Source organism: Martes martes, assembly GCF_963455335.1.
Source record: "Martes martes genome assembly, chromosome: 13".
NCBI lineage: Eukaryota > Metazoa > Chordata > Mammalia > Carnivora > Mustelidae > Martes > Martes martes.
The window spans coordinates 61994335-62064534 of NC_137901.1; the positions used below are offsets into that span (position 1 = coordinate 61994335).

General features: G+C 53.2%; 2 protein-coding genes across 2 annotated transcripts; one reads left to right on the forward strand and one right to left on the reverse strand.

The window, feature by feature from the left end:
• The first annotated feature begins 23873 nt into the window (after nt 1–23873).
• Nucleotides 23874–29094, forward strand: DGCR6L (DiGeorge syndrome critical region gene 6 like). Its single transcript, XM_080821838.1, has 5 exons — nt 23874–24053; nt 24133–24293; nt 27010–27110; nt 27896–28036; nt 28519–29094. The coding sequence occupies exons 1-5, from the start codon at nt 23944–23946 to the stop codon at nt 28600–28602; spliced, it is 597 nt and encodes a 198-aa protein (XP_080677964.1). The 5' UTR covers nt 23874–23943; the 3' UTR covers nt 28603–29094.
• A 594-nt stretch (nt 29095–29688) lies between these two features.
• PRODH (proline dehydrogenase 1) lies at nt 29689–51598 on the reverse strand. Its single transcript, XM_080821936.1, has 14 exons — nt 51295–51598; nt 46743–46951; nt 41356–41390; nt 40706–40855; nt 39133–39197; nt 38852–38968; nt 38298–38377; nt 37076–37157; nt 36308–36400; nt 36067–36213; nt 35043–35218; nt 33785–33883; nt 30362–30450; nt 29689–30287 (listed from the first exon to the last, which is right to left on the reverse strand). Exons 1-14 carry the CDS (start codon nt 51565–51567, stop codon nt 30100–30102), a joined length of 1803 nt encoding a protein of 600 aa, XP_080678062.1. The 5' UTR covers nt 51568–51598; the 3' UTR covers nt 29689–30099.
• Nucleotides 51599–70200: the final 18602 nt, after the last annotated feature.

Genomic DNA, 70200 nt, shown 5'->3' on the forward strand with positions numbered 1-70200 from the left:
ATCTATCAAACCATTCTGAACAGCCATGAATTCAGCCTGAGATCAAGAAAATATATCTGGAACTCTACAAGTAGAAAACTGACTGCTTTTTGCAAGGTAGGAGGTGCGGAGACGTGAATCTGAGGGGAGATATCAGAAGACAAACAAAAAGGTTAGGGAGCTTCTTCCATAAACCAGCTACCAGAAAATGATATTGCCCTGGAGGGGCCAGAGATTGAGCACAGTCATTTTTATTCTGATCCTCTAAAGACTCATGGAAAGCCTCTAGGGTACAAAGGTCACACAGAGCACCAGAGTGCAACTCCCTCCATGCAAAGACAACTGAGAAGCAGCACAGCAGGCCCTCCCGCAGAAGACAAACTGGAAGAATAGGTGCACAACTAGTTTACAGATCCCACAAGACTGTAAAATTCCAGCTCCAAGGGAAAATATTATATTGAGCTAAAGGTGTTTTCTCATGATTTGTTGTTTATCTTTCAGTCTAAAATTTTCCACTTCATTTTTTTCTTTTTTCCTGTTTCAACCAGTCTCTTACTCTACCAAAGGTTTTTAAGTAGTTTTTAACTTTTTTTACATCTGAAATTTATAGACATTTGCTTCATTTTGGGCCTCTTTCACTTTATTCAATTAAATATATATATATATATATATATATATATATATATATATATAATCTCCTTCTTTGCAACTTTGGAATTTAGGGTCTTCTCATACACAGACCAAAACACTCAGGAACAAGGGGATCACCCTGTTTTATCCACCCTGTGAGATTAGTATCTCTGCCCCCCCTTCTTTTTTCTTCTCTCTCTCTCTCTTTCTCTTTCTTTCTTGTTCTGTTTTGCTTTGGTTTTGTTTGCTTTTATGTTTTGGTTTTTTATTGCTTTGGCTTTGTCAAGGGTGAATTTTGGTTGGGTTTTGGTAGATATTTTGGACTCTACTCACTCACTCATCCATTCCTTCCTAGGAAAAATGACTAGAAGGAGGAATTCACAAAAAAATATGTCTGGTTCTTTGCCAGAGATATAGTCTACATGGATATAAATAAGATGTCAGAGATGGAATTCAGGATAACAATTATAAACTTAATAGCTTGGCTTCAAAGAAGCATAAAAGACAGTACAGAATCTCTAAGGGCAAAATGAGGTCTAGTCAGGCCAAACTTTAAAATGCTATAACTGAGACGCAGTCTAAATTGGATGTTCTAACAGCTAGGGTGACTGAGGCAGAAGAGAGAGTAAGTGATCTAGAAGACAGGCTGATGGAAAAGAAGAAAATTGAAGAAAAGAGAGAAAAACAACTAACAATCCACAAAGAAAGGCTTCAAGAAATTAATGATGCCCTGAACAAACCAATGTCAGAATTACTGGTGTGCCTGAGGGGAAAGAGAGAGAGAGCCCAAAGGTATATTTGAGAAAATCATAGCTGAGAACTTCCCTAATCTGGGGAAGGAAACAAGCATTCATGTCCAAAATGCAGAGAGGACGCCTCCCAAAATCAATAAAAATAGATCAACACCCCAACATATAATAGTGAAGCTTGCAAATCTTAGAACCAAAGAAGCTATCCTGAGAGCAGGTTAGACAGGAAGTTCCTTACCTACAGAGAGGAACATCAGACTAACATCAGAACTATCCACAACAACCTGGCAGGACAGAAAGGGCTAGCATGTTATATTCAGGGTGCTAAATGAAAAGAACATGCAGCCAAGAATACTTTACCCAGCAAGGCTGTCATTCAGAATGAAAGGAGAGATAAAGAGCTTCCAGGAAAGACAGAAACTGAAAGAATATTCCATTGTCTATATATACTATATCTTCTGTATCCATTCATCTATAGATGGACACTTGGTTGATTCCATATGTTAGCTATTGTAAATAATGCTGTTATAAACATAGGAGTGTGTGTATCCCTTGGAATTAGTGTGTTTCCACATTCTTTGAGTAAATACCCAGTACTGCGATTACTGAATTGTAGGGTAGTTCTGTTTTCTTTTTTTTTTTAATAATCATATACTTTATTTTTTTATTGCGTTATGCTAGTCACCATAGAGTACTTCGTTAGTTTTTGATTTAGTGTTGCATGTTTCATTGTTTGTGTATAAAAACTGAGGGTTTCAGAGGGTAGTTCTATTTTCAACCTTTTGAGGAACCCCCTCAAATCCATACTGTTTTCCACAGTGGCTGCACTAGTTTGCATTCCCACTGAGAATGCATGAGTGTTCCTTTATCTCCACATCCTCACCAATACTTGTTGTTCAAGAAATGTTTAATCTGAAGATGATGGTTTAATTTGACTACAGGCCTTTGGTGACAGATCATCTGAAAGAAGTTCAGGCTCTTGTGTACATGGAATTGGTGAGTTTATAATTCACACGTAATAGTCAAGGGAAACTTGCCTTTTGAATCTGCAGCTGGCTTTTCTACAGGTAGGCCAGTGAGAGATACAGGAAATAAAGAACAAAAAATTATAAAGATACAATGAGAAATTAAGTGAATGTCCTGCGGGTTCTAGACTTTGCCAGTTCCTAGCGGCACATGGGAGAGGAATGAGCCATAAACAAGTCAGTTGCAAGAGAAAGAGAGCAAGAGAAAGAAAGCTGTTCAACAACAGTAGAAAAGACTGTTGCCCCAAACAACTCTTCAGTCCCATTTTTATTAGATATAGACAGTAATCAACAAAGGAGCCAAAGAAGGCTACACATTTCCTTGCAGATAAACAAGAAGGAAGGCAAAATATATCTGGTCAAGCAGTATAAAGTTTATAGTTGAGCAAGCACATTTAAAGGGCTCATCTAATTAGCCACAGGTGCTCTCAGGAGGAAGGGGAGATAATGGAAAAATGAAGCAGGAGGCATTCCACCCTGAGCGAGCTGGGCATCCCCAGCTGCTTGGCTTCAAGGACGTATATCGTCCTCTCCCCCAGAGGCCTGTTGCCTGTATATGTTTTTCTTAAGGCTATATCTAAACATACTTGGTAACTAGTATGATTCCTCATGGGTTATATTTTAAGTAATACATTGTTCTGAGGGACAGTTACAACACTTAAGGAGTAATTTAAAGAAGGAATGTCTAGGGAAAAATGAAACAAGATGAAACCAGAGAGGGAGACAAACCATAAGAGACTCTTACTCTCAGGAAACAAACTGAGGGTTGCTGGAGTGGAGGGGGTGGGAGGGGCAGGGTGGCTGGGGGATGGACATTGGGGAGGGTATGTGCTATGGTGAGTGCTGTGAGTTGTGTAAGATTGATAAATCACAGACCTGTATGCTTGAAACAAATAATATATTATATGTTAATAAAAAATTTTAAAAAAGAAGGAGTATCTGAGAACTGACACTGTAACTGCAACTGAAACATTGGCGTGCAGGCAGGGGTATGTGTGTGGGTGTCAGGTTGGAAATGAGAGGAGATAAAGGCAATGCTTGATTGTGTTGGTATGGTCCTGAGATCTATCAAAGATTAATCCCTGAATAAAGAGTGGAACCACAATTTAAGATTAGAGACTAGAGGAAAAGTAATTTTTATTTTGGAGAGGAAGTTATTGGCTTTAGTGTGAGATGCATTTCATTTCTTTTTAGATTATTTATTTATTTATTTATTTATTGGACAGAGAGAGAGAGAGAGATCACAAGTAGGCAGAGAGGCAGGCAGAGAGGGGGGTGGTGAAGTAGGCTCCCCGTCGAGCAGAGAGCCCAATGTGGAGCTTGATCCCAGGATCCTGAGATCATGACCTGAGCCAAAGGCAGAGGCTTAACTCACTGAGCCACTCAGGCATCCTGATGCATTTCATTTTAAGTGCCTGTTTCACATGCAAGTATAGATGGTTCCTCAGAAATGAAATCCAGACATGAAATTTTAGACATTGTCATCATAGAGATAACAGTGGAAAACTGGATTGCATGAGTTTTTCAGTCAGGAGTTTGAGATGTCAAATAAGCCTAGGAAACATAAAGTTCCCCAAAGTTCCCCAAAGGAGGTCCCACAAGGGAAACATAAAGTTCCCCAAACCAACTGCTTTGGTTCCAAGTGGAAGACTGAAAAAAATTTATCCGATTTGATTATGGGAAGTAACTGTGTGTCATGAAGTTTTGTAAGTATGCAGATCAAAATCCTCATGGAGCTCACCCTTACTCCCCCAGAGGCTGAGGGGAGGCAGGAATTGTTGCTGGGTGCAGCTCTTTGGGTTCACTAGAAGAGGAGGAAATACACTGGGCATGAACTAGAGATAAACTGGTTCAGAGGAGGATCTGTTTCCAGAAAGAAGAGACTGAAGGAGTTTACAGGGTTGGATTGGGACAAGGTCGGTAAAGGAGATTAGCTTCTAATTAATAACAAAAAGTTCTCCAGAGAACAGGATAGAAGGGGATACATTTGAGAAACTGGACTTATCCAGGGATAGATATGACCTTCAATGGGGAGGGATGCAGGGATATTTGTGGGTTCATGGCCATGAGCTGCAGCTTTGCTTCAGATGGTCTAATTCATCTGTGTAGTTGATGGGAAACCCATTCTGAAAGTGAAGGAATGGGTGAGAATCTCTGAGATTCAAGACAATGTGAATATCTAAAATGCTATAAAGCAGGAAGAATAATTTAATTATCAAGGCCTAGAGGGATCCATGTAGTTATAGAATGCATTGGGGCTGTGACAGATGCAGCCCTAAATCAGGGAGATATCCTGGTCCTCTGGGTTTGGGTCTGGACTAGCATGGGTGCTGAAAGGTCATAAAGGCTGAGGATTGTCCTGGTGGGAAAGACTGATCTATGAACTGAGGAGAGAGATGGGGCTGGCTTAGGAAGTTAGGTCAGCACCTTGGAGAGTACTCTGTGGTGAGAGAAGCTGGGCACCTGGTGTCAGCATGTGAACAGTGAAGGGTGTGATAAGACCTTTCCCACCAACAGTGTAAGAGGTTTCCCCTTTCTCCACATCCTCTCCAACACATGTTGTTTACTGTCTTGCTAATTTTGGCCATTCTAACTGGTGTAAGGTGGTATCTCAATGTGGTTTTAATTTGAATCTCCCTGATGGCTAGTGATGATGAACATTTTTTCATGTGTCTGATAGCCATTTGTATGTCTTCCTTGGAGAAGTGTCTGTTCATATCTTCTGCCCATTTTTTGATATGATTATCTGTTTTGTGTGTGTTGAGTTTGAGGAGTTCTTTATAGATCCTGGATCTCAACCTTTTGTCTGTACTGTCATTTGCAAATATCTTCTCCCATTCCGTGGGTTGCCTCTTCGTTTTGTGGACTGTTTCCTTTGCTGTGCAGAAGCTTTTGATCTTGATGAAGTCCCAAAAGTTCATTTTCACTTTTGTTTCCTTTGTCTTTGGAGACATATCTTGGAAGAAGTTGCTGTGACTGATATTGAAGAGGTTACTGCCTATGTTCTCCTCTAGGATTCTGATGTATTCCTGTCTCACGTTGAGGTCTTTTATCCATTTCGAGTTTATCTTTGTGTAGGGTGTAAGAGAATGGTCGAGTTTCATTCTTCTACATATAGCTGTCCAGTTTTCCCAGCACCATTTACTGAAGAGACTGTCTTTTTTCCACTGGATATTTTTTCCTGCTTTGTCGAGGATTTTTTGACCATAGAGTTGAGGGTCCATATCTGGGGTGGGAATGCAAGTTGGTGCAGCCACTTTGGAGAACAGTGTGGAGATTCCTCAGGAAATTAAAAATAGAGCTTCCCTATGACCCTGCAATTGCACTACTGGGTATTTACCCCAAAGATACAGATGTAGTGAAAAGAATGGCCATCTGTACCCCAATGTTTATAGCAGCAATGGCCACGGTCGCCAAACTGTGGAAAGAACCAAGATGCCCTTCAACGGACAAATGGATAAGGAAGATGTGGTTCATATACATTATGGAGTATTATGCCTCCATCAGAAAGGACGAATACCCAACTTTTGTAGCAACATGGACAGGACTGGAAGAGATTATGCTGAGTGAAATAAGTCAAGCAGAGAGAGTCAATTATCATATAGCTTCACTTGTTTGTGGAGCATAACAAATAACATGGAGGACAAGGGGAGATGGAGAGGAGAAGGGAGTTGAGGGAAATTGGAAGGGGAGGTGAACCATGAGAGACTATGGACTCTGAAAAACAACCTGAGGGTTTTGAAGGGGCGGGGGGGTGGGAGGTTGGGAGAACCAGGTGGTGAGTATTAGGGAGGGCACGGATTGCATGGAGCACTGGGTGTGCTGCAAAAACAATGAATACTGTTACACTGAAAAGAAATAAAAAATTGAAAGAAAAAAAAAAAGACCTTTCCCGTCCCTGAGCTCTGTCCTACAGAGGTGACATATTCAGGGAAAACCTAGGTCTGGGACCCACCCCTTGGGACCAGCATGTTTGGGAATTGGAGATGCAGAGACAGGCAGAGCTGAGCTTACATGCCAGCTCTGTCATTTTCTAGACATGTGATTTCATGATTTCAATAAAGCTTTGAACCTAGCTCTTATCCTTGTTAAAAGGATGACCAATCCATAACTAGCAGGCTTATAATGAGGATTAAATGAGTAAATACATGTAAATCCCAATCAGAGGGTCTCAACACTACCAAAAATGGTTCCTTTTCTTGGTATTTCCCAGGTCAAAGGGTTATCATCTATGCCTGTTCCTGACGCTCTAACAGTATTTGTCCATGCAGTCCATTTAATTATTAACATTGATTTAAGTAGCATTTCACAGTCCACACGTGCTTTCAAATGCTAGGACAGAACTCAGCTACCACTTCATTAAGATATCTGAAGGAGTGAACTCAATTTCCTCCCAAACTAAACTTCATTCTGTATTTGCAGAGCCTGTCCGCCCCACAGGGATTGTGGTACCCAGAAGTAGACCCACGATGTTTGTCCTCCAGCTTCTTATCTATGCAAAGTCCTTTCAAAAAGTGACTGATTTGCATGATGAGAGTCACCAAACCTCCAGCAAGACATGAGTCCTTGGATTGTTCCTCCCACCATTAAATAGATCTAAAATAGCCTGGCCATGTCCAAGGCTACGGAGGGCAGAACTTGGGTTGCTGTCCTGTTGCTGCCTGAAACCCACATGTGGATGAACCAAGATGAACCAAGATTCATCGAAAGGGTGGGGGCAGGGCACAGCAGGGAGGAGGGCGGCTCCAAAGAACTAGGGTGGGTGTTAGAGAAGCAATGCATGTACATTTAACCAGGAATTATTAACTCAGAAATTCCAGAGTGGAGTCCTCACCTTGGAGACAAGAATCCCCATGTGACAAGTATGAGGGTTTCCTAGTGTTAATCTTAGATTAAGATTTGGTGTTAATCTTAGAAATTAAATGTTAATTGAATAATAATTTAGAACAGATCTAATTAAAGAATAAAACCCTATATATTAGTTTCCTGTGGCTGCCTGTAACAAAATGCAGCAGGCTGGATGACTTAACAAATACTTATTTCTCACAGTCTGGGGGCCACAAGTCCCAGATAAAGGTGCCAACAGATTTGGTTTCTCCAGAGACCTCTCTCCTCAGCTTGCAGAGACTGCCTTCTCACTGTGTCCTCTCATGGTCTTTCCTCTGTGTGTCCACACTCCTGGTGCCTCCTCCTCCTCCTATAAGGACACCAGTCCCATTAGATCAGTCCCTGCCTTATGACCTCATTTAATTTCAGTTGACTCCTTAAAGGCCCTGTCTACAGATAAAATCATATGGAGGTCTTGGGCTTCAACATATGGAGTTCAGGAAGACATACTCTAGTTCATACAACCTATGACTTTCACTTTGTTATCTGCACAATGGGGATATGAATGTCTTCCTTATATACAGAGTAGCCAATCCTTTCTTCCTTTTGACCCTGGAGAGAGGAGAGGGCTCACTCGCTGTTTGTCTCAGACCCTTCTGCGCATAACCTGTGGGTTGGGTTAGGAAGGGGTCACTCTAGGTGAATGTTTGTGGATTCAGGACTACCAATACTATCTATGTGGTCTTTTATGCTTTAAAAGACTGGATTCTCATAGCTTCTTCCTCCTTTATCAGCTTTATCTGCTCAGTTTCCAGATGTTCCTGCATGAGAATGCAGAGGAGGACAAGTGGTGGCTGGGTTCCTGCCAATGAAATAATGAATAAGGACTTGCTCTTACTTCTGAGTTGATACACCTTTGGCCAAATGGTCAGGTTTCTTTGTGGGCCTGAATATTCTAAGCTTACCAAGGAAATGTCAATAATACCAGTTATATTCACCACCACATTAGCCATATGACAGGTCAGGGGCTGATGTGGAAATAATCTCTTTCTGAACATTTATGTTCACTTGTTCCATCTTCCATTAAGGTTATGACTTCACAGAACAGATAGGAGAGATTTTCTTCTTTCTTCTTTTTTTTTTTTTTCATCCATCCCTTGGGTTCAGCAGAGAAATAATTCACCATGTCAGTGAATGAAGTGGCCTTAGGCATGTGGGGAACACAGGAGATAGAGATGAGTGAGAGAATTTTCTAGACCAGTGGGAAGGCAGATGCTTCATCAGGTGAATCACAGGTACTAGGGGGAGGTTGTGCAGCCTGGAGGTGGAAGGAAAGGGGAGGGGATGGACCAGAAGGAACCATAAGGGATTGTTTATCTACTTCCTCCGATTTTAAATATATTAAAGTTTTTTATATACTATACTCAAATATTTTGATAACTTTGAAAAAGATAAATAAAATTCCCTTACCAAACTTGTTCACATCTGTTTCCCTCTGTTATTAAACTTTGATCAAATTTGAAAATTGAATACAATGGGTGCAGATTATTGTTTTATTTTTGACTGTGTATTGAGGAGAAAGAGTAGAGTGGACAGAATAAAATGCAGAGTGCTGGTCAAGAAATGACAGACTAGGAAGCTCCAAGCCCTCACGCCCTCCAGAGTAAAATCAGTAAAATAACCAGAACCTGTCTGAACCAGCTGGGGTCCAGGGACCCAAGAAGTTGGGAGCCACTGCTTTTTGAAACATTTTCTACTCCGATGGTTGCTGCCCCCAGCAAGAGTACCAAAGCCCCCTGAGATGTGTGCATGTTTCTGTGTCTGTCTGTTTTTCCAGCTTTCTGCACAGCATCCCCAACCAGCCAAAATCTCCTCTATGTGTCTTGGGGCTGTTTCATAAGAACAATAGTGATAAGCATGCCACTCATCCCTGAGGCCTCAGTTGGTCTCGTGTGCAAGAGCACACGAAGATTGTGTCCAGGTGCAAAAGGATTGTTGTCCCCGTGGCTTGTCCCCACCATGTGAAGGGAATGTCTTCCCATTGGGTAAGCGGCCCAATTCTTGCTAAGAGGACTATGGTGCAGTAGGTCTGGGCTGCCGGCCTCTGCTTTGGACAGCTAGGGCAGTGAGTGAATGACTACGGGTGCCATGTATGTGGGGTGATGCCAAGGACACAGGGAGTCCAGGCCTGTGGATTCAGGATCTGCCCACCCAGTTTGGCCCTGGGTCTGAGTGGAAGGGAGAGGAAGAAGGGCTGGGATGGGGCTGTCTGCCTAAGAGTGTGGTGGGCAGGGGCAGAGAAGCAGGCAGGGTGGCCTACCTTTGTTTCTGAAGACATTCTTGTTCTGGCTCCTAACACCAGGATCTTCTTCTTTTATTCCTGTCTCTCAATGCTCCTTCACAGCACGGTTTGCAGTCATAGGCTCTGGGTTTTTAAGTTTGAAGTTCATGGGAGATCAACACTGGTCCCTATTCTTTTATAACTATGCTTTAAAAAAAAAAAAAAAAAAAAACCTCTGTGTGATCTAGTCTACTTCTAAAGCCTTAATTATTAACTCTGTGTTTATAAAAACCCTTGATTTCTCATTCCAACCAGAATTAGATATACAACCATTTCCTACATTTTCTGACTGGGATGTATTACAGATATGACATATTTAAAAAGTCCAACCAGGGGTGCCTGGGTGGCTCAGTGGGTTAAGCGTCTGTCTTTGACTCAGGTCATGATCCCAGGGTCCTGGGATTGAGCCCCGTGTCTCTGGCTCCCTGCTCAGCAGAGAACCTGTTCCCCGCCCCCCACTCATGTTCTCTCTTGCTATCTCTGTCACTGTCTCTGTCTCTCTCTCTCTCTCTCTCAAATAAATAAATAAAATCTTATAAATGAATGAATGAATGAATGAGGTCCGAGCTGGGAAAATGAATAAAGGAAAACCTCACTAAAAGGAGTTGGACCGCCAGAAGGGGGAGCTCTCACACCCTACCACGTGTGGCAAACTGGAGCTCTCAATAGGAATAGATTCATCTTATATTCCCCAAAGGAAGAAGTCTACTTTTCTAGCCCAGCAGGCAACAGCCCAGCCAATGAAAGACTGTCACAACTCAGCCAATGAGGAGTCACTGTACTGCAGACTCCCAGTTTACTCCAGTGGATTTTTTGTTTGTTTATAACAGACGTTCTCAACTCCTGTTTCCTCTATAAAATAGCACTCCTCCCCTTTATTCTCCAGACTTGCCTGCAGTTTTGCTGTAGCTTGGGTGCCCTGAATTGCAATTCCCTTCTATTCCCAAATAAATCCACTTTGCTGGTAAAGTACCTGACAGTTTTATTTTCAAGGTTAACAAACCCTTCTTCCTTGTCTTGGTGGTCCCCCAGACATCGCATCTAAATAGAATCTAAATCTACCACTGTTCATCTAGCGACCCTGATCCAACCTCCCCAAACATTTATACCTCCTGTATCTCCCCATGTCCTAGACAATCTATTGCCCTCTCCTGTCCTTTCTTCCTCTGATGTGTGTCTACAAACACTTCTCTCCATTTCCACAACTACCCAGTCACCCACCCCTTCACCCAACTGTTTAAGATTTCACTCTTTGAAGTACCTCTGTGTCATTTCCTGTTTGAGGGCTGCGATGAACAGAGTTGCTAAGAACATTCATGTCTGGGGGCCTGGGTGGCTCAGTTGGTTAAGCATCTGCCTTCGGCTCAGGTCATGATCTCGGGGTTTTGGGAATGAGCCCCACATCGGGCTCCCCACTCAGTAGGGAGTCTGCCTGTCCCTCTCCCTCTGCTCCTCTCCCTCTGCACAGCCCCACTGCCTGTGCGCTCTCTCTCTCTCTCTCTCTTTCTAGTAAATAAATAAAAATAAGTAAAAAGAACATTCATGTCCAGAATTTTGTGTGGACATAAGGGTTGTTGGACCTGGGGGTGAGGTCCTCCAGACCACTTTTGGGTTGAATGCGTCACTCCCTAGAAAGACCCACAGTGGGGGGAGAGGGGAGTGGACCCTCCCTCTTTGGGAGCTTTGTACTATCTCTCAACGAACTTTGTTTTTCTGCCCACCACCCTTTATCTGGTCTACCTCTTCATTCCTCGAAGTGGCATGACCAAGAACCACGGACACCGAAGAAAAGAAATTCTGCAACATAGTCATCCTGGGCCCCACACTGAGAAGTGCTACCTCATTTAGCCCCAAACATAATGACATGGAGAACAAAGGCAAAAGAAATGTGTTCATTTCTGGATTTCCGGGGGGGGGGGGCGGGACTCACAGGACTCTCACAGGATTCCATGAAGGTGACTTTCTGGAGGTCAAAATGATTCTGCATGGCCCAAATCCCCATCCCCCCCCCACCACCATAAGTCACTTTATTGGCTTCAACCATCCAAGGCCCCAACATAACAAAGAACTCTTTTCAGGCAAGACATTCCAAGGGCTTAGAGATTTTCTCCCAGAAGCCAGGTAAAGATCAGACCTTTCTTTGGAATGCGCAAGTTCTAAACATACCAGACCCACTGAGTCAATCATTGGCTGCCCGGAATCCATTTTCTTTCCTCTGGAATAGATGCCTGGGATTGAGTTTCTGGGTCGTACTTGCATGTTTTTATCATTGTGGTTTGCTTATTTGTATAGCCGGGGCCCGGGGGAGGGGCGGGGGGGCGGAGTGGGGGAAGGACCTCCTCCAGAGTAGCTACAATGTCTTTATACCCCTACCAGCGGTGCGTGAGTGACCAGTTTCTCCATGTCCTCACCAACATCTGAAACTGTTTTCCCACATTTTGTCCAAGGCATTCTGGTAGATATGTCATGATACCTCACTCTGATTTTAATTTTTTCATGTGCTCCTTTATCATCTGTATCCTCTTCAGTGACATGCCTCTTCATGTCATTTGCCCATTTTGTAATCAGACTGTTTGCTTCTCACCAGTGCAGTTTGCGAGTTTTTGTAGCTTCGGATATCTGCCCTTCGTTCGTATGATTATTTGGATGTGTAAACACTTCCCTTCAGGATGTACTTTGTTGTTTCATCTTCTTAAAAGGATCTTTCACAGAACCTCGGTTTTTACTTTTAATAAGCTCTAATTTGTCCATTTCTTTTAATGGGTCACACATTTGGTGTCAAGTCTAAAATCTCTTTGCCAGCCCTAGATCCCCAATTATTCCCACAGACTTTTTTCCTAATGTTTTACATTTTATAAATAAGAGTTTTATCTATTTGGTGCTAATGTTTGTATGAGGTGTGAGGTCAGGGGTTTTAGTGTAGTTCAGTTTGCCTGTGGGTGTCCCCTTGCCCTATTTCCATTTGACAGAGAGACCATCTTTCAGCCAGGAATTACTCGTGCATGTTTGCCAAAAATCAGTTGCACATACTTGCTTGGGTTTCTACTGTTCCATTGATCTACTCCCAATACCACACAGAATTTATTACCTACATAATAACTGTTAAGATACAGGAGATTTTATTCCTGTTTTTCAAAATCGCTGTAGCTCTTTTAATTCCTTTGCCTTTCCATATAAGTATTTTTTTAAGATTTTTATCTATTTATTTGGGACAGAGAGTGCACACAAGAGTGGGGAGGAGCAGAGAGGGAGAGAAAAGGAGAAAGAATCTGAAGCAGATTTCCTGCTCAGCACAGAACCTCACACAGGGCTCAGTCCCACAGCCTGTGAGATCATGACCTGTGCTAAAGCAAAGAGCCAGCTCTTAACCAACTGAGCCACCCAGGTTCCCCCACCCAAGTATTCTTTTTAAGTGCATTTTTTTTTTTTCAAGAGAAGTTCTATCACTTGCTGTTTTCATTTAGCAGGTCATCATCAACATCTTTCCATGTCAGTACCTCTAGATCTGCCTCTTCTAAACAGTAAAACTAAAAATAAAGTAAAACGCAAATTCATGGTATTGATGTCCTGGAATTTACCTAACCTGGTCCCTCCTAAGGGCTAGTATTTTTCCCCGTTTTGTTATAATAAGTAATGCTGAAATCAATATCGTATTCTACGTGTATTTGCACAAATGATCCCCACCCCGTTGTCATTTGACTTTGCTTGTGCTGTGTGCAAAGACCTGTTTTGCTTAAACTTTGTGAGCAAGTTTATTGATCATTTGCTTTACGGCTTTCCGGCTTTAGAAAGACCTTCCCCACTCCATAATTATAAATGACAATATTCATCCATGTTCTCTAGGAGTACTTTCAACGTTTCAGTTCCCCAGTCCTTGCTCTGCTAAGCCCGGCAGAATGGACCAAGTCTCCCGGGGGCCTGGGCACCGCCTGAGTTGCTCAGGAGAACCTAGGCAGCGTGCCCGGTCTGCGAGCCTCCCCGAGAAATGTTCCAAGTTCCCCTTGTGCTCCCAGGAGGACGCCCCTGGATGCGATGCACGCCCACAGCCCGTCCCTCCCCGCCGCCCCCAGCGGAGAGATGCGTTCCGGGGTGCGCCCTGAGGTGATCGAGCCTTTGGGTGGCGGCGGTGCACCCTTGCGGGCCGAAGATCTAGTGACGTCCTTCTGACAACAACGGTTGTCGGGAGCCACCTGGCGGCCGCTTTTATATAGTTTTCCCCCGGAATACCGGAGAAATCTTCAAGGATCGGGTTTGGCCAACGCGCGATAGGCAGAACTCCAGAAGGCCGGTGGCACTAGCGGAATCTTCCCGGTCCTGCTGGGAATCTGTGCATTGACGCGTCATCTATTCGCCGGAGAATGCACAGGCAGGGTTTTGGGGGAGTGACCATGTCGCTGTCCTCCCGGGTGCGGGTGCCCCTTCGCCCTCGAGAAACAACCGTAGCCGCTGCGGGGTAACGAGAAAGCGTGTGACCCGCCCTTCGGGTCTTCACGCTATCCATTTTTTTTTCCCTCTCCCTTCGGGAGGTGGGACCCGGCCATTCGGGCAGGACCAGATTGTACATCGTAGGCTCAGCCGCAAGCCCGCGTGGATCCCAGCTGTCAGAGGCACCTGCTGACATTATTTTCCAAGCTCCCATTCGTAGTGGCACCCGGTAGGAGCCGTCTGTGAGGGACAGTACAGGGCCCTGGCTGGACTGCAGTCCTTCTCGGGGTCCGGTGGTCGGAGGTGCCTCCAAGTTTTCCCAAGTTCCCCTTCAGAGACACGGACCGGCTCTACCCATACAGTTGGCCTGAAAGGTGTATCGGGGCCTGGAGGCGGGCCTGCGTGGGTCCCCGTCGCCGGACTTTCCCATCAGCTTTTCCGAGTCCCGTTCTGGAGGTGGGGACCAGCTTTAGCCCCACGGGTGAGTCTAGATAGGACGCCCCATCCATTGCGCGTGTCTGTGTGGGACCCATTCTTCGGAACGCCCCCCAAATATTCCAAGTCCCTTCTCCAGAGCTGTGGCCTGGCCAGGATGACCGATACGAGGCCTGCGGAGGGCTTTACTGGGCCTCCACGTCTTGCTTCCCGTCACCCCGTGGTTGGGAACCGCAACGAGGCCAGGCTCACAAGGTTGGCGGCGCTCCCTCGTGGTTCTGGGGACCCAGATCCATCGCGGTGCGGTCCACCTCAGTGGTACCGCGCCACCCCGCGGCCCTTTTATATAGTTTACTGCCGGAGCTGAGGTTGAAAAGGTCGAGGGATCCTGACTGTGCTGCGATGCCCTAAGCAAAGCCCTGAGATACCATCAGCGAGGGCCGGATCGCTCAAAAGTGGCCTTCCGGAGCCGACTGGGAGCGAGCCCAGAGATTGGACCTGCAGTTCTGGGAGGGAGTGCCCGTTCCCGCCACCCTCCCGAGAGGCTCCTGGCTTGGCGCTTTAAGGATCCACCAGCGCAAAGTGCCCTTCACCGCAGGTGGTCCACAGGCCGGGCCCTGTACTTCGGGACCCCAGTCGTTGGAGGCGCTGCTCAGAAAATTTTCCAAGACCCCATTCACAGGGCCGCCTTGAGTACTGGGAAGGGAACCCCCAGCGTGGCCACTGTCCCTTTTGGGGCCCGTTCTTCAGAGGCACCTTCTAGGGAAATTTTCCATGTCTCACACCAGGGACACGGATCAGCTCTGCCCAAGGCAGTGAGTTGGAAGGACACTCCTTGCTGAGAAATACAGAGCTGGGCCCGGAGAAGCACTAGCACCCCTAGCGGACTCCGAGGAAAAATACATTATGAAGATAGGTGATTGAAGGAGTTTACTGGAATAGAGAATGGAAATACCGAGATTTATGGGAATGATGATTGTTACTATTGACGTGACCGTCATTTGTCATTATCGTAATTGTTACTGTTTTTTTCTGGTTAATCGTAGTTATAAAACATTGAAGTTTCTCTATCCAAGAAGACTGATTGACTTAAAATGATGAACCATGGATTCCGGTCCACGAAATTTTTTAAGAATCGAAATATAATTGACATGAACATTGTATATTAATTTCAGGTGTACAATGTACTGATTCGATCTTTGTATATTTTGCAAACAGATCACCACCATCCAGTTAATATCTGTCACCATACATACTTATAGGAATTTTTTTTCTCGTGATGAAAACTTTCAAGGTCCACTCTCCTAGATACTTTCATATAAGCAATATGTTATTATTAACGTTAGTCACCGTGGTGTACAACGCATCCCCATGACACTCATTTGTATAACTGGAAACTTGTACCTTTTGACTCCCTTCACCCATTTGGCCCTCCTGGAGCTCCCCCCACCCTGCCATTCCCTCCTCAGGCAACCACCAATCTGTTCTCTATATCCATGAGTTTGCTTTTGTTTTGTTTTGTTTTTCTAGATTCCACATATTGTGAGATCCTACAGTATTTATCTGTTTCTGCCTGACTTATTTCACTTAGTATAATGCCCTCAAGGTCCATCCATGGACCTTGCAACACCAAAGGCAAACTTTCATTCTTTTTTATGGCTGAGTAATATTCTATTTGGTCCACAGAATTTACTTTTTTGTGTGTGTTAAGATTTTATTTATTTGTTTGACAGAGAAATAGAGAGCACAAGTAGATGGAGTGGCAGGCAGAGGGAGAGAAAGAAGCAGGTTCTCCACTGAGCAGGGAGCCCGATGTGGGGCTCGATCCCAAGTCTCTGGGATCATGACCTCAGCCTAAGGCAGACTCTTGACTGACTGAGCCACCCAGAATATTCTAAATCCACTCAGGCACCCAGGAACCTGCTTGCTCCAACTAGCAAGGCCTTGACCCACAAGCTGCAGCTCCCAGCCTGGAAGGTCAGACCGCAGTCTCTGCAACAATGGGTCCCGAGCAGTCAGGACTTGATAAACCCTTTCCTTCAATATTGCTCTGTCTTCCAACACAGCAAATGGGAGAAAGCCAAATTTGCCCCGCCTCACGAATCATGCCCCTCTTCTAGTGAGCCTGACCCTCCCATCAGGACATGCCTTCCTCTTTTTTTCCACCAGAAAGTTTCCCCACTCCTCTGCCTGCCTTGGAGTATCTGCACACGCTGGTGGCTGACCCCGGGGGCCACATAGGGCAAGCTCTGAACAAAGGGTGCTTGTTCTCATTTGGGAGGTCTTCCTGGATCTCAGTAGCAGGGGGAACAAGACAGAGAGTCATACCCATTCCCCAGGTGAACTATTTTTTAAAATGTATGTACATATTTATTTAACACCCAATTTTTAAAATTGAGATATGATTCCTATACTGTAAGATTCACCCTCTTAAAACTGAGCAATTCAATAACCACTGAATGGTTTGTAGTCGATTCACAAAGCTGTACAACTGTCCCCACTACCAAATTCCAGAACATTTCACCTCTCCAAGGAGAAACTGCCTCCCATGAAATATTTACTTTCCATTCTACCCTCTCGCCAGGCCCTGGTAACCACCAATCTGTTTTCTTTCTGTATCTATGGATTTGCCTGGAGAGTTCATGAAAATGAAACCATACAACATATCTGACCTCTTATACTCAGCATTGTAGTTTTGAGATTCATCTGCACTTTATTGTAAATCAATGATTCATTCCTTTGTTTGAACTAATAATTTTATACTCTAAGCCATTAAGACATTTTCCTCCACATGCTACCACAAAAAAAGGGGGGGGGGTAAATTGCATATCACATTACATTTGGTTTTGTAACAATTTTTCAGCTTACCCTGCAGTGGCATTAAGTACAACCCTCCTCCCCAGACCCAACCTGCCCCACACACCTGGAGCCACCAGCATGTCCAGAGGACAGCAATCCACCCCAGTTACCCTGACTCAGAATGCTCTTCATGCCCCATCCACCTGCTCTAGGACCTCATGGGTGGGCTTTCCCAAGAGTATCCAAAAGGGGTGCTCTTAAAGGGGAGGGACCCAGAGAGGCTCTGGGGAAGAGGGCAGCTCCCCCGACAGGAGGTCGGCCATGCAGGGCCTGGCCAGAATGAGAAGGCTATGCCTTGAGGCTGGCAGTCCCCAGAGTATCATCTAAGGTGTGCTCACCTCCAATCCCTGCCAGTGCCCATGCAGACCCCAGGGCGCTTGAACCAGCAAGGGCAGAGACAGATGCTATTTGCAGCCTTTGGTAGGCACCTATTGGTGAACCGCCGTGCAGGCCTTCAGGATTTCAGAGTAAGGCCTGCCATCATCTGCAGATAATTACACTCCTTTTGAGAAGCCATTTTTGATCTGCTGCTGGGTCTCAGTAAAGACTGAATACTGAACTGTGGCTACCAAGTCACCATGCACCCTGAGCTGCCCATCATGGATGCCATCTGATCCACCAAGCTGTAATAGGCATGACAGCAGCACCTCCTCATCAAGTGGAAGTGTACAGCTGTCATTGGGCCTGATCATGCCCAAAAGGCACAATAAGTTACATGAAGACATGGCCCAAATGCCCACGGTCCCCACTCCTGCTATAGCCTTCTCTCCCAGCCAGCACCCATGACCTGCATGGGGAGTTTCTGATGCTGATGATGTGGGTGTGGTTTCTAGGTGGTTCTGCACGATAGGCAGGCACCACCTGGAAATGGAGAGCAACATACTACAGCCCCTCCCTGGGGCCCTCCCCGAAGGACAGTGGTAAAGGGAAACCCTCCCAGTGTGCAGTTCAGCAGTGCCCTTCATTGAGCATATTGCTAGGAAGGAGAAAGGGCCAGATGTACCAGTACCAGTTCATAGGCTGTGGCCAATGGCTTGGCTGGATAGTCAGGAACTTGGAAGGAACAAGACTGGATAACTAGTGGAAAACTTGGGGAAAGAGGTGTGTGGATACACCTTTCCGAACAGGCAAAAAATAAATAAAAATGAAGATACTTGTGTCCACCAAATGGTGATGACCTCAACAGAGGAGTGTTTCATCATTGAGGGGACAGCATGATCCCTTCTCTGGATACCAGTCAGCCTGTTTGCCCAGCCACCCCTGTCATCGCCCACTGGGCTTGTGAACAAAGTGGCCATGGTGGCAGGGATGATGGTTATATATAGATTCAGCAAAATGGACTTCTACTCACCAAAGCTGACTTGAATATGGTCACCACTGAGTACCCAGTATGTCAGTACCAGAGACCAACACTGAGCCCCAATATTGTGCCACTATCCAGGGGTAATCAGCCAGCTTCCCGGTGACAGGTTGATTCCACTGGACTCCTTCCACCACAGAAGTGATGGCATTCTGTCCTTAATGGAATAGACAGTTACTCTGGATACAGATTGTCTTCCCTACACAATGCTTCTGCCAAAATTACCACCCATGGACTTACAGAATGCCTTATCCACTGTCATGTATACCACCCCACATTGCTTCCAACCAGGAAACTCATTTCACAGCCCCAGAAGGGCAGCCATAAACCCACGCTCACGGAATTCACTGATCTTATCATGTTCCCCACCATCCTGAACCAGTTGGCTTGACAGGATGCTAGAGTGGTCTTTTGAAGACTCAGTTACAGTACTACCAGCTAGGTGGCAATACCTTGTGGGGTTGAGGCATGGTTCTCCAGGTTGTATATTCTCTGAATCAGTGACCCACATATGGTGCTGTTTGTCCAACAGTCATAGGTCCAGGAAGTTTGTCCAGGAGTCATAGGTCCAAGAAGCAAGGGGTGTAAATAGGAATGGCACCACTCCCATTACCCTAGGTCACCCACTAGCAACATTTCTGATTCCCAGTCCCACAGCCTCACGTTCTGCGGCCAGAAGGTCTTAAAACACAAGGGGAGAAAAGCTACCACCAGGAGACACAATGATTCCATTGACCTGGAGCTTAGGACTGCCACTCGGCCACTTTGGTCTCTTCATGCCTCTGAATCAATAAACAAAGGAAAGGAATTGTGGTGTTGCCTGGGGTGACTAGTTCTGACTACCAAGGGAAAATTGCACTACTACTCCATGACAGAAGTAAGATACAGTATATCTGGAGTACAGAAGATCCCTTAGGGCCTCTCTCAGTTTCACCATGCCCTGTGATCCAGGTTAATGTAAAACTACAATGACCCAAGTAATAGGCAGGAATGAAGGGTTGGGTCTACCCACTGGGTAAAGAACAAAACCAGCTGAAGCGCTCACTAAAGGCAAAGGGAATATAGAAGGAGAGTGAAAGAAGGCAACTGTGGGTACCAGCTATGGCCCCATGATTGGTTACAGAAACGAGGACCATAATCTTGAGTATTTCCTCATTTTACTATGAATAAGTTTGTGTGTATCTTTTTTACCCTCTCCTGGGCTCTTATCATGTAGCGTAAGATGTACCAATTTTTATCATGGGCTTGAAGTACGGCCAATTCCACCTCATAGTGTTTAAGTTACGTGATACCTTCTGAGGAGAAAAGTAAACATCTCCTCTTCTAGGGAAAGAGTTAGTGCCTTTTCCATTGTGCAAAGGTTATATGACATTAGGCAGAATCATGACCTCTTGAGATGTGTACGGATGCCACGTTGACAAGGGGTTGACTTGTCACGGGTAATTTTATGTGTCAACCTGACTGGCCATGGGGAGTCCAGATTAAACAGTATTTCTGGATATGTCTGAGGGCATTTCCAGGTCAGAGCAGCATTTCCATTGAATCAATCGATTCCAAAATGTATTGCCCCCCCCCCACCACGTGTGTGGCCCCCATCCAACCCACTGGGGGCCTGAATAGAATGAACAAAAAGGGGAGGAAGGAGGAATTCAACCTTTTTTCCTTTGACTTGCCGTTTGAGCTAGAACAACTCATTATTACATCTCTTGCCCTCAGAATGGGATTTACACCATCGGCTCCGCCATTCTAGGAACTTCAGACTCACACCGAATTGCACCATCAGCTTTTCTGGGTCTCAGTCTTGCACACGGCACACCTGTCAGCCTCTATAATAACATGAGCTGACTCTCCACATACTAACTTCATGAAAATCTACAGCACACATTGACAAACCAATCGCATGTTTGTCCTTGCCCCACACACCAAAAAGGATGACAAGGAAATAAAAGGGCCAGAAGCACAGCACAGGTGGTGGGACATCCCAACACTGAGAAACCCATTCCCCATGGCAGCAGAGGGGTTTATCAGCTGCAACTCTGTTCTGAATAACTGGGCAGGGAGCGCCCACCTCAAAAGAGCCCCTAGGGAATCACGGGTGGGTGAAAAGTAGCCTTGAAAGAGGCCTCTGCAGACCTCCTTCAGTGTTCTAGAAGGATCACAAATGTTCTGCCAATACTTATACCAGCTATGGTTCATGCCTTTGTCTGCATATCCATGTACATGCCAGCCCCCTGTTTCTGCAGACATACCTCCCAGGGTGTCAACACCACCAGCCCTAGGGATCTAGGAGTCTAGGAGCTAGGGGGGTCAGAACCTCTCCCTCCAGACCAGACCCTCATTGGTGACCCAGAGGAGGCCCAGGAATCTGCAGCTTTGAGTGACCCACGACCTATGTCCACACTAGGGAGGAGTGCTGCTAATACAGGTCAGGCCAGGGTTGCCAGAGGGGGCCTTCCTGCTCCAGCAGCAGAGCAAGGCTCTGGAGCAGCTTCCAAACCCAGACCTGCCTGACTTTGCCCACCCAGACTTTCAAGATTTGGAGCAACCAGGTACACCAAGCTTGCCTGGGCAGAGATTTGTGGTCACCCACTTGGCAAGAGCATGAATCTCTATCTCAGACCCAGGCTTCATGCAGGTGCCCTTCAAAGATGGGGAACAAAGAGGTGGGCCCAGAGTGAAATCCCAGCACCTCCCGCCATCTAGGTCTCCTTCTGGACTCAGGTGGGCACCCTCACCCAGATGCTGTGATTGCCCATGGCCAATGATCTCTAGGGAGGTGACAGTGTCCAGGCCTAGACTCAGTCCATTCCTGCAGCCACTCACAGCTGCTCAGCTCCCACATGACAGCGCCAGCTCCTGTCACCAGTCAGAAGTACAGTGCAGGGTGCCAGGGTGCTCTCCACTCTGGCTTGTGCCTGCTTGTCATTCATTCATTCTATTCATTCCTGGCTCCAGGCCCAAAGGGATCACAAGAACATGTGGGGAAGGGAGAGCCAACCCTGCCCGGACAGAGGAATACCCTGGAGAAAACTGTGAGGACCATGTGGGGACTTCAGTAGAACCTCACATGGCTCTAAAACCCTCCCACCTCCATGTGTTGCCCTCCTTCCACCCTTCCCCAGTTGAAGCCCTGTCACCTCAAATCCCACCATGGTGGCTGCCGAGTAACTTGTGAAAGGCAAATTTGATCATGTCTGTGCCCCTGAACCTTTAGATCTCCCTATTGCTCTTAGGACAAGTCCTCAGGAGCTCTGGAACACACACCCCAAAACACTCTTCCTTTGGCTGCTGCCGCCCAGCCACATGGGTCCTCTTGAGTAGGGGACAAGGAATTTGATCAGTTTCAAGGTCAATCAGATATCAAGGGTAAGGGCTTCTCTCTAAACTGACTTAACAGGATTCTCGCTACAACTGGACCAGGCACATTGAAGACAAAGCCAAGTGATATAGGAAAGAATAGTAGTGTTCAAACTCCACGGCCAAGAAAGAATTCTTGAGACATCTTTGGTGCATAAAGGTGGTTTTATTAAAGCATGGGGACAGGACCCGTAGGCAGAAAGAGCTGCACTAGGGTCACGAGGAGTGGCCCATTATATACTTTCAAATGGGGAGGAGGTTAGAGATAGCATTAAGTCTGTAATGAACTTGGAAGCAAGGCTTCCTGGACCTTGAGGGGGCCAGCTATCATTGGGAAAATGTCATTTATTACTGTCTAATAAAACCTTAGTCATAAGACCCTTCAGATGTATATCATCAGGCCATATGCTTGGGCCAACATGTACCTGGGTGGGGGTGGGGATTTAGAGATAAAGGAAATTTCTAAAGGAATTTTTGTATGTTAAGTAGACTTACAGGATCCCGGGGTGGGGCAGGGGGAGGATTGGGCTAGGATTGCTTTTTGCCCTTAGCAAAATATTAATATTGAGGCAGTTGAGTCCCTCTGTCACTCTGTCACTCTGCCTGTTTCAAAGATTGTCGATAGACTGTAAGTAGTAAGGAAACTTAATTTTCGTCTGCCTTTGTTTCCCACATCATCAAGCACCAGGCTTAGTCAGAAGAGCACTCAGAGGAGTGTGTCCAAAGTTTGGTCAACAAGTCTTCATCAAGGGATCATCCTGGGGAATGACCTACGTTAGGCTGACTCCTCTCCTTGGCCCTGACCCTACAGAGCCCCCAGGGGGTAAGCATGCCCTCTTCTCCAGAGGTCTGGGCATTCTGTCCATGGCCAGTTGGATTCGTTTGCCTCAGTTAGCCACACAAACCTTCTTTCTGGTTGTCTTCCTCAGGAGTCTACCTACTTTTACATTTCGCTATACAGCAGCCCCGTCCCAATTTTTGGCAGCACTGAACACCCTCCTCCAGCTGAGATGAGGAAAACACAATGCTCGTTCTCCAAGGCGCGAATCCCCCGGCCCCTTGAGCCCAGCAAGACATTCAGCAATGCAAACTTTGGTTTGTAGATTTTTGTGGCTTATGAAAACCGTGATTGTGGATTCCAGGAAACTTATCTCAAGGCCGGACTGAGACAATGGGCCAGGTTTTCTTCGACAGTTCACAACACTGATGGAGGCACAGTTGAGGCGGGGAACGGCATCCTCCCGGAAGGTGCTGCGGTTGGGGAAGGCAGCGGGGACCAATCCCCGCAGAAGCCAGGCGCTTCCTCTAGAGCGCAGGTGCCGCTGCTGCTGGAGCTCCCAGACCCTGCGCAGGTGTGTGTGTTTGGGGTGGGGGGGCTCTCTGGAAACGTAACACAGACAAATGTCCAATGAATGGAAAACAAGGAGACCGAGGCCTGAAGGTGACGAAAATGGCTCAAGGTCACACCGCTTGTATTGGCGGAGCTCGGGATCAGTGACTCAAGCGCTTTTTGGAAAAAGCAAACGGGAGGAAACAGGTTGCGACAGCAGTGGCCACCCGGCGCCCCAGCAGGCGCAGGCGCCGGACGGGACCCCTCTCTATCCCCTTTTCCCCCCAGGACAGGGGTCTGCACCACCTCTGTGCGGGCAGGGCGGGCTTCTTTGAGATCTCGCGATTTCGAGGCTGTGGTGTTACGCCTCTGAAGTCGCGAAGGCAAAACGGCACGGTAAGAGGCGGGGACAATGAAGGACCCTCCAAGGAACCTCGGGAAAGGGGCGGAGAGAGCCTCGTTCTGGAGGGCGAAGAGAGTGGCGGCGTCTTGCTTAACTGCCGTAAAAGGGGGCGGGACGCACCGCGTTCCAGACGGACGTAAAGTGGGCGGGACGCGCCGCACTAGGAACTGACGCAGAGGGGGCTCGCCTTGCTCCCGCCGGCGGCTGGCGGGGCTGGGGCACTATGGAGCGCTACGCCGGCGCCTTCGAGGAGGCGGTAGATGGGGCCCGGCAGCAGGAACGGCACTACCAGCTGCTGTCTGCGCTGCAGAGCCTCGTGAAAGAGCTGCCCAGGTGCGCGGCCACAGGGCGGAACGGGCGGCTGAAATGGCCCTGGGTCCCGCCCGCGCTCACCGCGCCCCTCTGCCCGCAGCTCCTTCCAGCAGCGCCTGTCCTACACCACGCTCAGCGACCTGGCTCTGGCGCTTCTCGACGGCACCGTGTTCGAGATCGTGCAGGGACTGCTGGAGATCCAGCACCTCACCGAGAAGAGCCTGTACAACCAGCGCCTGCGGCTGCAGAATGAGCACCGAGGTGCGCGGGGGCGGAGGGACGACGCACGCTTTTCCTCCGGGAGTTTAGCTCTCGGTCTCTGTGCAGGCCGAGCCCTAACCTGGGTGTCGCTCAGATGATGTCCCTACAATTGACCAGGTCAAGGGCTCGGAGACTGCTAGCGGTTTTTTTGTGTGTGTGACAAAGGGGTTAAAGCAGTTAAATTTTTTTCAGTTGCACAGCCCCTTGTTAGCATAATATCCACACACTCCCTGCCCGGACTTTCCTGTGTCTCCACCCTCCTCCAAGCAGGAAGGCCCAAGGCCTCCCTGCCTGGTCAGTCCACCGACAGATCCCCGGTAGTGGCGGTCAGCGGTAGAGGTTGACCGCCCCCAGTGATGCCCCAAAGTGTTGACAGCTCTGCCGTGCCCTTTAGGGTGAGTTCCCCTTCGGCAGCGCAGAGGGCCACACCACCACCTGCTCATTGAGTTCCCCTACACTATGCCCTGTGGCACCCTTGGGACCCGAACCACACCCTAAGCCAAAGCCTCCTAAGCCTTAGCCCCGCCTAGGCATCCCTACTCAGGGGTCTCCAGGAGCACCTTCCTCCAAGGTGTGTTGGGCATCTCTCCCTGCCCCTCAGTTTCCCACCTTTGTTATTTTGTTTTTACCCAACTTATTTATTAAAAAAAAAAAAAAAAGTTAAAACATTCAGCTAAGTTGAAAGAGTAGTGTATACCTGTATCCTCTCCAGCCAGATTCAGTAATTAACATTTTGCCCAAGCCTTAATACCCCTAAATATATGTAACACCATAGGGCTTCACCTTGAGTTTTCAGCATCTCTCTAGACTCTAGATTTCAACCGCAGCATTGTTATTTGTGGCTGAACAAGTCTTAATGGTTAGACAGTGTCTTGTGCATTGCAGGCTGTTTAGCCAGCATCCCTGTCTTCTACCCACTAGATGACAGTGGTGTATTCCCCCAGTGACAAACAGAACTCTCTTCATACATCCTTGGTGATCAACCTTGGCCCAGGATTGAGAACCAGTGCTCTAGATCAAGAACATTCTCCCAAGTGAGCCCGGTGGATAGCATCCTGAAAACTTAACCATTCCAGGGTGTCTTCTGACCTTCAGTCCACTGTCACATTGTCCAACTTGTCATAAACTCGCTTCGTGAGGCCAGTGTGGGTTTATGCATTGCAGTTGGTTACTTTGGTCTCTGTGCTTCTGGAATAGTCCCATTCACTATGGTATTGACTTTTTGAAGAGTCTGGGGCACTCTACCTGTGGAATGTCCCCATTCTGGATCTGCCACATTGCTTCCTCATGCTGTCATTTAACCGTTTCTCCACCCTCTGTGTTTCCTGTAAACTGGACAGCAGGTCAAGACACAATGATAGGCAGCTTAAACGTTTGTGGCAAAAACTAGTGTTTCAGGAGTGGACATTGGGTTTTGTTGAATCCCCTTTTCTGCGTCTCTGGAGATGAGCTAACTCTGGTCAATTACATTCATTTGGTAATTCCTGGGATAAACTGCATTCCTGGGATAAATCCCATTTGGTCAGGATGCATTACCCTTTTTGTTTATGTTGCATTTGATTTGCTAAACTCTTGTTAAGAATTTGTGCCTCTGTGTTCATAATGGACATTAATTTGTAGTTTCTTCTAATGTCTTTGGATGGGATATTAGGGTAAGTCTGGCTTCGTGGAGTGAGTTGGGGAAGTGTTCTCTTCTGTTTTCTGGAAGAGTTTTGTTTTGTTTTGTTTTGTTTTGCTTTGTTTATAGAATTGGTATTACCTTTTTCCTGCCGTGAGAATGGCTGTCTTTGTAAATATTTCTGGTGAGGTGTGGGGTGCATACAGTCACAAGTCCAAAGAACATACCTCATTATTCTTTGTAATGCTCAAAGCGGGCCACATTTGGTCAGTGGGAGAGCTCTTGGGCTGCTGCCTCTGTTCTTTTGATGTGCCCCCATCATTCTTGGAGTACCTCCTTGCTTTCTGGTGTAAGAAGGTGTCTAGGGTCATCTTTTCTTCTTTCCCTGCCTCGGCCCCCCTCCAGCTTCTCCAGCAGCCTCCCATCAGGATGCACCTTCCCCTTTGGCCACCGTAAAGCTTTCCTACTTCTCACTTTCCCACTTCTCCTGCCTGTGCTTGAGTCTCTGCCAAATGCAGGCAGCCGTGGTCACTTACTGTCTTGCTGTCAGTGAGTAGTTCTTGTTCTTCTGTAGGTGATCTATGTTTATCTCCACAGAGGAGTCCTTTTCCAAACTTTGCCTTGGTCGTCTCCTGGACATCTCAGTGAATGTCCCATGGGTGATGGGCAGCTCACACCCAGGACTGCTGGCCTGTGGCCATCTGAACCCAGAAGCCTCTGGACTACAGTCTCCCACTCCTCTTGGTCTTCTGAGCACTGGCTACAGCCCTGGCCAGCCTGCCTTGTCTCACCCTCCTCAGTTGCCTTGCACCCTCCAAAAGAGCCCCCTGGACCCTCACTGCTGGAGAAAGGCCCTGCCCTGGGTGAGGGCAAGACTGAGTGAGCCAGGGGATTAGACATTCCCCCAAACTCCACCCAGTTTCTAGTATAGGGCTTCAGGCAGGCTGGGTCATCAGGCAGGGCTTCACCTCTACACCTTGGCCTGGCTGCCCCATGGTGGGACAGCCAGGGTAGGTGCCAAGGCAAGAAGTGTTCCCTGCCTGCCCCCCACCTCACCCCCACCACCTGCTGGACTTCTCTGGTCTCATCTCCTCCTAGTGCTCAGGCAGGCGCTGCGACAGAAGCACCAAGAAGCCCAGCAGGCCTGCCGACCCCACAACTTGCCCGTGCTCCAGGCAGCTCAGCAACGTGAGCTGGAGGTAGGGAATGTGGGCCGGGTAGGTATCACCTGGGCTGTGCTGACTGGGCTGTGGTGGAGAGCTGCTCTGGGCCTCAACTTGGGTGGTCTGTTGGAGACCTGATGAGTCCCCAAATGTGGCTCTTTGCTGTAGGGGTTGGGATGTGGCAGGATCAGGTAGAGAGTGTGATTCCTCTGCTTCCCAAGACTGTAGCTCTTTAAGGGCTGGGCCTGTTCAGGGCAATGGTGGGATGGTGGGGCCAGCCAGCAGAGACCCAGTCTGCTCCCAGGTTGCTCAGGACAACCAGGAGACCCATATGTAAGCAAGAAGCTATGGGTGGTGGGGGTGCATAGAAAGGCTTATGCAGGGTCCCAAGCAGCCTGGAGCCAGGGTGCGCAGGGAAGAGGTACCGAGCTGGGATCAGCAGGTGGCCCCAGTGGGGAGGGAACATATACAGAGGCCCAGAGACAGTTGGCAACTTGATGGTAAGCAGAAGCGGACCTGGCATCTGGCCAGCTCATGGTGGTTCTGAGCAGTCCTTGCTAGGCAAGGCCTGGCCCAGCAAAGGGAGGACACCTGGCTGGGGGTCCTGGAAAGGAGAGCATTCCGGGTAGGGCAGCTGAGCCCTTCTGCAAGGTTCATTTAGCCAAGAAGGGAGCAACCTGCGTGCAGTAAGGGCACCATCAGTGGTCTTGGAGCCACTGGGAGTGTGGAACGGTTGGAGGAAGTGGCAGGCCACCAGTGTGTATTTGAGGTAGTGTGCAATGGGCAGGGGGCTGACCCCCTGAGCCGCCCTCACTGTGCAGGCAGTGGAACACCGGATCCGTGAGGAGCAGCGGGCAATGGACCAGAAGATTGTCCTAGAGCTGGACCGGAAGGTAGCGGACCAGCAGAGCACACTGGAGAAGGCTGGGGTTGCTGGCTTCTATGTGACCACCAACCCACAGGTCGGTCCCTCAGGCCTGCCCTGGCCCAGCCCAGGGGGTGCTGGTTCCCAAAGGCCCAGTTCCTCTGGGGTTTTACCACTGGCCCCTGGGGAGCCAGCCCCAGAGTGTGTGAGGAGAGGGGAGGAGGGAAGAATTAGTAAGGCAGGTCGCACTGCCTCTGCCCGTAAGAGGGCAAGCCAACTGGCTGTGGGGGTACTGCCCACCTTCCCCAGGCCTGCTGCTCACAGGGCCCTCGTGTGCTCCACCCCTGCGTACACCTCTGTGTGCACCGACCCAGGGTACCTGTGGGCCCTGTTGCAGGCTGACATCCCTGCTTCTGTCCCTTTCTGGCAAGCCGTGGCCAGGAATCACTGGCAGGTTCACTGCCTGGCACTCTGTAGGTCCCAATATCTGCCTCTGGGCCCCAGGGAAAGGGGGGCTTTTGCCAGGACAGGAGAGACCAGGTGGCATTCTGGTGTCACAGCAGCCCTTCTGCGTCCTAGGAGCTGACACTGCAGATGAACCTGTTAGAGCTCATCAGGAAGCTGCAGCAGAGGGGCTGCCAGGTGGGGAAGACAGCCTTGTGACCAGCAGGGCTCTCCACCAGTCACCTGCCGCCCATCATGGCTGAGAAGACAGCCCTGTTCCTGTCATCGCAGGCAGTACAAAGCTGAGTGGGACTTATCTTCCCAACACCTGGCCACCACCTTCCCAGCTGCCTGCAGGAGGGGTCGACCCTCTGAGGAGAGGCCAGGTGGACCCTGGCTGCACCTGCCATCCACCTTTTTTTTGTGCGGGGGGGGGGGGGTGTCCAGAGCTAGGATGGTGTGGTAAAGGAAGAGTGGGTCCATTCTGCTGACTGGCCGCTCCGGAATCAGGGGAGAGTGGGGCTGGAGGTCCTAGCACCTTCTCACTCCACTGGGCACATCCCCATCTTCGCCATGCCCCATGTTCTGGTCTCAGCCCCTTTCCTGGCAGGTGCAGCCTCCGAACTAAGTGGGAGACACTCCAAGCGCCAAGTCCTATGAGGCCGAGAGAAATAAAGGTACCTCAGCGTGGCCTGCGTGTCACTTGTGTGCTAGCTCTTTGATATCTGCCATGACTGGGGCCCAACTAGGGTCCTCACCTTGTAGCTTGTGGGGAGGAAACAGCAGATGCGCCCCACCCCACCCCCTTTTGTCATGGAGGCTTCTCCCAGGGGCACCCTGTCTGGAGCTCCCTCATGGAGCTGCAGGCTCAGCCATGCCACATTCCCCCCAGGATAAGCCCCAGGACACTAGGACCACATCTAGTCGGCTCTGGGAGGTTGGAGGTGGGGGCAGGCAGCCATGATTCTGCTCTGGTCAGAACAGTCGGAAGAGTTTGAGGAAGAGAGTCCCCAGGTAGAGAAGCACCAGGCCCACCCCTAGGAGCATCCTGTATGCACTGGTCCAAGCCCAGGGACCCTCCTGTCATCTTGGGTTGTGGAGTTGAGGGGTGGGACTGTCTAGCACCCCACAGAGCCAAACCTGTGATATAGCCTGAAGGGAGGGATTGGTGGGTCCCCCCCCACCCGCAGTAGGCCTGGCCCCCAGGGACACATGGTGCCAGGGAGGCAGAGCCATCAGAGCCACTCCGTCTTTGCTGCTGACCCCACACGACGGTGCAAGGGAGAGGGCACTGCAGGCATGAAGTTAAGGGCTGCAGAAGTAGTGGTTTATTGACCAGCTCGGCGACTGCCCACCTGTGGGGCTCAGGGGAGCGTGGGTTGGATGAATCCTGGCAGAAGGTGGTACTTCAGGTCCAACATCATGGGGGCAGGCAGAGATGGGGGTCGCGCCCACTTGCTGAAAGGTAGTTCTAGCAGTTCGCGGTGGCTCCAGCAGGCATCAGACACAGCTTGAGCACCCACATCCAGAGCTGGGGCCAGAGGAGCCCTGAGGCCCCACTTCCAGCAGGTCTCAGTCAAGGGCATGAAAAGTGAGTCCATGTGAGGTTGGGATTGGGCTATAGCAGTGGCAATGGCCTGGGGCCGCCCAGAGCCCCTCCCAGGCCAGGACTGGAGGCCAAGTGTGAAGGTGGATGACGATGGCTGCCCTTGAACTCTAGGCTGGACGATGGAAGAGGCTGCCTGTGCGGACCCTCCGCTTGAGCTCCTGCCACAGTAGCTGTCGCTCCCGCCAGGCGCCCTTCATAACACCACTGTTCTCCATGGCACGGCGGGACAGGTAGGGCAGCACCTCCATCACAGGGCCATAGGGCACGTACTTGTACACGGGAAAGCCCGCCTGGCCTGTACACGGGCACAAGCAGTGAGTCCCAGTCGCAGATATCCCCAGCCCTGCTCCCCAGGAAGGCCTGGCTCACCCAGTGGGAAGCTGATCTGGTCGCACATGCCCAAGAGCTGTCCGAAGTACACCTGGCGATCCGCAGGGTATAAGCCCAGCTCCTCCATCCTGCAGACAGACAGTGTGGCAGGTGAGCCCCCTCTTCGCCACCTGCCACCTGGTCCTCATGCATACGCTACAGCCTCTATCCCCTGCAGTACGGGCATGGGTGTAGACTGCGTGTTGCCCAAACCAAGTGTCAGCCCTCCTTCCCACCTCAGCCCATGGCCGCCAAGTTCCCTCTTCCTCCTCCCACTATGCTTTCTCCCTCTTCCCTCTCTTCTGCCCTGACCTCTGTTCTGGCACCCTGGCCCAGCGAGGCAATCCTGCCCCAAGGGGTGGCCTGGGTGCCCCTTTTTGAGCCCCTCTGCTTCAGAGTCACATCCTCAGTCCCTCAGCCCGACCCAGTCTCTTGTCCTCCTCCTGCTGGCTGCTCTGTCCCATAGAGCAGGATGAGCCACTGGTGACCACAGTCTTTAGAAGTCGGCTCGCCTAAACTGAGAGGGGCTGTAAGTATTCCACACACATGGAATTTTGAAAACTGGAAAAAAGAATGCGTTATTTTTCTGAAACACTGAATATAAGTAATATTTTGGGTATGCTGGGCTAGCTGAAGGGTATTATTGAAATTAACTTTATCTTTTGTGTGGCTAATGGAACATTTAGAATAGATGAGGCTCATGTTTGTTAGTGCTGCTCAGATGTTGGGGTGGGTGGCCCCCAACCCTGTCCAGCATCCCCTCCTGTCCTCACATGCCCCCTCGTAGGATCTTACAGAAATTCCCAGGGTGTGCTGAGGATTCCCACATTTTTACCTCCAGCTTCCTGTATCCACATGTCCAGACTCCACATATCTGCACCAGGGCTCTGGGACCCGCCCTCATCTTTCCACCTCCCTCCAGGGGCGTGTTAGCCTGGGTCATCCTCACACACGCACACACCCAGGCCGTCGGCCACGAGTGTCCTTCGCTGTCTCCAGGGTCCCCCTCTTCTCACTGTCTCAGGCCCCTGGCTCTTGGACCACTGAGGACACCTCACCCTGGCATGAGGGACATCCCACAAACCCTTTTCCTCCTTCCCGCAGAGTCTCACTCTGACGCTGGGGGGTGGGGCACCCAGTGTAAAGCAGGCCACAATCTCTACCATGCTGCCCTGGTCTCCCGTTTAAGTATCTTTGGTCCTCACTGGAATGTGAACGGGAACCCTGTTAGAGCACAGCTGCCACCATATTGCTGCCCGCTTGACTACTGGTGGTGGGGACCTTCTGGTGGCTCCCACAGTGATGGCTGCTGACCCCTGGCCATACCCTGTGCCATGTGACTGCAGCTTCTCCCAGCAGGTGGGGGCTTGCCACTTGCTATCTAGTCTGGGCCCCCTGAGTTCCTTTGGCCAACAGGACAATAGCAAATGTGATGTGGGCAGAGCCTTGCCCTCTCCAGGGCTTCTGAAAGCCTGAGGCCACCGTATGGCAAAGCCTGGGCTGGCCTATTGGAAACTGGCCACATGATGCAGTCCCCCTTTGCTGCCCCTGCCAACAGGGGGAGCCATTTAGGTCCAGTCAGGCCTCAGCTGACCACAAATGCAAGAAAGACCCCAGGCAAGACCAGCAAAAGCAGCCCCAGCTGAGCCCAGCTCACACTGCTGGCCCACAGAATACACTGTTGTTCAGAATACACTGTTTGGGTTGCTTTGCCATGTGCTCAGGGCTGACCCAGGCTGTCAGACTGAGATCCCTGACGTGGCATCAGAGACCCATGATAGTGGCATCTGTGGAGCCTGGCCTGGGCCTAGGAGGCTAGGAAAGGGCAGCATGCTCAACTGGCAGTCCAGGGGGAGGTGGGATGCCGTGGTCAGGGCAGGAGGCTGCCTCTCCTAAGACATGTCCTGGGCAGGAACATTCAGAAGACAGGAAGAAGGAAGCCTTTCTGGGGACAGGTTACAGCTTTCAGGGTTCCACTGCCCTCTATGTAGCTGGGGTCTGAGTGGACCACCCATGATCCCTCCATTAAATGCGAGTGGCCAAGCAGAGCCTACTGAGTTCATAACAGAAACCTAAGAGGGCACCACCTCCCATACCGCTGAGCCACACGGGGGCCCGGCACTGTGCAGGGGTGCAGGTCCCCAAGCGCTGGGCCAGGGGTACAAGGATGCTCTTTGTGTACATCGTCTCATGGAGGACCCTGGTGCCTGAGGGTTCAAGCTTTGATCAAGTTTCCATCACAGTAATATTTTTAAGTCTAAGGGAAAATCAGGTTTTAAGAGTTATAACTTTACCAAGTGTTTGTTTTAAAAGTCAGCCTAGACCTAAAAAAAACTTTTTTTCTTTTGCGCTGAGCACAAATGGTGCCCCTAGCCCTCTGACATCCAATGACAAGGATGGGGCAGCTGAGGCAGGAAATGAGCACCTGGGAAGGGCCTAGGGATGGAGTGAAGAAAGCAGAACAGTCCTATCCAGCTGGGACTCCACTCTGCCCCCCACCCACCCTACGGAAGCAGCCAGACCCGACCCTGGCAGGGACTCTGGGCCAGAGGACGGGTGGGGGTAGGGGGACCTTGGTCCAGGTGGCCTCAGCACTCTCGTCCCCAGCCTGATGGCCATGACTGCTATGCATTAGAAGTCATGGTTTCTGGCTGCAGTTTCGGGCTCTGAAAAAGCAGAGCCCTCATAAGGCGAGAACCAGTGCCTCATCCCTGACTGGGTGGAGGGCAACCAGAGTCGGCTCGTCGGGCAGCGCCCCACCCTGGCTGCTCCCCCGTCCCTCCTGCCTGGAGCCCAGCTTGGCCACAGGCCTTGGGCACCCTGCTCTGTACCTGGGAAAGGCCGGGGCCAGCCAGACCGGGGCCACTGTGCTTTCTGTGGGGCCTCAAGCCCAGGAAGGTGGCGACCGGGGCTAGAACCCCCCATGTGGTGCTGCTTTGGTTGAGACAGAACACACGAAAACAGGGTAATGACACTGGGACACTTAAGAATTTACTTCACCTTATTCCTCTATCTGACTTGTATGGATTCTACCAGAGTTTTGCTCCACAGGACAGGCGTTTAAAGAGAAAACAGACTATGTTAAATTCCAGATGCAGTTTAAAGCAGTGAGAGAAATTATTTAGAAACGAGGTGATGCGCCAGAGGTCCCCCAAGGGGTACGGACATTACACACCATATTTGTGCATTTCAGTAATCTGTTTACATCACCTATTGAAATTTCAGTTTTGACTTTGCAACTTTAATAAGTCAGGTATTAATTTTATAAACCAGAGGAACTGCATATAGCCTTTTTGCCACTGCAGCGCCAACACCCAGCGGGGCGTGGGAGGCAGGCTCCTGCAGGACACTGAAGCCAGCGTTCCTGCTTCCCGGGCCTCTCCCCCACCGGGGAGCACCAGACAGCTGGAGGGGGGTGCCTACCTGCGAAGCGTGAAGTGGACTGTGTCCTCATTGTGAGAGGCCACCATCACTTTGGCCCTGGTGTTGTGCTTCAGCTCCTCCAGAATATAGTTGAGGCACCTGAGGGGAGTGCCACGTGAGCCCCCACCTGCAGAGGCTGCAGGCAGGCCCTGGGCCATCCGGCGAGCCCGCCCCTCCCAAGCGTGGCCGCAGCAGTGGAACCAAGGCTGCACTTGTCATTCCTCAGCACCTCGCAGGTATGAGAGACAATGTGAGCAGCACCCAGGGCTGGACACATTTGACAGGGGACTAAACAGGACACAGTGGCCCAGGCGCCCGTGACACCTGCAGCTTCGCTTCTGGGTAGGAGTCCACAAGGGATTGGGGGAGCCTCCCTCCACGCACAGTGTGAGGGTGCTATCATCTGGCAGCCACAGTGCACATCCTCGGGCCCAACAACCCCACTGCTAGGAATGTGCCACGGCTGTGTCCCTGTGAGCACCCGGGGGCCAGATGTGCCACAGGCCACCACTGTAATGACCCAGACGGGCATGCTGCTAGCTGTTGGGTTAACACCGTGGGCCTGCACGCAGACATGGGAGGATCCTGATGGGTGTCATGTGGAAAAGCAAGGGCCACGTGGCTGAATGCATGATGCCAAAGCTGATGTGGGCGCACATGGCAGATGCGGAAGCTCTGGGGAAGTAGAGGGCCCCACCAGGGAGGAAGCAGGAGCCAGGCAGACGCTCGGGGTCTGAATTTGCAGCACACACAACCTCCTAGAGTGAAGGCGCAGGCCCGGCCGGTCCCTGCTACATGGCAACGTCAGCCACACAAACAGAACCAAAGCAGACACAGGGTGTCTGGATTACCCCGGTGCATAACAGGAAAAGCAAATGGGCTGTATACAAGTCAGGAGGGCCACTCAGGGCATATCCCTCCCTTGTCCTAAGTCTCAACAAGAGCTGGCTGGGGGAAATGGGCCAGTTTAGTTTTATTCAGTAGGCTTTTCTGTGCTAAAAATGCACCTTAACAATTTTGGAAAAGGGAAGAACAAAAGCAAGGGATCCAAAAAAGAAACAGTAAATTAAAAAGCAGAGGAGCTCATCAGTTCTGGTCTCAAGCATAGGTCTCACTCCTGCAGAGGCTTTTGACGTGCAGGGCTGCTCCCTCTCCAGATGGGCGTCATGTGGGGTCATCACCAGCACCCCTGCCCTGCTTTCTCATTCCCCCGCCCAGGAAGCCATGAGGCCCTGAGGGCCAAGGAGGGCTGGCACACCTGTGGTACATGGCATTTGTGGCCTCGTACGTAGGGTGGATGGGGTCCTCATAGCCAATCTCTGCAGCGCGGCTCCGCTCCTGGGCCATATATGCCCCCCGCACTAGCTTGGCCCCAAAACACCAGCCCTCACGGCGAGCCAGCTCCACGTCCAGGGTGATGTTGTCATAGGCATCCTGTGGGACCGGGGCCAACAGCTGAGGATGACCAGGATGAGGCTCTCTCCAGCCTGTGTCCGCTGAGGCCCAGGTGCTCGCAGGGTACAGTCACCGTGGGACACCGGGGCCAGCAGCAGCCACCTGACCTACGGGTGCTTAGGAGAGCCAGGAGACAAGCAGGGATGAGGAAGGCCCCTTGATCGGTTTCTTAGAAATGGGGATTCTTCTGTGCAGCCTGGGACAACCCTGTTGGGGGACGGATGACATGCCGGCAGCCACGGTGCACTCAAGAGTCTCCCTGGACCGACTCGAGGGCAGGGGTGCTGCATGCTATGGGCACCTGCCTGGACCCCCCACCCACCCACATCCCCACCCCCCAGAGCCTTGACACCCATCCCATACCATGTCTTCCAAAGACCTGCCTCGTCCCAGAGCAACCCAGGCTAGGTCTGTGCTCAGCAATCCCACCAAGAAGCAGCCCGGCTGCCTCGGGTACATGTAAAATTCTGAGCAAGTCTTTTTATAGGGAGGGAACCAGAGCTTTCATCTAACCAATGGGACCCAAAGTAAAAGAATAGCAGCAAAAACCAGTGACTTATGAGGCCTTCAAAATCTGGGGCTTAAGGCACATCAAGAAGACTGTAAAAAGGCTCCTTCACCTTCCCCCTACCCCTTGGACACCCCTTCTGGGATCCAAGTCCCAGAGAAGGGGCTGGTGCACATCTGGGGACAGGGCCCTGGGCTTTTCTTCCTGCTCAGAGTCAGTTGCGCTCAGGTAGAGCCTCTCCCCACACCAGCACGGGACTTAGACAAGGGGCATCCCCCCAGCCGAGGGCTGGCAGGGAGATGGCGGGCAGGGGCTGTACCTTGAGGTAGCACTGGTACGTGTTGAAGATGAGTGGTTTCCCCACATTGAACTTGCGCTGCATTGCCAGTGTCAGGCGGCTGATGGCCGGCTGGAAGTAGGTCTGCTCGGCGTCCACCATCAGCCGCACGCCCATCTCAGTGGCTCTCTGAGAGGCACAGGGGTCCAACAGAGGGTTTGACTGGGGTCAGGTGAGACAGGTTCCCCACCCCGCGCTCTGTACACATCCCAGGGTCCTCGACCTTGGCCAGGACGTCCATCCTTTGCAGCATCCTTGTCATCTGCTGCTCTTCCTCCGTGGTGAATCGAGATAGCAATGGCTCCAGCTGTCCTGTCTGGGGCAGCATGGAGTCAGGCCACAGCAGGGCTCCAAGCTCCCACCTCTCAAAGCCACCATACCCCCTGCCCCAGGGCACCCTCCTGCCTATGTGTGCAGGGCCCCACCAATACCCAGGGCATGGTCCCCAGGACCAGCAAGGCCCCCTCATCCCCACCCCTTCCCTCATCTGTGCCCTGCCCTGAGGCCACCTGGCACCATGGTACCCCAGAACCTTACTGCCAGCCAGCACCATCTGACTCACAGGGCTAACTGCCCCAGGTCAGGCCTGCACCCAAAGTATCTGTTCCCATAGTGGGATCCCTCCACAATGACCCCAGCTCCCACCGCCCTCTGAGAACGGCAAGGGAAACCCCGAACTAGAACCAGCCAGCTCGTCAGTCCAGTACTGTGATGGGGGATAATAGGATTACCACCATTTCAGGCCACTGAGGTTTGGGACGACCCAGCATGCAAGGACAGATGACGGGGTTCTCTGTCCCCCTGTGCGGGGCACTTGGGGATCTGGCCTCTTCCTCTGGACTACAGGGGTGTTGTGCGGCCAGGAAGGACACTGGTCTCAGCCAGCTGGGTCCCTAGCAGCTACCCCACAGGGTAAGGGACAGGGAATATTTCCCTTCTGAGCCCTGCACCGCAATGAGACAGGGCTCAGGAGTGAGGTGTGGTCAGTCACCTGCATATTCGGGACCACCAGGTGCTTGGAGAGCTCAGTCCTGCTGTCGATGAGGCTGCTCCAGTCCAACAGGTCCACGGTGCTGTGGGAGATGCTGCATCAGCTCAGGGGCACTAGGATCTATTGGGGGGCCCAGTTCCCAAACCAGCCCATGCCTTAAAAGAGCTCCCCAAGCCCAACCCCCACAAAACCCGCCTCAGTGTTGAATTTTAAGACAGATAAAAATGGAAACCAAAGTGGAAACCAAAACAAGAACCTTCTTGCACTGGGGCAGCAACAGCTATTAAAAACCCAGCATTGGGGGCACCTGGGTGGCTCAGCAGGTTAAGCCTCTGCCTTCGGCTCAGGTCATGATCTCAGGATCCTGGGATCAAGCCCCACATCAGGCTCTCTGCTCAGCAGGGAGCCTGCTTCCTCCTCTCTCTCTGCCTGCCTCTCTGCCTACTTGTGATCTCTGTCAAATAAATAAATAAAATATTAAAAAAAAAAAACAGCGTTGAGGGGTACCTGGGTGGCTCAGTCATTAAGCGGCTGCCTTCAGCTCAGGTCATGATCCCAGGGTCTTGGGATCAAGCCCCACATCAGGCTCTCTGCTCAGCGGGAACCCTGCTTCTCTCTCTCCCACTCCCCCTGCCTGTGTTCCCTCTCTGGCTGTGTCTCCCCCTATCAAATAAATAAATAAAATCTTTAAAAAAAAAAAAAAAAAAAACAGGGTTGAACATGGAGAACACCATGGGCTATGTCAGGCTTGGGAAAGAGCCAAACATGGGAGGCCAGGAAGGAGACAGACCCTGAATGTAAGGGGACAGCTGCTACCAGCCTAAGGGCCCTGGTGATCTCAGTCCCAGCTTCCAGACCCCGCGGTATGAGGTGTGGGCCCCTGTAGGATCTCAGCTGCCCCGACCTTCTGCCGGCCTGCATGTGGGTCCCGAGGAGGGCCGAGAGTGGCACCCTTACTCAGGACCCAAGCAATTCTGTGAGCAGCCCTGATAGTTCAGGGGCACTCCTAGCCCCAGGCTAGCTGCAGCCCTGGCCCCGTGGACTCCAGGCTCCCTGGTCAACTCCTGTACATCTCAGGGAAAAGGTCCCTCAGCATTATCACCCCAGGCCCATGCTCTTCAGGAGGGCAACCAGGACTGGGAGAAGCCATTGGGGCTCTGCTGGAACCATGGCTGAATCAGGGCAGATACTCCCAAATTCCTAACTCGGGGCCCACTCTTACCCAGACACACCCAGGGTCTCTGCAGTGAACCAGTTCTTAATCTCCGTCCTGGATGCGATGCCCATCTTGGCCACGCTTTCCTTAGGAAGTAAGGAGTTGCCAGGCCCATGAACCCGTGCCAGGCCCATGAACCCACCCCAGCCCCGTTCACTAACATTTCCTACCCCCCCACCACCCCAACCTCCATACATCTCTGTTGCTCTTTTGACTTTATTACACCATTAATGTGAACAGGATACAGTCTGGGTGTTCCTGCCTCACAGACAGATCTAGTCTTACCCATTCCTGGTGCCCCTCCCTGGACCCACAGCTCTGCAGTACTCTGAAAGGCAAACCCTTCTCCCCGAACCCTCCCACCCAGCATATCCTCAGCCTCTGTTCGGATTCCTTCCCAGCGGCCCCCAGCGGTGGGCGGGCGGGCAGGGCATGCTCCAGGCCTCTGGAAACCCACCTCAAACACTACCTGGCCAGTCCTTCCTGGGCAGGGCTTCCCCCATCTCCTCAGCCCCGACAGTGCCCACCCACTCACACCCACCAGGGCAAGGCTGTCCCACCTGTAATGCAGCCACCTCCAACTTCATATCCACGGCAGCCACACCAGCCTTGCCCTGTTCTGCAGCCATTTGGTGAAAGAATCGTCTCCACTTGGTCAGCACATCTGAGAACTGCAGCTACAAGTGCAAGCCTGAGCCATCGTCTCTAGCACATGCCCAGCTTCCCACCCCCCAAGACCCCCACAGAGCCCCTGGGCCCCCTCCCGGTTCCACCTATGTGCCCGGCTCCCAGCACCCCCAAGTTCTTACCAATTCTGCAGGTGGAAGGTTCTGGCACTTACCAGAAACTGAGGTCTCCCCAGTGCAGTGAGCTTGATGGCTGAGAAGCCGTCCTCACTGGCTTGGCCTGTCAGAAGCCACACCGTTACGGCTCTAGAGGGGGACGGGGAGGACCAGGAGCCTGGGCCCAGCATCTAAGCCCCTCGAGAGTTAGCTCTCACCAGACAGGTGACGGACTGCGAATGGCTGGCATGGCCCCCTTCCCACCAATCAGCTACCACATACACGGTACTGGATCTCCCTTCCAGATGGGCCCCAAGACCACCACGATGCCTTGAATGATCCAGCAGTCAGACTGCTGACGGTGCCAAGGCCTCAGCAGATCACTCCTCTCTTCCCCACCCGGCCCCAGCAGGGGCTGCAGCCATGTCCACGGCAGCCTTGCTTCCTGGACAGGCCTTCTTACCCTCCCCGGAAGCAGCCCTACTGGGAGCTCGGCCAGCTCAGGCTAAGGTTGGGGGGCACCAGGGGCCCCTCCCAGCCACCACCACCCCCCACCCAGCCTTGAACATGAGGGGAGAGCCCAAGTGGCCAAGTATCCTGGGCTGGCTGCCTAACCACTTATAGGCAGAAGGACGATGTTCCTACTGAGCCCATAAATACATGGGCGCACCCCACCTCAGAGGCTGGAACAGGCAACTTGGCAGGGTTGGTTAGCCACATGGATCCCGGAAGCCAGTGGACAAAGGAGCCAACAAGACCAGGTCATTCTGCCCCTGCCTCAAGTCCTCTCCCATAATACCATGCCCCCAGGCTGCCCATGGGGCTGGGGGGAGCCCTAGGGTTCACAAACCCAGAACCACCCAGCAGAACAGAGGGTGGACACAGAAGGTACTCAACCACAATTGCCTCTCTTCTCCCTTCCAGAAACCCATGACCCATCTTCACTTCTCTGATGTCTGCTTTAGGCAGAGCGGGCACAGAGGAAGGAGGCGCCCCCCTGCTCTGGACCCGCACGGCCAAGTCTCTGCCTGACCACCCAGCATCTCCCCAGCCCCGCTCGCACAAGGGAGCTTCTGAGCACCACTCACTCCCACCCATTCCAACATTCAGAAGGTACGGAGCCCACTGACGGAAGGGCTGCTAGGGCCACGCAGTGGGGCTGGGGCATGCCCACCTGACTCGCCTCCTTGGGCAAGCACCCCTCCCAGAGGCGGGGGCAGGGGTGGGGAAGGAGTCCTCCCTGGCACCAGCTCCTGGAACAACGCTGCCACTGGCAAACCCAAGTGCCACATGTGGCTAGGCTCGAGCCCCTGACCCAGATGGAAGGCGGCTCAGCCGGCTGACAGCCTTCCTGAGGTTCCCATCCAGGTACTGGTGTCCGGGAAGAGGCAGGAGGTGCCGGATCCTTGGACAGGGCTGGACTCAGGCATGACCCCGGTATGACTGTAGCCTAGCCCACGGCTTCCCCAGTGTCACCCGCAGTCATCCCCATGACTGACTGTCTAGGCCACCCAGAGGGGAAGCCCCAGGCGAGTGCTCCAGCCTGGCCTCACTTTCAGCCATCAGCATCTCCACACATGGGGGGTCAGCCCTCCCTGGCAGGTGTCCAGCCAGCAGAGAGCGGGACCCCACCTGCAGCCTCGATGCAGGCCAAGAACGTCTCCATGTGGCTGTCACACTTGGCTTCGTTGGCATAGAAGTAGGTGCGGGCACTGATGACTCCGTCCCTGCGGTCTCCAAAGGCTGGGTGAGCCTGGTACTGCTTCTCTCTCTTACTTGTACCTGGAGGGGCAGGCATGTGGCCTGAGCACACATGGGCTGCATGCAGTGCTCTCAGTCCCGCCCAACTCTGGGCAAACACAGGGCTTCCCCGGCCTTTAGCAGGACCTGCTGACGGCCCCCAGCCCCCTGCCCTCGGGACTGGCTCCTTGGCGGCCATGTGGCCTCCCTGCACCGTGTTGCCCATCACTCCCTGCTTCTACGCTCACTGTTCCTTCTCCCTGGCTGAGCCCTAGTCACATGGCAAACCTGGCCAAAAGGGCAGAAGCCAGACCCCCCGAGAGCCAAGGGGACCAGGACCCCTGGGAGCGTCCTTAGGATGTCAGCAGATTCAGGGCAACAGCCTGGATGCGTACAGGGAGAAGCCACACGCACGCAGGGAGAAGCCTTGGCCCCCAGTCTCGCCTGTGCCCTTGAACCAAGGTCTCCCAGGGAGAGGTTGGGAACAGGGGAGGGGACAAGTAGAGAGAGTTTTTGGTCCTGAGCAGCCTCCTCTTACTCACCACTGCCCTCCCTCTCTACAGCTGACGTACAGGACCTGTGGGAAGGAAGAAGAGGGTGAGGGTGGGTCACGCCACCTCAGGCTGCAAGTGACAAGCACGGGTTCCCTCTGAGCAGGTGGGGGTGAGAGGAAGCCAGAGGCTGAGCCCTGAAACTGACCCAACAAGGAGGGCTGGAGGAGAAGGGCTGGGTTAGCCCAGGCAGGTAAGAGTGACTCACGAGCCCCACCTTCCTCCCCACACACCCACTCCAGGCCTGCAGGGTCACCTCCCCTGAGCAGGGCGGGGCAGCAGCCTCACAGACCCACCGGGCCTACAAGCCCTACACCCTGGAGAAGCCTCAGATTCCTCGTGGGTAGGTGAGGAGTGAGTAGGAGCTAGTTGCTGACAGCCCAAGGCATGGAACAGGTGCTTGAAGAAAGCTAGCTGTGGCGGCATTCCTTCTCAAAGAAAGACGGAGCCTCGGGGCCAGCCAGGGCTGAGAAGGAATGGACCCGAGAACCACCAGTGCACAAAATTCCCAAAGGTGAGGGGCAAGGCTCCTCGTTTTGCTCTATGCCCCCTACATCCAGGCCTCTCCAACCACCAGGAGCCCTAGGCCCAGCTCTGGGCTCCTGCCTGGGCGGGCCCACAGCTACCTCCACCTCCGGCCAGTACGTGCCAGCCCCCTACTTCATTCTTGCCCCTCCAGTGTATCTTCCAAGCGACAACCAGAATTTTTCTTTTAAAATGCAAGCCCTCCCATCATACCCAAATAACACCCCCCACCTTCATGAGGACAGGACAATGAGGCCAGACTGAGACCATGGCTCATCTGCCCAGAACTCAGGCTCAGCCCAGCCACCCTGGCCTCCCTGCAGTCCCTCAGCTGTGCCCTCTACTACCCCCATCAGGCCTGCCCCTGCCCTACGGCACCCCGATCCTGGACCCCTGCAGAATCACAGTGGACACTGTCCACCCTTCAGCAGTCCTGCCGTCTGGGACAGCAGATGTCCCAGCTAAGCCCACCCAGAGGAAGGAGCTACTCACCATCACTCTTACCCAGGCCTGGGGGGTGGCATTCGAGGAGCTTCATCCGTCATCTCACTTTGTATTTAAAGGCTCTTAAGTCAGTTCCCACAGAAAGAGCTCAGCCAAAGCCCTGTGGCTATCCAGTGACCTCCCAGAGGCTCAGACTCTGGGGTCCCTGAGGCTCTGCTCATATTTCACAGGAAAAGAAGACCTATTCCCCCCCGCCCCACCCACCCACTTGAGATAGAGGTAAAGCTAGCGATGCTGCTGAGAGATAACCACACCTGCAGTGGCCTCAAGTCGAGTCAAAGAGCCAACCGAGGCAGCTTTTGACCTCCCTGCTCCTACAGCAAGTTGGGGGCAGCTGGCCACCCTCCAGGGAGCCCTCCCTTTGGACCCAGGTTCTTGCGTGACCCCAGTGCCCATACCTGGCAACTCTGAGCCAGGATGCCCCAGGTCAGGACCCAGGAATCCAGAGGCGGGAGGCCCCCCCACACCCTGCTGCACAGCCCACAAAGCCCCAACCTGGGGATGAGGAACGGGAGCCACGTCATGCCAGCTAGACACACGTGCTTGATGCTCAGAAGAGAAGAGAGTGAGGTGTCACCGTGTGACAACATTTGACTCTATAACATGAGGGAGAGGTCAGTCCCATGCAACAACATCCCCACCAGGAACAAGGGGCCCCATAAGACCAGCCCCAGGCTGTTGGCCCAGGTACAAGCAGGCAGAAGCATGACTCGGGCACCATCATCTTTGGAACCACAAAGCCCATGGCTCAGAGAAACACAGGTATTCCTCTCCAAGGTTCCTGCCTTGTAGGCAGGGCCGCATTCCATTCACATGGGAAATCATTATCTAAAAGGCCCCCAGTGGCCCAGCACTGGCCTGCCCGCCCTCCAAGCCCAGCCAGGCTCCAAAGGCACAGGGGAGCACGGGCCACTCCCTTCCTCGCTGCCAACAGGCCGAGCAGCAGGAAAGCAGAGGCTGCGGCTGCTTCCATTCGTGAGCCTCCCGGGCACAGACCAGACAGGAAGCACTTTAGCAATGGACTGAGCAGGAGAACCGGGTTGCCGTGTGGTCAGAGGGCAGCGACCTTTCTCCAAGCAGATGGCACCAGCAAGGATCCGGGCCACACTCTCAACCGGGCCTGGAGGGTGGGTCACGAGAAGACTAAGATGGCAACTGCCAGGCGCAGTGGAGGGGAAAAGGGTCATGTCACCAGCGGGGAAACTTGCAACTGTGCACACACACACACACACTTGCGAAGCCCAGGATGTGGAAAGGGAAGAGAACGCGCCCAGAGGCAGAGCGCAGAGGAGGATGAACACCAGCGGCCCAGGGGACACGCGGCAGGAAGGCCTGACCATCCATCCCCCTGGCCGCCTCCAAGCTCCGCCCGCTACACTGGGGGATGTGTTGGCTGGATGCCTTTTAGAACAAAGCAAAAAGTGAGGAGAGACCTCCCTGGGTCTCTGCTGGGGAATGCAGGTGACCGGAGGGAGAGAAGGGCAGAGAAGTCCAGTGGGGCTCCTTCTCATCTGCACACCTACCTCTCCGGCCCCCCAAGACCCTGACTCCAGGCAGCACCCAAGTGCTCTGTACACTCTGCACCACCAGCCCTGGGGAGAGCTGCCACTGCCCTGGGGCTCTACCCCCAGCCAGCCCTGGGTCTGCAGAGCCACGACAGATACACCTGCGGTCACACTGTCCCTGGGGGTCCTTCTCACAGCCAATCATCAGGAAATACTCTAGCCCCTGTTCCCCACAGCTCTCAGCCTGCTGGGGAGATTCTGTGGGGCTCGTCTAGAGCCAGGGCCCGGGCCTCTGCCTTCTAGCAGGTGTTCTGGGAAACACCTTCCCACCCCAGCCCTAGATGGCTACTCTCTTTGTCCAGCACTTACAGCCTCCCACCTCCTGCTTCCTGGCCCCCTACTCAGACCCTCGGGGAGGCTACTGGGCACCCTGTGCATTCAGACACGTCCATCCTCTCTGTGCCTCACATGGTTATGCCCAGGACAGACCCAGTGCCACCTGTGCCCTCCCTTCCCCAACTCCTATGGCCTTAACTTGGGGTGGTGGCCTCTCTATCACTCCCCAGAGCAGCATCTATGGGCCTCAAGACAAGACAATCGAGACAGACCTCTGCCCCCTGTCCCACCAAGGCACAGAAGCAGTTCTCCGCATGGGGGTTGTGTGGATGGGGACTGCATGGTTCAGAGCCGCTCCAGACCAAGAACACCCAGTAAGCCAGACAGTTTGACAGTATAGTTCTCCAAAGGCACTGGGCCACCTAGCAGCAGAGCTGGGCGTGAGTCTCTGACACCTGTCACCACCGACGGATGGTGGTCCCCATGTTAGGATGGGAGGGGCCAACATTCACATCCCAAAGCCCACCAAGTGGGGATCCTTACAGCATCAGAGGCACAAACATCAGGGTCGCCCTGCGCCACAGGCTCCTTGGCTCCAATGACAGGGCAAGGCCGGCCCACCTCCCCATGTTCCCCCCCCCCCGCAGAACAGGCACCCAGCCAGCCGATCGCCCTGGGAAAGGAGCCCTCCTACCAGAGGGAGAAAATCCCACTGTGAAACCACTCAGCCCTCAACCCAGATACAGCAGGGACAGAGAGCTCATTACTCATTCAACAGGCAAACCCCACTAGGAGTACACAGAGGGGTGCCAAGCTAGAGAACCCCGCCTTTAAGACAGCAAATGGCGAGGCAGGGGCTGGGCTCCCCAGGCCAATCCGCTGCTGCTGCTGCTGCTGCTTGGCTTGGACATTCCGTTCCCAGGGTAGAAGCCTCATGTGATGCCTTTCTCCTTACTCCCCGCCTCTCTTGTCCCCAGGCCAGAACAAACACCCCAGCCTGAGACAGGGCAGGTTACTCAGCAGGCTTGTCCCAAGCCTCACGTGATCAGGCACAGCTGCTCTCAGAACTAAGGGCCCCAAATGCAAGCAAAAGCCTGACACGGAGGGGTGCAGGTACCAGCATAAGAAATGGGCATTTTGCAAAGAGGAAGGGCTGGTCTTGCCTGGATCTCCTGTGCGGCCACCTCTCCAGGAAGCAGAGGGTGGCCTCGTTCTCTAATTTTGTTCTGTGGCCCAGAGGGTCGGTCAGGGAGGTACCTATCTGTCCCCATGCTCACTGCACAGAGAACAGGTCCTGCAGCAAGTTGGTGACCTCAGGAGGAGACCCTAGGTCAGCCTGCCACACTGCTCCTGACTGCCATTCCCTTCTGGGACCCCTGGGTACACACCAGGCCTGCCAGGCTCCACACTCATCAGGCAGAGCCCATCCTCTGATTAGAAAACCCTTCCAGAAGGGGTGCCTGGGTGGCTCAGTTGGTTAAGCACCTGCCTTTGGCTCAGGTAATGATCCAAGGTCCTGGGATAGAGCCCTGCATTGGGCTCCCTCCGCAGTGGGGAGTCTGCTTCTCCCTCTCCCTCTGCACACCCCCTCCCCAGCTCATGCTCTCTCTCTAATAAATAAATAAAGTCTTAAAAAAAATAAAGTCTTTAAAAGGGGGGGTGGGGTGCCTGGGTGGCTCAGATGGTTAAGCGTCTGCCTTTAGCTCGGGTCATAATCCCAGGGCCCTGGGATTGAGTCCCACATCAGGCTCCTTGCTTGGCGGGGAGCCTGCTTCTCCCTCTCCCTCTGCCTGCTGTTCCCCTTGCTTGTGCTCACTCACTGTCAAATAAATAAATAAAATCTTTAGAAAGAAAATAAAAGAAAATTTAAAAATGAAAGAAAAATTTTAAAAAAAGAAGAAGACAGAAAGGAGCTAGGCGAGGCTGAGGCAGTGGGCCCCTGTTCAGCAGGTCAGCACTCCCTCTGAAGAGATGCTTTAGCACAACAGGAAGCCAGAGCTCCTCCTAGGCCAGAGTCAGCAAACATCTTTCATAAATGCTCAGGCAGCATCTATCTTCAGCCTTGTGGGCCATATGGCACCTGCCATAGCTACTCAACTCTGCCCCTCTAGAGCCAAAGTGATTTGAATTTCAAATACTTTTCACGTATCACAAAATATTATTCTTGCTTTGTTTCAACCATTAAAAAAAAAAAAAAAGTAACACCCCATCTCAGCTTCCAGACTGCACAAAACCAGGGAGGTAGGCCACATCCGGCCCTGGACTGTGGTTTGCCTTCCCCAGTCCCCACCCCTCCTCTAGCCTTGTGCACAGGAGGCCTTCTGTGAAAGCCCCAAGCTGTCATTCTCACGGCACATAACTGCCAGGACCCTGGGCAGAGCCCAGGCAGGCCGCTGATGAGCAGGCTGACCAAGCTCTCCCAGCCTTGGGGGGAGCCTTCTCCCAGCCCAGCCCCAGCTGGCCCCAGGAAGCCTCAAGGTAATGACCAGATGCCCAGGTGCGCCTTACTCCATCTCCTTGCGCTCAGCCTCCTCGGGGCTCAGATCCTCCTCCACCCCATAGTCCAGGATGGAGCCCACTCCAAATGCCCTGTTGTGCCGGATCAGGGGGCGGATGGACTCCTGGTCCTCGCCGGCCACGAACTGCCCATAGAAGGTCATCTTCATCAGCTTTTCGAACAGCCTTTGCCCCAGAAGTCTCCTGGCGAGATGGAGGAGCTGAAAGGCAGAAGGAGAGGGCTGTCCTGGCTGCCCGGCGTCCCCTGTCCCCAGCAGGACACACTTGCTTCCCCCACCCCTTTCGCTCCAACCATAAAACCTTGGCACACTCTCCCCAGGGCCAAACTCAACTCCTGGCCTTGGTTTAGCAGTGGACACCACTGGCAGCAGCTCGCTTCTCAGCCTGTAGCTACTGTCAATCCACACCTCGTGGAGGCAGAGGTCCCAGGGAACGCCCCCCAGCCCTGCCAACAGCCACTCACCTCCCTGCCCTGCACGCTCACAGGTGACCCCAGCAGCACCCAGCGGGTGTCTGACCATCACTCGGTGGATAAAGAAATGAATAGCAGGTCTCTCTGGGAATCTCAGTGCGCATGTTCATCGTAACATTCTTTGTATCCACGCCTCAGTGGGTTATGCCGGGTGGGAGGAGAATTTGATACAGCTTCCTAGCAGGCGAGCACCCAGATTTTTCAATGTTTTGTTCACTGCTTATTCCAAGTCCCTAAAACAGTGCCTGGCAAGGGGCCGGCCCTCCAGTGGTTGCCGAGCAGAGGAGCACAGGCTAAATTCAGAAGGAGTCTAACTTCAGCTGGAGTGAGCCCTAGGCTAACAATAAGCCAGGTGAGCATCTACGGAGTCTGGGAGATGGGAGCCCACTGTAGAACCAGTTGGGGACTCAGTACCATCATCCAGGGCCACAGCGAACCCACAGCTCGAGTAGACGTGCCCCTGAGGAAGATAGCTGCCCATAAACCACTCAGCTTTCTCCTCCAATCACGTTTTGCCACATCCCCAATTTCTGTCATTCATTCCAAGTCCTGAGCCGCTGCTTTGTGCCTGGTAGGCTAAACAAAACAGATAAGGAGCTTATATCCCAGTAGGGGAGGAACCTCGAAGAAGAAAGTCACCTCCACAAGGTGATTCAGAACAGGGGTGAGGGCGTGATGGGTGGGAGATGTCTGCTAACTTAGATCCAGAGAGGGGGGCTTGCCAAGACACAGAGATTACACAGAGCCCCTGCACTGGGATAGCCAGGGCAGGAAGGAATGAGGACAGTGGAGTCCTCTGAGGCTGGAAGGGAAGGCTGATGGGAGAGCACATCTGGGAATTTCTGTGTGTCCACTGTCCCCCAGGCTTAGCTCTGAGACAGAAAAAGCCTGAGGTCTGCCAAACCCAATGGATAACAGAACCCCTTTTGGGAACAATCCCTTGTCTAAAAAGAAGTATGAGCAAATCAAACACCTTCACACCCAAACCAATCCTTAGCAGCCCCACACTGGCCAGAGGGGAGACATGCCTGGAATCACGGGTTGGCACTTGGTCGAGACCCTCAGGAACAAACCTGAGTCTCCAGGCCATCCCCTCTGCCTTGCCACAGCCTCTCTGTGCACCCCGTTCCACTGCATCTCACTGTTTTTGTAAAGAGGATGAGTAACGGAAAATGAGAGACCAACTAGGGAGAACGGAGCAGGCTGCCTTGGCCCCACACAGCCCAGGCCCGAGGTCAGGGAATCCATGGGCCACAGCAGCCTGGCCAGAGGAAAAGCAGGGTCTTGATTATATCAAAGATCACCCCAGTGGTAGGTGGAGCACAATCAGACACCTGAATACCATCACCTGGCTCTGGTACGTGTCAGTCCTGAGAGGTGTCAGGAACCACCCCATGCAGAAACGGGCCAGCCGTCTACTCTCGGGCCAGCCAATTCTCCTGTCCAGGGCCACATGGTAAATAATGTAGGCTGTGTGGGCCCCACGGTCATGGTCATCATCACTCAACCCTGCTAGTGAAGCATGAAAGCAGCCGCAGCCAATGTTAATCAAAGAAGCAAGAGCGAGGTAGATGTTGGAATTTGGCCCAGGGGAGCCCTGGGCTGGTAACCTCCCACTCCCACACCTCCCCCCGCCCCCACACTTTGCACTGACCAGCTCCCCAAGGGGAGGCGGGGCTCAAAGGGAATGGCAGGGAAGGCCGCCCAGGTCACTGAGCAGGTCACTCACCCTCCCACCCTGGCAAAAGGAAGCCAGCCCATCACAGAAGGCTATGGAAGCACATGGGGTGGGCTGGCGATTCCAAAGCTAACTCCAGAGCAAAGCCACCCCTTGAAAAAATTCAGCATCAGGTGTATTCCTGGGGGGCACAGCCTGAGAGAAAAGCAGCCCACACTCTTCTCCAGATGGGGGCATCCTTCGTGGGCTTAGAAACTTGCCCTAGGAACACATATACTTGCACTGAAAAAGACTCAAACAGGTGTGTGCAGAGTAAGGAGGGCTAAAGCCAGTTCTCTCTCCTCCTTGTCCCCCAAGGCCATCAACACCATCCAGCCTGTCCCCTTCCTCTTATTTTACCCCCATCTGCACTGGCTTACACCCAAGCACAGGAGCCTTCGTCATGAAAGACCTGAGTTTTCTGAACCCTTTCTTCTGGCAAAGGAGGGGGTCCCAAACCAGTGCAGTAGTTCAAACAGGGCTGCTTTAGGCTGACACTCCCTGGGAAGAGATCTGATGATTCCCCAAATGCCCCCCCAGGAGCTGCACAGACCTGTGCTCCTCAGCGGGAGGAATTTCTACCCCAGGCCAGAGGACAGGGTAAGTAAGGACTGGTTCTGCAGCCTGCAGTCTGGTCTCTCCCCCATTGCCCCATTTCCTCCAGGGCCAGCCACCAAGGCCATTGACACCAGTGTGACCACTGGCAATGTTGGGGTGGAACAGGTTTTCCAGGGGGCACACAGAGCACCCTTAGTGGGCTCCCTGAAGGTGTCCTCAGGGCACAGTTGGGATGGGAGGGAAGCCTGGGAGAAGCCTTCCCACACCTCCAGGCACCCACCATGGTCCCTGCACTCCAGCACTTTCTGGCCCTTGGGCAGCGGTCACCCACAGTACCCAACAGTCTCCAGCTCTGCTAGCTTCTCCTCTGGCTTTGATCCAAAGGAAGCTCAGTGCTGAGATGGGAGAAATATGGCCTGGATGGCTCCAAGCCTTCACTCCCTCCCTTCCAGCCACATGGCGGCAGGCAGGACTCCCTCGCCATTCCTGCCCCACGCATTGCAGTCCCACCCAGCAGTCCCATGACACCTCAACTGCAGGAGCCAAGTCCCTGTCCTTGCCCTCCACAGAGACCTCACAGCCAGCCACTCCCTCCCCTAGATGTTCCCGCCCCCCCAGCCACCTCCTCCCTCCTGACCACTGCACCCCCAGAACTTGCTGCTTTCAGGCCACCCCCCAGATGTTGGTGCTCCCCAGAGGGTTCTCATCACCATCATCCCCCCACACACCAGGTTCCTTGACCGGTGAGTGTCCCTTTCCACCCTCCTCGCCAGTTGGCCTGGCACTCCACAGCCACCAGTTTGCCAAAGGGCATCCACGTCTACCACAAACACAGATGGCTTCCCAGAAGCCTCTACCTCTCCAGTTCTACCCCTTCCTCCACCACATTGCCCTTCCACTTCCACTATCATCAGTCCCAGGTTGCATCAGAGTACAACTTCTGGAAAGACCCAGTCCAACACTCTGCTGGCCTCACCATGCCCTCAGACCCTCCCAACTCTGACTCTGTGACCTGTACCCTCACCTCCCACCCACTGTGGTTTCATCTTCACCTAAGCCTAAAGTGTGGCTTGGTGCTCTTCTTTGGTCCAGCCTCCCCAGCCTTCTCCAGGGGCCAAGGTAGGCAATACCACACACTCAGCACAGTCTCACTTGAGGAAGAGCCTTCCAGACCCTTAGCACCAACAACTGCACCTCTGCAAACTGTTCCCAGGATCACCCTGAAAAACTGCCTTTTCCATAAGTCCAGACTGACGGTGGCTAAGATGCTGTTCTGCTTTTCACTTCCCCAAAGCCCTCACACTTTCCACAAGTCACTATGTTGAAGTAATAAAAGTTGTAGTTCAAGTGGCTTCCCATTTCCCCCAACACTGTTCCGAATGGCTGTGTCTAGTGAACTCCTGAGTCACATCTTCTGAGAACTCTGGGTTCCCAGGCCATGAGCCCTTGGACACCACCAAGATTTCCATTCGGGCAACATGGAAGACACTCCATTTAAATTTCTGGTGACAACTTTGCATTACTGCAAGCAGCGTATACCTTAAAACTTCAGAAACTGGTCTTTGTTTTTAGTTAGTAGTAACTGGAATATAGGAAAATTCACGAGGCCCAAAAGGGAATGCAGGAAACACCTCCCTTCCTGACTTCCCGGCTACAAGCGATGCTCAAGGGGCCCGCGCTTTACAGTAAAACTTCATGAAGTTTCCGGGAACACACAGAGGATCCGGCGCGTGTCCCTGCTTGCACGCCTCGATGCGCACCTACCCACCTGCCCGCCCGCCCGCCCGCGCACCCACCTGCTCGTGGTGCGCCAGCAGGGCGGACGAGGCGCACAGGCGCAGCACCAGCAAGCTGCGTACCAGCTCCCAGCTGCGCCGGCTGCGGTACGCTTCTCGAGTGTTGCCGAAGTCCACGACAGGCACTGGCGGCCGCGCGGCCTCGGCAGTCCCGCATCCTGGCGCAGCCTCCCGGCCTGCGGCAGTCTGCTCGCGAGCCGCCGGCGCGGTGGACAGCGGGGCGATGCGGGGAATGGCGCAGCGCAACACAGAAACGATGCGCCTCACAGCCATGGCGGGGCGTCCGCTCGCCTCGCGGCTTCTTAAGTACTCCCCTCCGGCCCCGCCCCTCCCCGCCGGCCCCGCCACGCCCCGCCGGCTCCGCCCCGCGCCCAGCCACGCCCTCTCCTCGAGAGACCCTGTCCCGCCCTAGGACGCGCGCCCCCATCCTGAGCCACGCCCTCCCTCCGGTGGACACCCGCCCCACGCCCTGAGCCACGCCTCCTCGTTGGGAGGCCCCGCCCGTGCCTGGCGCCGAGTCTTCTAGCGAAGTCCTGCCTCGGCGCAGAACCTGCGCCTTCGGTTGGAGAAACCGCGCTCTGCCGGAGAAGCCTCGCTCCGCACCCTGAGCCGCGCCCTCTCTTCGGGAGACCCCGCCCCGCGCCCTTGAGCCGGACCCTCAAGTCGGGAGGCCCTGAGCTGCGACCTCCCCTCGGGAGGCCCGGCCCCGCCCCGCCCCGCCCTAGGATTCGAGGCTCCTGGCCTGGCAAAACCTATCCCGCGCTCCGAGTCGCGCCGGCTGTAGTGCGGCCCCGCCCTGCCCCAGATTCCCTGCCCTCTGCTAGGAAAACCGCGCCCCGCGCCCCCAGCGGCTCGGTCTCCTCGGGAGGTCTCGCCCCGCCCCGCCTTAGGACTACAGCCCTCCGCTGGGGAGGCCCCGCCTCGCGCTCCAAGCCGCGCCCCCTTCCTAGGAGGCCAGACCCTTGCGAGTTCCCGAAGGGAGTGTGTTTTGCGGCAGCCTCGGCTACCCAGCGGCGCCAAGCGCGCCTGAAACCCTCGTTCTCAGCCTGTGGTCACATCCCCAAAAGAGACCCTGTCGCCTCGGCTGCTTATCCCTGGTTCAATCTTTCCCCTGGGAGACCCCGCGCTTCCTGGGACCGGATACGCAACCACCCATGCGATTTCCCCCTGGGTTTCCCAGGTCCCTAGGCTGGTCCTGTGGGTCCGGAGCCCGCGCGTTTGCGCCATCGCGCACCTACACACCCGGGCTCCTCCGCTGAGGCGAGGAGGGTGTAGAAGCCAGCAAGGCCGGAAGGCGGTGCCGCTTCTCCTGTACAGGGGCATTTGGGAAGCCGTTCTTCCTCATTCCTAGGCCTACGGAGGGAGGGGAAGGGGGCTCCTTAGGGGCTTGCGCAGTTCGTTCTTTCCGTCTTCCCAGTCCCACTGCCCACCCAACGCACAGGCATGGACCTTCAGGTTCCCCTGGAAACCCCTGCAGCCCCCAGGGTTCCTAGTCTCACCGCTTCAGGCCCTCAGTGCTGCTGCCCATAGGGCTAACAGCAAAGCCTTAGCCTTGCCACCTCCTTCGGGCCTCCCTTCACTCCTAAAAGCCTTCCCCCTCTCTGCCCCTCTGCCTCTGATTCCCTTCCTTCCAACATCGTGGGTGACCTGCCAACGGAGCTCCATATATTATCTCCTGGGAGGGACCTGTCTTGACTGCCAACCAGAGCACCCTCTTTCCCCATCACTCATCCCTCGGCCCCTCCTACATCTCATCAGGACATTCGGGCGCCCAGGCAGGTGCTGGGTCTGACTGTAGGTGGCAGCCTCGCTCAGCCTCACTAGCCTTGTTCGACAGGCTCAGTATGTGCTTCATGCATTTCAGTGCATTGGATGTCATTGGGCACCGTTGACATTTGGGGCTGAATAATTCTTTGTTGTGGGGCAGATCTGGGCATTACAGATGTTTATCAGCGGCCTCTATCCACCCGATTCTTCCTTCCCCCACACCTTACTCAGGTTCCCTGGGGGAAGGCATCATCACTGCTCTAGGTTGAGGGAGGCTTCCTGAAGCAGTCATGGTTTTTCTGCGCACTCTTGCTGCTGCTGAGGTTGAAGAGAAAAAAGCAGAGACAAAAGAGACAGGTGATCAAGGCCTAGAGGCAGGAACTCAGGGGTCCCTTCAGCAGCTTAGAAACTTAGCTCACCAAGAGCAGGTCAGCCTTGGCAGCTGGGGGTGGCCACCGGACTCCCCCTCTTTCCTTCCACGGATGATCTTCCCTCCTCCTGAAAACCCTTCAGGGCTTCCCTACTGCCATCACGGCAAAGCTGCATGGCTCAGTCTGGCTCACCCACCATCAGCAGCGGGGCCCCTGTCCACACCCATCATCCCTCTCTCACCCACGCTGGTCATTTTGCCAGCCCCCCAACCCCCACCCTTGAGCTCAAGGCCGCTGTTTGCATGTTGCTCTCAGGTACCTGTCCTTCCCCCTGCACCCCAGACTCCTCCCTTCTACTCCTCAGGGTCCGTTGGGCAAGCATGTCCCTGGCTGGGCATCAGCTTGGCTACAACTCCCTCTTCTTGCATTAGTTGCAGGCTTTAAACCTTAAAAATAAAACTTCCAGTTATTTTACCAACAAAAAAATGGGTTTATTCGGGAAGAGCAGAGAATGGCAATTCAGGGAAGGGAAGATGGGGCAAAACCATAGGCAAGTCTGGAGAACAAAGGAACGGAATACTCTTCCTTAGAGGAAAGAGGGCAATTTGCAAGGAACGGTTATGAACAAAAAAGTCCTTTGAAGTAAACAGGGAGTCTGAAGTATCGTGGCTGAGTTGCGGCAGTCTCCTTCCCTGGGCGTCGGTGGAGGAGGAGAAAAACCTCCTACTGGGGTACTGAGGCAGCTAAAGCAGCCCCCAGCCTTTCAGGAAACTCCTCTTCCTGTTGGGTGTGAGAGCGCCCCCTGCTGGCTTCCTGACTCCAGTTCATTTTATTTATTTATTTATCTATCTATCTACCAACCTACCTAGGTCATTTTTTAAAAATTTTTATTATTACTTGCTTCTTATGTTAGTCACCATACAGTACATCATTAGTTTTTGATGTAGTGTTCCATGATTCATCGTTTGAGTATAACTTGCAGTGCTCCATGCAACATTTTATTAATTTTCACATTGGTGACCCTGCCTGCCAAGCCCCAGCCAGCTGCCCTGTTCCCCACACTGCCTCTTAATGTGTCCTTATTGAATGAAGGAAGGAGAGAGCACGTATGATGTGGGAACCTTGACCCTCCAGCTCTAGGCTGGCTGTGGGTTTGAGATGCAACTTCTGGGCCTGCCCTGACCCCTGAATCACCGTGGACCAAACCAGCCCCTGCCCAGCATCCTGACTCCTGCTTTCCATGCAGACATCCCTTCGATGTCCCATTCTCTCCTCTGTTGTGATACCAACTGCCCAGGCTGCAGTGTTCTCCCAAGAGCATCTGTACCCAGGTACCACATTGGACCCAGATTCTCAGCAATTAGCTTCCCCCCAGGCATTGTGCATCAGGGGAAAGAGTGCAACTGAGCAGGAGGCACAGTCTTGCCTCATGGACAGGTGCACACACCAGTCAACGCTGGTGACATGCTGCCAGCAAACTCAGGGCTGGAGAAGGTCCCTAACCCTAACACTCCCCACCAGGAGTCAGTACCATGCTCAGCCCATTTGGGGAATAATCCTGTTGATTTTATCTGCTCCTACCCAGGGAGCAGGACAGGGAGAAAGGAGTACCTTGGCACCACCAGCTGTGACACCTGTCACTGCCCTGATAATGGAAAAGGCTCATGACCATCCATATCACATATACTTTTGGCAAAATGATTGAGCACATGGAATGCCCACAGTCTAACGGTCCCATGCATCTCCCCCAACATGCCAGGCATCTCCATTCCTGCTCTGACTTAGGAAATACCAGAGCAGAATCTAAGCCAAAACAGAGTTGACAAGGTCAAGGCTAGGTCCAGGAAAAACTCACAGATGAGGTGGCCATTGTCAGGCGGTGGTCAGTGGTGGGGCCCATCCTGGCACCAGCACCCCAGCCACCCGGGACAATCCCTAGGCTTACTCAGTCCTGCCTCATGCAGGTGGAAGATCACATTGGATTCATCACCTCACGTCTTACAGTAAAACATTCATTCTGTAGCCTGTGGCTCAAAAGCGAAGGATTCAAAGATGGTGGCAGCAAAACAGTGGAGTAGGGAGCCCCCAGGAAGTCATCTCCCCAATGAATGAACAACTAAACTGTCTCAGGCAACTATTTTGGAACTCTGGAGCCTAGTAAACCACTTGCAGTCTCCAGGGGACAGCTAGATGAAGAAGCTGGTAAATTTCAGTCCATTTCAGTCAATTTCCACCTTCTTCACAGCATCTACCAAGCCCTCAGCCAGGGGCAAACAGCCTTGGGGACAGTGACGAGTAATTCCGGCTCCTGGCAGCACGATTCACAATAACCAAAATGTGGAAGCAAGCCAAGTGTCCACTGATGAGCGAGCAGAGAAACAAAGTACAGCACATTCACACAGTGGGGTGTTACTTGGCCAGAAAAAGGGAATAGAGTACTGATGCGTGTTCCCACGTGGACAAACTTAGAAAACACTATGCTAGGTGAAAGAAGTCAGACACAATGGCCATGGGTTATGTGATTCTATTTATATGAAGTGTCCAGAATAGGCAAGTCTATAGAGACCACAAGTAAATTAGTGATTGCTACTAATAGGTATGGACTTTGGGTATGAAATGTCCCAGAACTCGATAGTGGTGATGTTTGCTCAACCTGGCAAATTATATTAAAAACCATTAAGTTGAGGGCACCTGGGTGGCTCAGTGGGTTATAGCCTCTGCCTTCGGCTCAGGTCATGATCCCAGGGTCTTGGGATTGAGCCCGGCATCGGGCTCTCTGCTCAGCAGGGGGCCTGCTTCCCTCTCTCTCTCTGCCTACTTGTGATCTCTGTCTGTCAAATAAATAAATAAAATCTTTAAAAAATAAATAAACAAAAATAAAAAAATAAAAACCATTAAGTTGAACCCTTGAAATGGGTGAGTTGTATAGTACACAAATTGTTATAAGAGGTAAAGTGTTCACAGGACATTTGCTTCAAGGAAGCCTGTGACCTGGGGAGAGGGCACAGAAGCAGGACACACAGTGGTCACTGAGATGGTCCGCTCACCTCCAGACTGAGGCAGGATGGGGCTGAGCATCACTGTGCACCAGGTCCCCAGGGCAGTTGATCTACCCTTGAGTGTCCCTGCGGAGACGAGGCTGGCCCTCAAGAAACCAGCCGAATATGTACATAAATAAAACAACTGAGTTTTTCACAGGTGTTCAGCCAATGCTAAGACACCAATTCTGCTGGGAATGGTGGCTGGCACATTTTGAAGGAGGACGGCCCCCGGTCCAGAGATCCTGGTGGGAGTTTGCGTGGGGGCAGAGGGCTGGGCTCCTGTCCTCCAGCTCTGAAGATGGGAATGGATCCAAGAGGGCCAGACTTCAGTGGATTCAGTCATGTGGCAGTCACCTGCTGGTCACCCCACCCCACCAAGTTTGGGCCAGCCAGCAGGTCCACGGGTTCTCCGGGGAAGAACAAGCCAGGGGACAGACCTTAGCAGGCAGCCTGCCCAGCCATCACAGGATACTTACAGACCCCCCTTTTGCTGCAGTCATGTGCCATCTCTCTTCCCAGACAGCCTTCCCTCTGAACGCCTCCTGTGTCCTGTCTCATATGCATACTTGGTAAAATATTTGTTTTCACTTCAGCCATGAACTTGACATTGGAACTCTGTCAAAGTTATGATTTTGCTGCATGCCTCTCACCCATACTTCCTGAAACATCCGTCTACCCAAATCATGGCCCTGCATCAGAATTCATTCTGATTTATTGCGTTTTGCGACTTGCTCTGTATCCATTTTTACTGATATATTTGCTCTGTCTGCTCGCAGAGGAATTCATTCACATTTGTTTAATTTGGGGCTTGTTTTCCCATTATCGGCCTGCACCAAACACAGGCCAGTATTTGCTCCCCTGTCGAGTAAATTCCCTCATCGGCCCATTATCCCCTTATCCACTCCACACCAGAATTCGCAGACTCTGCTCCAGCTTTGTTTGGCTAAGGGATGTTATTCATTGTTTTCAGAGCTAGTAAAACATGATTGTGTTTCCTGAAGTTAAGATTGCCTGCTAGATCCTTTGTACTATGTTTATATGAACACAGTCCCATTCTGCCACACCTGCCATTTTGCTTGGTCAGTTTCAATGCCTGCGTGTAAAAAGGCACTTGGATCCCAGCCGGGGAAGCAGGAATGTGGGAGCCCAGGAGGGGCACAGGCCTTGAGAGGGGGCCAAGGTCAGAGGACGCTCAGCCCCTGGCAGCAGAAGGGAAGCAAAAAAATGATAGGGTTGAGGCTGGATAAACATGTACGTCTTTGTGGTAAATGAAATAGAATTCTGCACATGAAAAAGGGGAGCGGGTTCCTGGCTCAGGATGCCTTTAACAGGATAAAGTAGGTGTGCATGCCACAGGAAGACTGCAAATTACGGCAGCGGCCACCCCAGCTCCCATTATGACCCAGGCATAGCCCTGCACCCGGAGGGCATGGATGACAAAGCCGGGCCACAGTGCGGCATCTAGGACCAGAGAGAGTCTGGGACTTCTCATAGGAGGTGAGAACAGGCACAGTACCCATCCCTTGGGGTCACTGCCAAGAGTCGATGGGCCCAGAGGTGTCTGGCACAGGCCTGGCACCCACTGACAATCTAGACCCATGCCTTTGCCACCTGTGTGGGGTGCCTGAGAGGTGCAGAGAAGCCTCAGGAGACCAGGGTCCCCGCAAGCTGGGCGGAGCTTCAGGGGAAAGCTCGCTGCTGCCTTGGAGAGGTCAAGGCAGGGTTTGAAATTGAGCAGATTAGAGCTCGGGGGCCCCACGTGGAAGAGGATACTTGCTGCCAGCCCTAGGCCTGAGGACAAGAAAGTGACAGAGCCCCCACCCCCAACAGGGGTGGCTGGTTGCCTGAGGGGAGGTGGCAGGTCACCAAGGACCTGGACCTTTGTGACAGGTTCTGGGCCAAGTCTTGGAGACAAAGCTATCCTGAGAAGCTTGACTTTGGCCTCCTTGCAGCCCTTTCTGAGGGGCCCCACACAGAGAGAGAGACCGTAGATCTGGGCAGGATGTCACAGACATGCCCCCCTGGGTCCTGTGGGGTTGACCAGGAGCTGGTATACTCAGTGACACTGGGCCAGCCAGACCCTCTCAGCTCTAGCCTGGTGATGGTGACCCCAGCTCAGGTGGAGACTTCCCCAGGGAGTAGAGCCCTGGGGACACACTTGGCCTCTCCCCCAAAGCCACAGGGCAGGATACAAAAAGATGCCTGCGGCAGGTTGCTCTGGTGGGTTTGTGCCGCAAGCCCCGTGGCGGGGGGCGGGGGGGTGTCTCCTGGGAGTGTGGTGGGACAGAAACAACCACTTGTTATTTTATATATCTCTGTCTACCTTGAGCTTTTTTATCCCAACAAGCATGTGTGACTTCTGTGACAAAATATATGTACTATGCTTAAGTAACAGCCATAGAAAGAAAAAGCAAAGCAGTGGCTTCTGGCTGAAGTCCTAGACGCTTGTGAGGGGATGGCCTGAGTCTGGATTACGTGACCAGACTTTCATAGCTTTGGATACTGGTGGAAATGGCCCTCGCCCAGCCAGCTGCCTTACATAAGTAGAATGTCTTACTCCCTGCCCATGGCGGTCTGTCCTCCCAAGGCAGGCAGCCCCTAGTGTACAGGGATAAGCTTTTCCTCTTTCCCCAGGGCCAGGCCTGGCAGGTAGCCAGGGCCTCAGTGCTGGCTGTGTTTCCTGGGAACCATACAGTGACTGGAGGGCTTCCTAGAGGCGACAGCTGAGTTGAGATGAGGAGGACTCTGGCTCGGTGAGGGAAAGCTGGGGCCTCAGGGGGTCACAGTGAAACTTGGAGATGGAGAAACTGGTACGTCCTCCGCTACCAACCAGACTCAACCTGAGCTGCCCCTCTAACGAGCAGAGTGCCCCAGGGGGGTGGCTCACAGTCTCTGCTTTTGATTTTTGACCCTTTGCCATGGATACCCCAAGCCGTTCTTCTCCCTCTAGCCATGTAAGGATGAGCCCATCTCCAGCAGTCACCATTAGTCCCAGGTCCCAAACTAAGGGTGCCAAACGGCCTCTCGTGGTGCTCTGGGCATAGTGGGGAGGCAAGGGGCTCTCTATGCTGCCTCCCCAGTAGGTGCATCAGAACTTTCAAGAGGATCCCTGACACGGGGCCCCTGGATAAAGTAGGGATGGAAAGGAGTTGTACACAGCATGGCTGAGGCCTCTGATCCCGCCTGCTGCCCCAGAGCTTCCCAGGGGCTTCAGGCCTCCTGTAGGGCCGGCTCCTTGGCCTGCATGGGAGGCATTTCACCCCAGGTCTGGCTGAGGGTCGCTCAGAGGCCAGGGCAGAGCAGCCCCCACTTGGAGCGGGGGTTGGGGTTGGTTTGGACCAGGGACTCACCCTGTACTCCCTGATAAAGATGGTTCAGGCCATCCCTAAATGTCACCACTGAGGGCGCCTGGGTGGCTCAGTCTGTTAAGCATCTGCCTTCAGCTCTGGTCATGATCTCGGTGTTCTGGGATCGAGCCCCGAATCAAGCTCCCGAGATCTACACAGAGTCAGCTTCTCCCTTGGCCTCTGCCTCTGCTCCTCCCCACTTGTGCTCTCACTCTCTCTCTATCCCTCAAAGGGATAAATAAAATCTTAAAAAAAAAAAATAAAATCAATGTCACCACTGGGGTTGAAGGTCAAGGAGCATCATGGGGCATCCTTATGATAAGAACATGAGCATCTATTTGGGTGTTAGCCTTGTGGGCACGTGTCACTGATATACAGGGAGGGAACACCCTTACAAGGGAACTCGTGTGTCCGTAAAGGTGGTGGGAAGGGAGGAGGAACACACGAACTAAGGAAAGCAAGACTATGGATGACTCCTTCTTTACAAAGGTAATAACACCATAAAATAACCCTACAGCTTGGTTTTTAACATGTGATCATTCAGATCAGTTGGAGATGTGGGTCACCAGGCAGATCCCAAGCAGGTGCCCTTCAACCCAGGCTCTCCATCCCTTATCTGTGATTGATTGGTTGGCTCTGTCCAGGATGTCTCTGGATGCTATTCAAGGCCTCTGGCTGATCTCTGGGAAACGCCCCCGTTCACAGTCAGCACTTCTGCTCCCTGCAGGCCTGAGCCCGGCCACACCCAGCAGGTGGATGGGTTCTCCCAGGGCGGTTCATTGGCTGCCCCTTCTGCAGGCGCCCAGGGTCCTTGGAAAGGTTCTCAGGGCATGAGGAGCCCAGGCTGGTCTGGCAACCCCCTCTGCATCTGCACCCCACCCCCCACAACCCCACCCTCCCCAACCTACCCCACCCCCGCTCCTATTCCTGCAGGAGCGCATCTGAAGCCACGGTTAGTCTCCCAGCCCAACATTGATTTACATTCCTCACGCCAGCCACACTCTGATGTTGGTACACACTGTGCCTCCAGGTGCTGAGTGACAATGACCTTGGTCCCCTTGGCCCTGGCAGAGCACACGGCTGACGTCCACCTGTGCATCCGGGCACTCTCCCAAAGAGGCTGCAACTAGCATACACACATAAGACCCGTCCCACTGGCAATCCGTGTTAGACTCTGTTATCACAGAAACCAGTGCAGTTCCCCCCCACACACCCACCATTAATGTTTAAACACACATGGGGCAGGAAGGGAAAGCAGCGGGAAAAGGGGAGGTAGCAGGGAGGAGAACTGCGTCCCCTGCCAGCCCAGAGCCCGTCAGCTGGTGAGGCTGAAGGGAAAGCAAGAAGCCACGGTCCCACCCATGTCCTCTCGAGGGGCGGCGGGGGGGAGGGGGTGTTGAACCTGGGGAGTGACGGTGCCCACCCCCAGGGGCCAGGGGTGGGTCTGGAGGACTGGGGTGGGTGTCTTAGGGCAGTGTGGGGCTGTGAGGCACAGTGGGGAGGTCCCACCTCCAGGCCATAAGGAGGTCAGCCAAGAGGAGCCCTGGCAGAGACTGGCAGCTCAGAGGTTGTAGGATAGCTGGTGGAGAAATATAATATAATTATAGATTATATTATATTTCTATATATCATATATGTAGAAATATAATATACAAACACACAGCTCTAAAACAGAGCCCTGCAGTACCGTTCCACTTCAGCCTTAATCTCTATCCCACTTTCCAGGGACCTGGTGCTGGATCACCCAGGCCTCACCCTCAGCCTCTCAGAGGCCTTGTCTTGCTTTGAACCCCTGCCAGATGTTTTGAAAATGCTCATTTCCTTTCTGATTATAGAACTAGCAGGTAGCTTTTTGCAGACATCTTGATAAATAGACAGAAAGGCAGTGGACACAACAGCATCGTCTGAGACCCCAGCACCGGAGGTGGGAAGCCAGAGCTGAAATGCAGGGGTATCTCTCACCAATCTCTTTTCTTTGCAGGCATGACATACATGCATGCACGCACATCGTGCATGGACATGCACAGATCCACGCACACCTGCCTGTGCCCACCCAACACGTTCACCCCACATCACGCGTGTGCTCATGTGTGCACACGTACCTTCCTTTCTGGGACTTTCCACCCCTCCTGGCTCCCAGCTCCTGTGCTCCTGCTGTTTTCATAGCACCTTGTCCTCACACGGACCTGCCTGCTACCCAGAACAAGCCACAGTGGGAGGGCGGCTCCTCCCTTTAGACCGCAGCTCAAAGACCAAGAATGGGGAGCCATAGCACAGGGCAGACAAGGTGACATTTCCTGTCCTCAGGCTGCGGCCACTGAGGAGGTCCTCCTGCTGCTGCCTCTCTTCAGAGGGCACATGCCAGGTTGGCCCCTGCGGTCTACCAGAGAGAATCCATCTTGGTGCTCCTGGTGGGAGTGAGGCTGGGTACGGGGCTTAGCACGGCTCTCAGCCCCCTCAGACCTCAGCAGTTCAACCCCATGCTGGCCTCCAGCAGGGCCTGGGCTCCAGCTTCAAGGATCCAGTCCCACCGTGGGTTGAGTCCCAAGCCTACAATGGCACAGCTGACCAGCAGAGGGCAGCAGAGGGTTATGGAGCCATCAGAGCAGAGAGACCCCAGCCCGCCCCCAGCCCCACCCCTGTCCACTGGGACCTTGCCCTTCCTCCACGACCCCTAGACCCTGACCCATAGCTGCAGAGGGATGTCAAGGCTCACCTTTCCTTTTCCCCATCCCAGGCAAGCTGTTAGCCTGGGGACTACCTCCCCTTTAGGCCATTCTGCTGCCTGCCTCTAGCACCAGGCTCTTGGGATCCTTTCTCCACTGCCTCGATCCCCCATCACACACACACATACACACACACACAATGCGTGAAGCACCCTCCTGGACACTGTCCTGGCCAAGCCTGGAGCCCCACTCAGGGTTTTCCTTCTCCACTCCTGAGCCCCAGAGGGTGGGCTGAGTCTCCAGAATGTTTCAAGTGGTGCTCATGACAAATGCATCCCAGGGGCCATACCGTCCAGCTAGGTTGCCACTGCACCACACATCCTGAAGAATGTAACTTCCAGAGCCCAGAGACCTCGGCATGGCAGGTGAACCGGTGGCACTCACAGTGGTGTTTGTAGACAGACACCTGGTCCTCCCCGACAGGCAGGGGCGCAACTTCACAGAGCAGCCTCAGGGGAGGGTGTTCCAGAATTTGCTGTTAACACCCTTGAGCCCTTCTCCTCCCTGCTTCCACCATTGGCCCAGCCTCAGTCCCAAGCCCTTTCCTTCGATGTCCACCTTCTTTCTACGGCAAACACGTCCAGTGTCTTGGCCTTAACTAGGATCCACCACCAATACTAGCGAGGTCCATGGCCCTATCTCTAGCCTGGCCACTCGAAGGACCCACCCCTGGGCTCAGTTGTCCCTGCACCTGACTCTTCTAAAACTAGCCCTGGCCCTGTCCTCCCTAGCCACTCAACAGCACTACTGGCCCTAGAGATATTGCCCCCCATTCTCCTTCAATCATCCCCTCTTCTGCCCCCCTCCCTGCCCCCCTCCACATTTGGTTGGCTTCTGTTCTGGACAGAAGCTTCTAACTGTCCTCCTGCCCCCACCAATGTCTGAGGAACTTCCCAGGGCCACCTGTTGCACTTAGAATGAACCTCAGCTGCCCCCCTGCCAACCACATCGGCACCACCCCTCCCCTGCCTACAGCAGTTGGGACATAGCTGGGCCTGACCCTTTCCAGGACCAGGGCCTGGCTGGCTCAGCTCCTCAGCACACACTTGTCCCTGCCATAGCAGTTGGTCCAGATCAGGCAGGAGCCAGGCTACCCAAGACACTGTGTCCTGCCCTGGGTATGGTGATGGTCCAGGTTGGTGCAATAAGAACGGAGCCCAGGGTGGCTACTGGAAGGCTAGGTGAGAGATAGAGACTGAGGGCGACTGGGATGCATTGGGCCCACAGGGCAACACAACTGAGGGGAACCCAAGGAGCAGAGCTGATCAAGCAGAGCCTTGATCAAGCATCACCTGAAGCCCAACTTGCTGCAAATCCTCCCAGCTACATAAGCCTGCAAGTTCGTTTCACCATCCCACTCAGTTTGCCATGAGTTTTCTGTTCCTTGGAGCTGAAGGCTCACTGTGGATGTATCATCACCGTCCACTCCCCTGCTCCCGTCCCGTCGCCCCTACCCCAGGACACAGCTTCCCTCTGCAGCAGGCCAAGTGAGTTCCAATTCCAACTGCAACTTTTTGCAGTTTTTGTCCCTGTCTGGAGTGTACCCGAAGACCCTTCTGCCTCTATGCCCACTGTCCCCTAACTCTGGCCAGGATCTTTGCTGAGTGCTGGTCCCTCATTATTGATCTCTCACATCCCTTTCAAGTCAGAGGTGGCCAGATTTGCCCTGGGAGAGCCATGCCCCCCAGGAGGTAGAGTGAGCTGGGGCATTACGCCCCCATCCTGGAGCCCTGGGGTTTGCAGTCAGAGGACCCCGCACCCATGCCAGGATTCACCACACTGGTCTTCTCTTTTCTTGGGGGCATGGAGGGGTGTTGTGACAGTTCAGGGGAATCATGTTAGGGGCAGGGGACAAGACTTCCTTCTGTTTTGATAGGAAACTGGTGTTCTAGTTTTTCCTCTTCTGTTTCCCAACTAGGAGTGAGGAGGCCCCGGAGGGAGTGCGGCTGCCGGCCCTATTGGCCTGCAGGATAAAATGCAAATATCCCCTTCACAGACAAGGGGCTGTTCTAGGCCATGGTGAGCTCTGGTTTAAGGACCACCGTAGATCTCAGAGAAAGAACAGAGTCCCCAGGTATCTGCTCCGCCACACCTCAGTCGCCAAGAAAAAACCATCTCCCTAGGTTGATAGTGGTACACCAGGGCTCCCAATTAGCTGTGGGGCACAGCGAGCCACTGAATCCCAGAGTCCCATTTTGGGAGGATGCACGCCAGCGCTCAGTTCCATGGGCCCGCCTCGTTAAAAGCCTGTCTTCCCAATTATCTGCAGCCCGCTTGCCTTGGGGATAATTGGCTCCCCGCAGCTCTTTGCGAGGTTTTCTCCCTCCAGAGGAAACAGAGGAGGGGCGGGCTGGGTGGTGCCCACCTGAGAACAATCACATTGGCCCACAACGAGCCCCAGAGATGCCCATTGGCCCCCCGAGGGCCCAGTGCCAACCAACAGGAATGTCCATCCAGAAGTCATTGCATAGAAGAGGAGGCCCCCAACCCAGACCCTCAGGTCCAGATTGTGGAAGGACCCCTACTGTTCTCCCATCCTGCTCCATTACCCAGCGGAGGCTGCTCCTCCACACCCCTCTGGCCGTGCCCGCTGCCCCCCCTCCAGTCCACACCCTCATCCTCAAGGGCTTGTAGCCGCACAGCACATTTTGTCCACCCTCGTGGGCGCACACCAAGAGTTTCAGCCCCCTACCCCACATGGGGAGCACCAGAGAGATAGGCCAGGCCAGATGTGCCCTGTGTGTGGTACTGGGTCTGTGGCTGGGCAGGTCAGCAGAGCAGTGGCCTCGGCTGGGTCTCTGACGAGTTCGAGAAGCTGGTCAAACCTATGAGGTCCCTCTGAGAAAGGATACAAACAAATCCTGAAGCCAGCCTCCCTCCTCAGGGTGTTGGGATTGATACCCTCACCCTACATGGGGTTCCTCAGCAAATATTTGCAGAGTAAGTGACAGCCCATGGTGGTGAATGAGCCTTGGGGTGCACCTGGGGGCCCAACCCAGACCCCCGATCCTGGTGACACCAGGCTTTTGGTCAGCCTCATGGAGTGAGGGCTTGGCAGGATGGTCACTTCAAGTCTTCTCCACAGGGAACAGGTCTAACCCAGCTTCACTTTGCTCCATCCAAAGCACAGTGTTTTCAAGGACAAGGGCATTTTGTAATGAAAGCATTTGATGAGTAACAGAAACAACTTCTCACTTGCAACAAATTGAATAGAGAGCCCTGCTACAGGTTCTGTGTGCAGACAGAGGCCTCCTACCAGGCTCTGCTCCCGGGAGGGGGTAAGGGAACCCTGCTGTCCCCCTCTGCCCTTGGTGCCAGCCTTGGCTCTCTTATCCTGTCGCTGGGCTTCCTAGACCCCTCCTCTACTGTCCTCCATGGCCCCTGCTGACTGGGGACTCTGGCTGGTGCGGAGCACTGGCCACCGTCTCCCAACAGCCGAGAGCATCTCCAGGCAGTGGCTTCTGGGAGGGTGGACAGAAGGCAAGACGACCCACCCTGGCAGCCTGTGAGCAGCCCCTCTGGGGGAGGAGGTGTAAGGGGCCTGCAGCTGAACAAGGGCGAGTCTGGCTACCCAGAGGCCAGCAGAGGTGTGGCAAGCCCTGGGTGGCTCTGATGGGGACACTCCCCCGCCACCATATTTGTAGGTGGGCAGGGTCCGGGCCTCATCGCAGACCTGGCAAGAGAAAACCCTCAGTGGGGACGGGAGAAGGGTGGATGGGATCTGGTGGGGGGATTGAGGGAGGGGACGCAATTGGTAGCCACAAGCCTTTTTTTCTGAGCATCAGGAGGAGCCGGGCTTGTCTGGGCTGGGATCCTGCCATGGTGGGCAGTGGCTCAGCTGGTATACACCATTTGTTGCCACTGGCAGTGTGGTTTGGCGAACCAAACCTCTAGGCTCCCTGGGCTGTAGGATCCCATCTTTGGAATGAAGAGGCCGGGTGCTCTTCCAGACACAGTGCCCATGGGGAGGATAGGCTCTGGGCTAGCTTCCCAGTCCACCTTGGCCACCCTCTACCCCCAGGTGCAGGTCTGTGCTCGCTAAGCCCGTGTCCCGAGTCATGTCGGCTGCCTTCTCTTCTCCCTTTCTCCTTGGTCCTGCCTGGTCCCCTGGAGCTCTCCCTCCCCTGCTTCATGGTTCAGAGCCCAAAGTCAAACACATGAGAGACCAAACTGACCCACAGGAAGGGAGGCAGCCTAGCTCAGCGCAGAGGTGGGAGTGGGAAAGTGTTGTCTCCAAATGTGATGGAAGGAAAATGCTCCAAGTGCCTTAAATTGCCCTGAGGCTGGTGTCTGGGGAGACAGGAGTTGGGGAGAACACTGTGGAAGGTACCAAAAGCTTAGACAGGCCACACAGGTCTCAGGCTCCAGGCTCCAGGCTCTCCAAAGGACATGCAGATTCTTGGGAACCCTGACGCCACGTCTCAGGTGGAGCATTTCCTACAAGCCCCTCTTAAGCTCCATGATTTGGCTTGTCAATAAGCTCTGAAGGCCGTGGGGGTGGGCACCCTCCCACCTCCCTCCCTCAGCTCAATCCAGAAAATGTGTGCATGGCTCACCGTATGGTTGGTTTTGATTTCCAGTGTGGTTCCTCCGATTTCACAAGATAATACCCCAGTAGAGACATTTACAAGGAAAGGAAATGAGACTGTTGTCGGTGGGTATGAGGGAAGCAACTATGGGGTTATGACACTCATCTGAAGTAGTCAGGACCCAAGGTACCCTCCCGGTGCCCAAGACCTCTGATGCCCGTGACATGGAGCCAGTGGCCAGGTGTGGGGGAAGGACAGGCTGCAGTGGGTAGATCTGCCTCCTCTCCTCCTGCCTTTCCAACTCTGTCCTGACGCAGGGTCCTCACACTACTTGTTCTCCTGCTCTTATCTGGCTCCTTCTGATCTCTTCTGAGAGATCCTTCTTCAGTACCCAGTAAAGCAGCCCTCACCCCCCGAGTTCTGTTTCTGTAGCATCCCATTCACTTGTATTTCCTCACTGCCTGCCCCTGCCCTAGCACCTGGCATGCACCTGCCCTAGCACGTGTGCCCTATAGAGACTGCGGTGCAGTGGAGAGAGGGGCTCCCTTGCCCCCGGAGGACCTCTGGGGTCATCTCTCAGGCTGCGAGCACAATGGACTCTTGCCCCTGGCTTTGCCCTCCATTTGCCCATGTTCTGTCCTCCCAACCAGGCAGAGTATCTCAATGGTGGTGGGAGGGTGCTGGGTGAGTGGCCTGGCTATGGGGCGGAAAGCACAGCCTCAAGATCTTGGCCTAGCTATGGGTGTGGGCGCAGCCCAGCTCCCCGACGCTCCCACCCCATAAATAAAAGATTCCCTTCCTCCTTCTAGCTTTGCGCAGCCGCTGCCTGCTTGTTGGCCCGGCCCTTTGTGCCCACGCGTTGCCATGGAGACAGCAATTCAAAGGCCTGGCACTTCAAGGTTTCCCTCCTCTCCTGGTGGGCCCGGCTGGGGCAGGGGTAGCCGGAATGGTTGCAGATGCCCTCCCCTTTCTCTGTCCAGCTAGAGGCTCGGCCCTGACCAGGCTAGGGCACCCACTCCCTCTCACTCTAGTGCGGGTGGCTGACTGGCCCATCCAGGAACATGTGCGCTCCTATAGGGACCTTATTCAGAGTTGGCTATCATGGGGAACCTGAAGTATGCTGAGCCCCAGTGAGACCTTGTTCCCCTTGGTCTCTCTGCAGCTTGGCCAGGTGCTTAGCGCCGGGTGCACATGGAGGGTGCAGCAACGTCACACAGTGGCAGCCGTGTGACTCCGGACGCGCCCTCCCCACCATCCAGCCCCATTTACCATCTGTACAGTGGGCTATTGTCTGCCTGGGCTTCCCCAAGGGTCCCCGAGGCTCTGGGACACAAGCCCACAGACGCTGCCCCCTCCTCCATGCCCACAGCACAGGAGGGTCTGGGGCTGGCAGGGGGGCTGGGCTCCACGGGGCCCCTGATCCAGGACCAAACCCATCCCTCCGCTCCTCCACGTTCCCTGTGGGAAGCCTGTCTCTGAGTCACCCCATCGAGAGCATAGCAGGGTCTTTGAGGCTCTCTTCCTTTCTCTACGTCCTGTGCATCACTCATACTTTTTATCTCCCCGCAATCCACCTTTAATCATCTCCTCTGACTCCTGCAACTAGAAAAATCCACAGCGGAATTTGCTGGTTGCAGCCACTCCCTCCCACCCACTCCGGCATGGCGAAGAGAGAGGCGGCCATTTGGGATTCACTGCCACTCAATGCAGCATTTGGGCACATCTGGGACGACTTAAATCCTCAGTTTCCTCTCCTGCATATGGAAGTGGCCGTCCACCCTTTAACAAATATCCACAGATGTGTGGGCCCAGGAACGGGATGCCCCATCTATTTGGGGAGACTCTGGCCCTTTGCTCCAATCCTGGAACTCTGGTGAGGGGAGCCAGTCATAGACCTTCCTCTGGCCTCCAAACCCAGGCAGGCTGGACCAACCAGGCACTTCCCCAGGAGTTTACAGATGGAGAGAAGGAAGCCAGAGAAAGGCAGAAGAGCTGGCTGTACCTTGGGCTAGCTCCCCTGGGCCTCAGCGTTGCACCCATCTTCCTTGGCAAGGGGTAAGGACACAAACAGGCCTGGTTGTGCAAGCTAGGACCATGTGACAGGGGACAGCAGAAGCTGGGCAGCTTTCCTAGAGGGTGTCCCAGCACAGCAGCTAGGCAACCCTCTGTGTTTTACCTTAACCTCCTGGGAGTAGGTTCCCACTCCTGGAAGGAATTAGGGATGGTTGGATATCCCTTTGCAGTACAGAGTTCCCTCATGACCAGAGAGTGTCCAAAACGCAAGCTCAAGGTGTCTGATGACACCACTGGGCCCAATCTTATCAGACAGGAGACCACAGCCATCTCCAGGTACTGCCTGCTAGCGTCTTGGGTCCAAAAATAGGTGTTGAAGTGGACACGGGTGCCTCAGGGCTGGGTCAGGGCTCCAGACTCCATAGAAAGAAAGAAGGTGTGCAGCTGCCAACTTCTTGACCTGAGTCTGAGTCTTGGGCTCTGTTCCTCGGAGGCTCTGCTGCGGTCAAAATGGTTGCCCCACCCCCCCCCCAATTTATAGGTTGAAATCCTAACCCCACAAATGATGGTACTAGGAGGTGAGGCCTTTGGGAGGTGTTCAAGCAAAGAGGGTGGAGCTCTAATGGATAGGATTAGTGACCTTATTTTTTTTTTAAGATTTTATTTATTTATTCGACAGAGATATAGCACAAGTAGGCAGAGAGGCAGGCAGAGGGAGAGGGAGAAGCAGGCTCTCTGCTGAGCAGGGGGCCCGATGTGGGGCTCGATGGCAGGACCCTGGGATCATGGCTTGAGCTGAAGGCAGACACTTAACCGACTGAGCCACTCAGGCGCCCCGATTAGTGACCTTATAAAAGAAGCTCCAGAGAGGTCCCTTACCCTTTCTGCCATGGGAGGACACAGGAAGCCTGTGACCCAGAAAAGGGCTCTCACCCGACAGGGCTGACACCTGATTTCAGACTTCAGCCTCCAAAACTGTGATCAATAAATTTATGCTGTTTATAAACCAGCGGTGTTTTGTTATAGGAGCCTGACAAACTGCGACAGGCTCAGTACCCCTTCTCCACGGCAGGAGCCTCCAGTGGGCCCGAGCCCGGGCCCCAGGACATGTC

Coding starts and splice junctions, on each gene's coding strand:
- DGCR6L (XM_080821838.1), top strand. CDS start 23,944: ATGGAGCGCTACGCCGGCGCCTTCGAGGAGGCGGTAGATGGGGCCCGG. Junction 24,054..24,132: donor CTCGTGAAAGAGCTGCCCAG/GTGCGCGGCCAC, acceptor CTCTGCCCGCAG/CTCCTTCCAGCAGCGCCTGT. Junction 24,294..27,009: donor GCTGCAGAATGAGCACCGAG/GTGCGCGGGGGC, acceptor ATCTCCTCCTAG/TGCTCAGGCAGGCGCTGCGA.
- PRODH (XM_080821936.1), bottom strand. CDS start 51,567: ATGGCTGTGAGGCGCATCGTTTCTGTGTTGCGCTGCGCCATTCCCCGC. Junction 46,952..51,294: donor TGCTGGCGCACCACGAGCAG/GTGGGTGCGCGG, acceptor TCTGCCTTTCAG/CTCCTCCATCTCGCCAGGAG. Junction 41,391..46,742: donor GCTGAGCGCAAGGAGATGGA/GTAAGGCGCACC, acceptor TCCTTCCCACAG/GTCCTGTACGTCAGCTGTAG.